The 72,089-nt window shown below is 42.6% G+C and overlaps 2 protein-coding genes and 1 long non-coding RNA gene across 5 annotated transcripts in view; 1 reads left to right on the top strand and 2 right to left on the bottom strand.

Moving 5' to 3' along the window:
• LOC130296218 (uncharacterized) overlaps positions 1-5,599 on the bottom strand; it is a 35,732-nt gene extending 30,133 nt beyond the window's left edge. Inside the window, exons 1-2 of the long non-coding RNA XR_008849161.1 lie at positions 5,296-5,599; positions 2,774-2,912 (exon numbers count right to left, since the gene is read on the bottom strand). This is a non-coding gene — a long non-coding RNA (uncharacterized LOC130296218). The remainder of the gene's footprint in view (positions 1-2,773; positions 2,913-5,295) is intronic.
• SGCA (sarcoglycan alpha) overlaps positions 1-24,482 on the top strand; it is a 70,823-nt gene extending 46,341 nt beyond the window's left edge. For all 3 annotated transcript variants that reach the window (XM_056547528.1, XM_056547527.1, XM_056547526.1), the window contains 6 exons: positions 3,475-3,673; positions 7,060-7,219; positions 15,878-16,077; positions 19,423-19,449; positions 20,481-20,704; positions 23,262-24,482. In XM_056547528.1, the coding sequence (XP_056403503.1) occupies positions 3,475-3,673; positions 7,060-7,219; positions 15,878-16,077; positions 19,423-19,449; positions 20,481-20,670 (776 nt within the window). In that variant the 3' untranslated portion in view covers positions 20,671-20,704; positions 23,262-24,482. The remainder of the gene's footprint in view (positions 1-3,474; positions 3,674-7,059; positions 7,220-15,877; positions 16,078-19,422; positions 19,450-20,480; positions 20,705-23,261) is intronic.
• Positions 24,483-36,172: 11,690 nt separating this feature from the next.
• COL1A1 (collagen type I alpha 1 chain) lies at positions 36,173-55,776 on the bottom strand. The gene is made up of 51 exons (XM_056547718.1): positions 55,547-55,776; positions 53,371-53,562; positions 53,064-53,083; positions 52,915-52,950; positions 52,141-52,233; positions 51,980-52,048; positions 51,735-51,779; positions 51,564-51,617; positions 50,909-50,962; positions 50,462-50,515; positions 50,174-50,227; positions 50,030-50,083; positions 49,900-49,944; positions 49,475-49,528; positions 49,335-49,379; positions 49,061-49,114; positions 48,731-48,829; positions 48,602-48,646; positions 48,357-48,455; positions 48,090-48,143; positions 47,896-48,003; positions 46,817-46,870; positions 46,439-46,537; positions 46,286-46,339; positions 46,096-46,194; positions 45,914-45,967; positions 45,511-45,564; positions 45,367-45,420; positions 44,988-45,041; positions 44,739-44,783; positions 44,322-44,420; positions 43,873-43,980; positions 43,566-43,673; positions 43,146-43,199; positions 42,999-43,052; positions 42,441-42,548; positions 42,290-42,343; positions 42,084-42,137; positions 41,765-41,926; positions 41,005-41,112; positions 40,606-40,713; positions 40,255-40,308; positions 40,054-40,161; positions 39,308-39,361; positions 39,103-39,210; positions 38,902-38,955; positions 38,681-38,788; positions 38,313-38,586; positions 38,003-38,193; positions 37,642-37,884; positions 36,173-37,472 (listed from the first exon to the last, which is right to left on the bottom strand). The coding sequence occupies exons 1-51, from the start codon at positions 55,626-55,628 to the stop codon at positions 37,326-37,328; spliced, it is 4,335 nt and encodes a 1,444-aa protein (XP_056403693.1). The 5' UTR covers positions 55,629-55,776; the 3' UTR covers positions 36,173-37,325.
• Between the last annotated feature and the right edge of the window lie 16,313 nt (positions 55,777-72,089).

Raw genomic sequence — 72,089 nt, forward strand, 5'->3', positions numbered from 1 at the left:
TTTGAAAAAAAAATGTTTTCCACCGGAGTACCCCTTTAACCCCTTAAGGATCGGGTTTTTTTCCGTTTTTGCATTTTCGTTTTTTGCTCCTTGCCTTTAAAAAATCATAACTCTTTCAAATTTACACCTAAAAATCCATATGATGGCTTATTTTTTGCGCCACCAATTCTACTTTGTAATGACGTCATTCATTTTGCCCAAAAATCTATGGTGAAGCGGGAAAAAAAATCATTGTGCGACAAAATTGAAAAAAAACGCTGTTTTGTAATTTTGGGGGCTTCCGTTTCTACGTAGTACATTTTTCGGTAAAAATGACACCTGATATGTATTCTGTAGGTCCATACGATTAAAATGATACCCTACTTATATAGGTTTGATTTTGTCGGACTTCTGGAAAAAATCATAACTACATGCAGGAAAATTAATACGTTTAAAATTGTCATCTTCTGACCCCTATAACTTTTTTATTTTTCCGTGTATGGGGCGGTATGAGGGCTAATTTTTTGCGCCGTGATCTGAAGTTTTTAACGGTACCATTTTTGCATTGATAGGACTTATTGATCACTTTTTATTCATTTTTAAATGATATAAAAAGTGACCAAAAATGCACTATTTTGGACTTTGGAATTTTTTTGCGCGCACGCCATTGACCGAGCGGTTTAATTAATGATATATTTTTATAATTCGGACATTTCCGCACGCGGTGATACCACATATGTTTATTTTTATTTTTATTTACACTGTTTTTTTTTTTTTTATTGGAAAAGGGGGGTGATTCAAACTTTTAATAGGGGAGGAGTTAAATGATCTTTATTCACTTTTTTTTTTCACTTTTTTTTTGCAGTGTTATAGGTCCCATAGGGACCTATAACACTGCACACACTGATCTTCTATGTTGATCACTGGTTTCTCATAAGAAACCAGTGATCAACGATTCTGCCGCATGACTGCTCATGCCTGGATCTCAGGCACTGAGCAGTCATTCGGCGATCGGACAGCGAGGAGGCAGGAAGGGGCCCTCCCGCTGTCCTGTCAGCTGTTCGGGATGCCGCGATTAGCCGCGGCTATCCCGAACAGCTCGACTAAGTCGGGAACTTTCACTTTTAGCGCGGCGCCGCGATCGGCGCTGCGCGCTATTAGAGGCGGGTCCCGGCTTCACTATGACATCGGGCCCGCCGTGATATGACGCGGGGTTACTGTGTAACCCCGCGTTATATCAGAAGAGCAGGACCAAGGACGTACCGGTACGTCCTTGGTCCTTAAGGGGTTAAAGGGGTTATCCACCATAAGGTGACTTTAGTACTTACCTGCCAGACAGTAATGGACATGATTAGGAAGAATCCGTGCCTATTTTGGGGCTAAATGGTTGTGTTGTGAGTCCACCATAACGCTGTGGCAATCTATTTGTGAACAGGCTATTTCCTGTTTGAGTTCCCTCCCTCCAACTACAAGTCCCAGGATCCATTGTTTGTAAGTGTGAGGTTACTTTTCTCCCTCCCAACCCATCGGTCTCTCCACCCATTGAAGCAGACAGGCTGCTTTCAATACCTCTCTAGTAATGTAATGTCTCAGGCCTCATTGCAACCTGAGATGACACTCAAATTGTATGCTAAACATCAGGGCAAAGATCACATAAGAAGTGCAAGACCAACCATTAAATACAGGTACAGACACTATATAAAGAACTACACAAACTTTACAGACTCTGTAGGACAGTCAAATAGACAAAAAAATTCCTGAAATTTCCCTATAAACAATGGAAAGAATGACTTTAACTTCCATCATACCTTGGAATTGGGCAATGTGCTCAATGTCTGTCAGTACATATACTGGTGATCAACATAATGTGGTGGGTCATACAGTTGAAATTCTGAGTAGTTACATATTTGCTCTGCAGCAACCCCGCAGGAGAGATCTGGTATTACAAGAGCCAGTACAACATAAATTCACTTTAAAGGGGTACTCTGGTGGAATTTTTTTTTTTTTAAATCAACTGGTGCCAGAAAGTTACAAAGATTTGTAAATGACTTCTATTAAAAATGTTTTACCCCTCCAGTACTTCTTAGCAGCTGTATGCTACAGAGAAAATTATTTTCTTTTTGAATTTCTTTTTTGTGTTGTCCACAGTGCTCTCTGCTGACACCTGATGCCCGTATCAGGAACTGTCCAGAGCAGGAGAAAATCCCCATTACTAATCTATGCTGCCCTGGACAGTTCCTGACACGGACAGAGGTGTCAGCAGAGAGCACTGTGGACAAGACAAAAAAGAAATTCAAAAAGAATTGAATTTCCTCTGTAGCATACAGCTGCTAAATAGTACAGGAAGGGTAAAGATTTTTTAAATCTGTTTAACTTTCTGGCACTGTTGATTTAAAAAAAATATATGTTTTCCACCGGAGTACCCCTTTTAATAAATTCATATAAATTCAAGTTGAAACTGTTAGAGCAATAACTTTTTTTTTAATTTTTACTCTGACTTTAACTCCTATAATACAGTGGGGGGGGGGGGGGGGGAATTATATGTTCTCTTTACTGTTAGGGCACATTCACACTATGGAATTATTGTTATAAAATTCCTTTAGTGGGATTCTGCTGCACTGTATACAGCAAAGGTATGGAGTGACCCGGCACAAGCAGGAATAAGGCTGCGGTTTCAGTGATATGGAGCTATGGTGGAGTGCGTGTGTAACCCCGCGTGGGTGCCAGTACAGGAGGTGCAAAGTCCATATGTAGAGCGATGAATATGAAATCAAGGAAACAAGACTGCACTCACCAATGGTAACGGAGCTTTATTGCAGCATTCCAGGTAGCAGAAGCAGGTGAATGGAGAGAGGCAGGGGGCGTACACCAGGACCGGCTGTTTCACGCCGGAAACGGCGCTTCTTCAAGCTGGTACCAGATTCTAGACTCCCCTGAAAGAATGAACATGTTCATTGTTTCAGCGCATCCGGTCAGATTGCCATCAGTGGTGATGGTGCATGTCCAAGTGCTGACTGAATCGGCGCTGCTGTGCATTGAATGTCTCTGTCAATGTGCATGGAAATTCTGTTCAGTGTGAATGCACCCTTAAAGGGGTACTCCGGTGCTTAAACATCTTATCCCCTATCCAAAGGAGCGTGACGTCACACGGTGGCGGTGGCGTGACGTCACACGCCACCGGCCCTGCCGTCGCTGGTAAACAGTCCCGGAGTGAACACGCTCGGGGCACTGATTACAAACGGGGTGCCGTGTTCATGATCCCGGGGGTCCCCAGCTGCGGGACTCCCGCAATCAGGCATCTTATCCCCTATCCTTTAAGCACCGGAGTACCCCTTTAAAATCAGCCCAGTGTCTCCCCCACTAATGCATATAGTGTAACCTCATTATACTAGAAATGATTTTATAAAATGACGTTCTTCTATGTTAATGACGTTCACCACCTACTACTGACCCCCTCACACTATTGACTTATTCTTCACTTTTGTCCCCCTAAAGATGTTCCCTCTCCGTATGAAGCGGAATTTCTGATTGACAATGTGGATGTGGAAGAGATGCTCCCACCAGAAGCCCGACACAACTTCCAGGTCCCTCTTCAGGAACTTTGGAACACCCAGCGACTTTCTGTCATCAATGTCACGTCGGCACTGGACAAAGGGGGCAGAGTGCCGCTACCACTGCCGGGACTAAAAGAAGGGTATTCATACAGAGCAATCATGTATTGGCAATAAGATATCACAGGGTCCAGGAGATGTTTACTAGCATTTTCAAAACTGATTTTTTTTTCTACCCAACAGTAGCTAAGAGAGTTTCTTCATTGTGCACAAATCCTGTATAATCTGTTTACCTTCTATGAGAGAACCTGACAAACATCTCCGCGTATCCTAGCTTTCTAAAACCCTGTTAAAGGATACCTCTCATCAAATAAACTTTTGATATATTTTAGATTAATGAATGTTGAATAACTTTCCAATAGCATGTTAATGAAAAATATGCTTCTTTCTATTGTATTTTTCCCGATCAGTCCTGTCAGCAAGCATTTCTGACTCATGCTGGAGTCCTAAACACTCAGAGCTGCCAGCCTGCTTTGTTCACAGCCAAACAGGCTGTGAACAAAGCAGGCTGGCAGCTCTGAGTGTTCTCCTTTGTGAACAAAGCAGACTGGCAGCTCGTAGTGTTTAGGACTCCAGCATGAGTCTGAAATGCTTGCTGCCAGGACTGGTAGGGAGACCCCTAGTGGTCATTTCTTCAAAGTGGAAAATTAAATAGAAAGAAGCATATTTTTTTATAACATGCAATTGTGAAGTTATTCTGCATACATTAATCTATAATATATCAAAAGTTTTTTTGATGAGAGGTACCCTTTAAGTGTAATTTTATATATTGTGAATATATACAAGGTTTACTTAAAATAATGTACAAATTTATATACTGTACCTTAGTGTCAAATTGCTGAAATACTCCTTTAGGGTCTATTCGCATGTACCGTATCCTGTGCCTATTTGATAAGCAGAATTTAAATCTGCAGATTTAAAGGGGTATTCCGGGCAAAAATATTTTATCCTTTGGATAGGGGATAAGATGTTTGATCGCGGGGGGCCCGCTGCTGAGACCCCCCGCGATCTCCCTGCAGCACCTGAATTCTATGCGGTGACTGCGTCTCTAGTTTCGGAAACCTAATGTCTATGGTAGGGGGAGTGACGGCAGCAGTGGCGGTGGGTTAGGCTCTGGCGAGGTGCAGTTCATGCTTTTTGTGTAACATGTCTGCACTTCTTCTTGCACATTGAGAGATTCGAGAGCACGTTCCTCAAGACTATTAGGCCATATTCGCACATCAGAATTTCCGTGCCAAATAGTAGAGGAACGGCTATATGGGGGGGGGGGGGTGTAATGACTATGCGAGGAGGAATGGCTATAACTGTTCCCTCCTCATATAGCTGTGGTGACCAAGGGGTATTGCAATGGATGTAGCAGGGTCTGGTGGTATTAAACCTGGGGGCAAGATGTTGTTAACCCCTTAGTGTTCGTGACGCCAGGATGTGGTTGTTTCAGTATAAGGACCGCCGACAACCAGTCCAAAAACGGCATGCAATGAATGTCCACAGCAAGGGTTTTGAAGTAACTGGAACTTTTACTTGCAATATGCAGGAAACAGTCTTTACAATAATGCAGTTTCCTCAGTGGCAACCGGGACACTGGATACCTCACAGTCTTGCTTGGACTTGTAGTTATGAGGATATTTAGGCAGGCCACTGTGATACTAATAAATTCCTTCGCTGAGTAATAGTCACTTGATTTTTAGAGATATTTGTAACTCACGGTTTAGAAGTGGCTGCTGGAGATGAATTTGCAGTATACAGGACTTTGTGCTTCCTTTTAGGTCCATGAATTAAGAGAGAGAATCTGGAGACTACAGCCCCTTATATACTAGGGGGCTGGACTAAAGGCCATTGGTTGCTAGTTGCCTGGGGTACCTGTACCCTTGGAACTCTGGGTATGTCACATGACTGCAGGTCACATGACCAACACTCTATACACTTTGTACAGCTTTATACATATGAACAACCACTTAAAATTAACATAATAAATACACATGGCATTTATACAAGACACTTGATATAATGCAACCTGGGGGAAGCCCTACAGGAAAGCCCTGTGGACCTAAGGGACTCTTCCTGAGGGGACCTAAGGATGGTACAGAACTAGGTTCGGTACCGGGACATCACATAGCCGTTCCCCCCAATATAACCTGTCCCCCCCCCCTCATATAGCCATCTCCCTTCATATAGCTGTCCCCCCCTTATATAGCCGTCTCCCTTCATATAGTTGTCCCCCCCTTATATAGCCGTCTCCCTTCATATAGCCGCCCCCTATATAGCCGCCCCCCCCCCTTATATGAGCCGTGTAGTCGTTCCCCTCATTTCATATCATGAAATAAGGGGAATGGCTATATGAAATGGGGGGATTGGACATGGAATAGGGGGTATTTCACCATTTGTTTATTATATGGCAATCACGCATTGAAATCGCAATATTTACCTCCATGATCGCAGTCACACATTTTCCCCAAATCGTGCAGCCCTAGTACATTCACATGTGCATATTTTTTGCTGCAGATTAGCTGTAAAGGATTTTGCTATCCGTTGAAGTCAATGGGCGGCAAAATCTTCACCAAAAAAAAAAACGCACATGAATACACACATGTGAACGGACCCCTAAGACTCATTAGATCACCATTTTCCAAACAGTGTGTCTCCTGCTGTTGCAAAACTACGACTCACAGCATGCCCGGACAGCCAACGGCTTTCCGAGCATGTTGGAAGTTGTAGTTTTGCAACAGCTGGAGGCACACTGTTTGGAAAACCCTGCATTAGATTAATGTGTAGCTCTTCAGCTGTTGCAACACACAGCATGCTGGGAGTTGTGGTGCCGTCACAGGTTGGAATACTGTTTTGACCCTCTTTACCATGCGGCAGAGGTTGTACATTCAGGGACATTGGTTTAATCCTTTCGGCAGCAACATCTGTGCAGTTTTAATGTTCTTACTCCGTGCTTCTACAAAGTAATCCCATGCTGTGTTAAGCGCCATTACTGTCACTGCCCTTCACATAATTCGCACTGCTTTTACTTCACAGAGCGTGCCTATAATTACACTCAGGGTAATGCCAGCGATGCCATCTTCAAAAGGCATTTAGAATTCAAAATGTTTTCTTAAAATAAGTCCCTAAGTCAGTGGTCTCCAGGCTGTGTACCTCCAGAAATTGTACAACTCCCAGCATGCCTGGACAGCCAACAGCTGGAGGTCCACAGTTTGGAGACCACTGATCTATAGTCAAAGGCTGTCCAGGCACGCTGGGAGTTGTAGTTTTGCAACATCTGGAGGTCCTCAGTTTGTAGACCACTACCCTAAGTGAATCAATGTTGGTCCCACCTTAGTTATATCTGTTTCTGGGAAAGCTGGGTGACAACTAATAGCAGTCACCTCACCCGCCTCTGCAATATGCACACCATTGACCTGCACCTTAGAACAAAATGCTTTATTTTAACTATTATGTAAAGACTGATCCTTTTGCTCCTATGCAGGGTGTTCGTAAAGGTGGGATCTGTTGTTCCCTTTCCAGAATGTCTTTACGAGACCCAAAAGCCACAGATCCGTGAGCAGTGCAAAGAAGGGAAGAAACCGGTGTTATGTCCTGAGCTTCCACCTAATGACTTCAGCATAGACTGGTGCAACGTGACTCTGGTAAGTAACATGTGTAGTACTGAGTATGGTCACTGGGTGGCATAAGCTCTAACAGTTTTTTTTATTTTTATTCAAATTGTTTTAATTTTAAAGAAATTTTGAAAAAATACAACAGTTTACAGTATAATGTAATCAATACAAAGTAATACATTATGAGAAATGTAATACAAGTAGATGAGTAGAGAACCAAAAAAAGCCCTTATACGGGCACTCAAACATAATCATAAAGAAGAAGAGCAACAACACAAATGAAAACATTAGGGATACCTACATTAGGGATACCCACAATAGACTTTCATCTTAAGCGGGAATCCCGAAAGTGTCATTCTGTGGGGACCCATGGGTGTATGACGGGACCACGGGTGTTGCGGTGTGAGTGTTGGGATCAGATGTTATTAACCCCGGGGGTCGGATGGTAGTAACCCCTAGTGTTCGTGAAGCTAGTGTGGTTTTAGGGTTTTGGAACACCACACGCCCGGTTTTTCCACTATCCCAGTTGCTAGTAGTGAAATGAGAGTCTACAACCAGTTATGGTCAAACGGAGGCTTTACTGAATATAAGACAGATGGAATTATCTTCAAAGCTAAGGCCAGATTTCCCAGAGAGGTGGCCAGGACCCAGAAGGACCTCACAGCTTGCTGGACCAATATACTTGTAATTAACTTGACTCGAGATTGGACTTGACTTGACTAGTTTCAGTGACAGCAGACTTACTGGAATGACTGTAGCGTTTGGAGTCTTCCAGATGCTGATCACTTGCACTGAGATCTCTGGTGGTAGCTGTTCTCAGTAGGGTAGCAAGGTGGTAAGAGCTAAGAAAAGAGAGTGAATTGTAATGGCCGCCCCTTTATATAGTGGGGGGCTGGACTAAAGCCCATTGGTCAAGTTGCGGGTCATAGGTTAAGCTGGTGCTCTCTGGGAGAACATGTGGCAACAAATCATGTGACTGCATAACATAACATGTGACAGACTTAAACAGGTCCTACTTATACTACCTATACACTAGGAGACTGTCTATGCATTAAAGTGATATACACAACATTCTGGAAACAACAGGGGGAGACCTTGCAGGGGAGCTCCCAGGTCACTGAGGGACTTAACCTGACAGGGCCTAAGGCTAGTACAGGACCATGTCCTGTACTGGGACATCACAATTCAATCAAATATGCCATACTCACCAACACTTAAGGAGTGTCTTGTACTGGGAGTGAACATATGCAAATCATAGCTACAAGAAAGGTTCACCAAGTTTATAAGTTCTATAAGTTTATAAGGCTGGGAATCTCCAGTGACCGCCATCTCCTTGTAATGAGAAGTTTGGCAGACATCAATATATGGGCCACCGGTGAACAAACACTCACAGGTAAATGGTCAATGTTTAAAAGTAAAAGTGCCAGGCGGGGCTGTACGGTAAAATCACTACCCAGGAGTTTTTGTAATAGCAGTTGAACCCCATTCCATAGCGGATACAGTTTAGGGCATTCCCATAGTGTGTGTAGGAGGGTCCCCTTCTGCCCACATTCGCGCCAGCAAAGGTTGGAGCATTCAGGATTCATAATGAGAAGCCTGGAAGGCATATAATACCACCGAAAAATTGATTTAGCCACCGCCTCTCTATGGTTGGTGGATCGTAGTAACTTATGGGAATTGCTCAGGGCTTGAAGCCATTGGGTTGTGGTATAGGATTCTCCAAGGTCCCTCTCCCACCTTTCCATATACGGGAGTTTTGTAATTTATGTTCGGTCACTCAGTAGATTGTAAAATAAGGTGATCCCTTTCTTACTGGACGAGGGCCTCTGAAAGAAGGGTAAAATATGGGAGGGTACTAAAATATTGCGACAGAAATCAGTGGTTAAGAGGCTCCTAATCTGCAGGCTTTTATAAAAGTCAGCATGGGGCAGGCTATACATCTCTCTTAGATAAAGGAAGTGTACAGTACCTTTTTTGTCTAAGAGGTCGCCTATCATAGCAATACCCCTCTTTTGCTAGGAGTGGAGATTAAGCTCAGGGATATAGTGGGTTAGAAAATCTAGGGGAACATCTTATAAAATGCAAATCCTTTTCTGTAGTGGTTGCTTGAGAAAATGTGTCTATACACCGTCCGATACATTGATGGCTGATAAATGGGAGGGGGCGTAGAGTTGCTTGGTACTACCAGAAGGCGGGATCTAAGAGACAAAGGGTTAAAACACGCTTCTTCTATTCCAATCCATGTTTTATCTGTATTGTCTGACCACCAATATTGAATTTGGTCTAAAATACAAGCCCTGTGGTAGTCCTTTAGATGAGGGAGGCCAAGGCCCCCTGCATCTGAATGTGTTGCCATAAGCTTACACGCTACTCTGGGTGTCCTACCTGCCCAAACATATGTGGAGATGTTCCTATTTAGAGATGTAAAGAAGGACTTTGGTATGGCTATAGGAAGAGTCCTGAATAAATAGAGGAGCTTTGGCAGTAAGAGCATTTTAAATGCCGCCAGGCAACCCAGCCAAGATGGGATCTGTTTAGAATAAGCAGTCAGAGAGGTAGACATAGAAGAAGCTAAAGGGGGAAAGTTGGTATGGAAGGTGCGAGAAGAGGGGAATGTCAACTGAATTAAGTAAGTAAGTCACAGACTCCGCTCGCCAGTCCAGATCGAACTGCAGTTTAAGGGAGTTTACTAGGGTCTCCGAAAGATGCATCGGTAGAATCTGGGGCCTTGAGGAATTACGTTTATAGAAGGATATCTCACTAAATTGTTGCAGAAGGGAAAATAAAGCAGGTAAAGAGGAGGGAACGTCAGTGTCAAGATCACATCATCTGCGAATAATGCTAGTTTGTGCTCCTGACCTCCTACCGTGATGCCGTGGATGTCTTGATGAGCTCAGATGGCACGGGCAAGAGGCTCAATAGTGAGAACAAAGCAGGGGTGAGAATGGACACCCCTGTCTTGTCCCATTCGACAGAGTGAACTTGTCAGATAAAGCTCCATTGACAAAAACCATCGCGGCAAGGTTGGCATATAATAATCTAATCGCTTCCAGAATAGGTCCTGAGAATCCAAATGCTTCCAACGTGGAGAATGCGTACTGCCAGTTCACTCTGTCGAAGGCTTTTTTGGTGTCAATTGTAAGAAAAGCTGCTGGGGTGCGAAGTCGTTCACAGTGTTGGAGGAGCGATATGACACGTCTGGTGCTGTCGGAAACCTGTCGTCCTGGGGTGAAGCCTACTTGGTCAGCTCCAATAAGTTGGGGAAGTAACGGCCACAGTCTGGATGCCAAAATTCTGGCATAAATATTAACATCTCCATTTAATAAGGAGATCGGTCTGTAGTTAGTAGTTTGATCAGGAGATTTTCCTGACTTATGAATAGTAGTAATAAGCGCAGTAAGCATCTCCCGTGAGCCTGGGGACATAGCTGAATTAAATATGTTGTGGAGGGGGGGGCGCTAAGACATTAGGGAGGTGTCTGGTCCTGGAGCCTTGTGTGGTGGAAGAGATGCTATAGCAGTCACTACCTCTTGCAGGGAGATGGGCGTATTAAGAGAAAAGAGAAAGAAGGTTCAGAAAGTCGGGGAAGAGCAAGAGAATGCAGGAATGAGTTAATAGATGCTTGGGTTGTCTGGGGTTCTCTCTGTAGATTGTACAAGCCATGGTAGTAAGTTTGAAATGCATTAGCTATCTCTCTAGGGGAAAGGACCCATATGTATAAAAGCGCCTCTAACTACTGCTATATGGGCTAACCATAAAGTCCTGGGTTCCACATCTGGAGTGGTATTCAATTGGAAATATTCCATAAAGGTATTCTCAATAGATTTGCTGTGCTCCCAATGAGCAATGATGTGCGTGTTGGCTCTCCAGACAAAGTCACTGCGTTTGGGCCCAGAATCATTGTTACGCCGAGCGCTCCGGGTCCCCGTTCCTCCCCGGAGCGCTCGCCTCATCCTCGTTGCTGCAGCGCCCCGGTCAGATCCACTGACCGGGTGCGCTGCGGTCCCGCCTCCAGCCGGGATGCGATTCGCGATGCGGGTGGCGCCCGCTCGCGATGCGCACCCCGGTCCCCGTACCTGACTCGCTCTCCGTCGGTCCTGTCCCGGCGCGCGCGGCCCCGCTCCCTAGGGCGCGCGCGCGCCGGGTCTCTGCGATTTAAAGGGCCAGTGCACCTATGATGGTGCCTGGCCCAATCTTCCAATTAGCTTAATTAGTTTCCACCTGTGCACTTCCCTATATCACCTCACTTCCCCTGCACTCCCTTGCCGGATCTTGTTGCCTTAGTGCCTAGTGAAAGCGTTCCCTTGTCTGTTCCTAGCCCGTGTTCCTGACCTCCTGCCGTTGCCCCTGACTACGATCCTTGCTGCCTGCCTCGACCTTCTGCTACGTCCGACCTTGCTTCTGCCTACTCCCTTGTACCTCGCCTATCTTCAGCAGTCAGAGAGGTGAGCCGTTGCTAGTGGATACGACCTGGTCATTACCGCCGCAGCAAGACCATCCCGCTTTGCGGCGGGCTCTGGTGAAAACCAGTAGTGACTTAGAACCGATCCACTAGCACGGTCCACGCCAATCCCTCTCTGGCACAGAGGATCCACTACCTGCCAGCCGGCATCGTGACAGTAGATCCGGCCATGGATCCCGCTGAAGTTCCTCTGCCAGTTGTCACCGACCTCCCTACACTGGTCGCCCAGCAAGCCCTAAAGATCGCCCAACGAAATCAACAGCTGGCATACTTGACCTCCGTGACACTGCATCTTCAGTCACAGATACAGCAAATTCAGTCACAGCTACAGCTGCAACAACCATCTCCTCCGCCGGCTCCTGCAACTCCTCCGCAGCAACCGGCCGCTCCTAACCCCTGCTTGTCCCTGCCGGACAAATTTGATGGGGTCCGCAATGATCCTGCCACAGCCACAGTCCAGTCCTACTTCGCTGAGGTCCGTGGTGTCTTCGAGGAGCCTGCCCGAGCCTCTTCTGCCAAGACTGCCCTGCTGAACCTGGCCCAGGGTGTTTCTTCCGTTGGCGAGTACGCCATTCAGTTCCGTGCTCTTGCTTCCGAGTTGTCCTGGAATAGTGAGATTCTCTGCGCGACCTTTAAAAAAGGCCTATCCAGCAACATTAAAGATGTTCTGGCCGCACGAGAGACTCCTGCTAACCTGCATGAACTCATTCATCTTGCCACTCGCATTGACATGCGTTCTTCCGGATGGCGTCTGGAGCTCCGCCTGGATATGGACTTTGTTCGCACGAGGCGTTTTTTCTCCCCGGCTCCTCTCTCCTCTGGTCCTCTGCAATCCGTTCCTGTGCTTCCCGCCGCGGAGGCTATGCAAGTTGACCGGTCTCGCTTGACACCTCAAGAGAGGACACGACGCCGCATGGAGAATCTTTGCCTGTACTATGCCGGTACCGAACACTTCCTGAAGGATTGTCCTATCCGTCCTCCCCGCCTGGAAAGACGTACGCTGACTCCGCACAAAGGTGACACAGTTCTTGATGTCAACTCTGCTTCTCCACGCCTTACTGTGCCTGTGCGGATATCTGCCTCTACCTTCTCCTTCTCTACTATGGTCTTCTTGGATTCCGGATCTGCAGGAAAAAATTTTTTGGCCTCTCTTATCAACAGGTTCTACGTCCCTGTGACCAGTCTCGCCAGACCCCTCTACATCTATTGTATTAACAATGAAAGATTGGACTGTCTCATGCGTTTCCGCACAGAACCCCTCCTAATGTGCATCGGACCTCATCACGGAAAAATTGACTTTTTTTTCCTCAGGTTCTTTGGCCCCAAGAAGAGGGGGAGACCCAAGGGGGGGGGGTACTGTTACGCCGAGCGCTCCGGGTCCCCGTTCCTCCCCGGAGCGCTCGCCTCATCCTCGTTGCTGCAGCGCCCCGGTCAGATCCACTGACCGGGTGCGCTGCGGTCCCGCCTCCAGCCGGGATGCGATTCGCGATGCGGGTGGCGCCCGCTCGCGATGCGCACCCCGGTCCCCGTACCTGACTCGCTCTCCGTCGGTCCTGTCCCGGCGCGCGCGGCCCCGCTCCCTAGGGCGCGCGCGCGCCGGGTCTCTGCGATTTAAAGGGCCAGTGCACCTATGATGGTGCCTGGCCCAATCTTCCAATTAGCTTAATTAGTTTCCACCTGTGCACTTCCCTATATCACCTCACTTCCCCTGCACTCCCTTGCCGGATCTTGTTGCCTTAGTGCCTAGTGAAAGCGTTCCCTTGTCTGTTCCTAGCCCGTGTTCCTGACCTCCTGCCGTTGCCCCTGACTACGATCCTTGCTGCCTGCCTCGACCTTCTGCTACGTCCGACCTTGCTTCTGCCTACTCCCTTGTACCTCGCCTATCTTCAGCAGTCAGAGAGGTGAGCCGTTGCTAGTGGATACGACCTGGTCATTACCGCCGCAGCAAGACCATCCCGCTTTGCGGCGGGCTCTGGTGAAAACCAGTAGTGACTTAGAACCGATCCACTAGCACGGTCCACGCCAATCCCTCTCTGGCACAGAGGATCCACTACCTGCCAGCCGGCATCGTGACAATCATAAATGGACAAGAGGGTGGGGGCATGATCTGTCCACATCAGTCCACCAATCCCCGTTTTGTTTACCTTCTCTAACAAGCCCCTTGAAAGGAGTATCAGATCAAGTCTAGAATATGTATGAAAACGGGGTGAGAAGTAGGTAAAGTCGCGTTGTGAAGCATGGTAGATACCCCAAGCAAAGGTCATAGGAATTAATTAAGTCTCTAATAGGGAAGGAGCATTGCCTAGGTGCTATGGAGAGGTCCAAAGAGGGATCGGGGACCGAATTGAAGTCTCCACAAATGATAGTCTCACCTTGTTGTACAGTTGCTAACAATTTAAATATCTTCTGCAGAAAGCGACTTTGCCGACTATTTGGGGCATATAAGTTGACAATGGTGAAGGAAATATTATCAATAGTACACAATAAAATAATGAAGCGACTGTGTGGATCTACTATATGGTGAGAGATAGATACTGCTAAGTCATCTCTGAAGGCTATTCATACACCTCTCTTCTTTTTTTCAAAAGAGCTCTCACAGTTGTACACAAAACCCATTAGAGTCAAAGTAGCTCTCCTCCAGATAGGAAAGAGATTGCTCTACACTGCCATCTACTGGAGGTAACTTCCCTTCAAGTCTATGTTCGACCCTTAAAGGAGTACTTCAGTGGAAGACAGTGGGATTTAAAAATTATTCCTTATCTAAGGGATATGTTTAACTGCACCACAGTACTCCTTTTAATGGGTTTGTCCAGTTAATTAAAACTTATTCCCTACCCCCAGGATAGGGGATAAGTGTCTGATCTCACCCCTGAGTGCTCCGGAAACCACCTTCCAAAACAAACTGGCCTTGGCAGTGGTACCCTGATGCCACCGTTCAAGCAGGAATTCGCTGCCGCCAGTGATTTGCAGGGTGTCACTGCCAAGACTTGTACATCTTGGAAAGTGAGGGCTGGAGTGCTTAGTGAGATGAGTCGGGAAATCAGACAATTATCCCCTTCCTGTGGATAGGGTATACGTTTTTATCATTTAGCAGATAACCCCTTTAAAGATCCTTAAAACATCATTGGGGATTATATGCCAAGGCATAGGTACACCTTTCTGGCTTGGCATATAATCCCCAATCATGTTTTTAGGCTCTTAAAGGGTACTCCACCCCTTGACATCTTATCCCCTATCCAAAGGGGATTAGATTTCTGATCATGGGGGTCCTGCCGCTGGAACCCCCGCAATCTCTGTGCAGCACCCAACATTAATTTAGAACTCTGGGTTTGGTCGGCGGGGGTCATGACGTCACGGCCATGCCCCTTGTGATGTCATGCCATGCCCTCTCAATGCAAGTCTATGTGAGGGGGCATGACGGCCATCACACCTCCTCCCATAGACTTGCATTGAGGGGGCATGGCATGACATCACAAGGGGCGTGGCCATGGCAGCACGATCTCCGCCGCCCGATCCAAGTGTTCTGAACAAAATGTTCTGAACGCTGGGGCAGTTTAGTACCCCTTTAATGGTCGAACATTAATTTGAAAGAACTTACCTCCAGCAGGTAGCACTGGGAGCTACTTTTTCTCATGTATCACTGCACGAATTGTAAGACTTCATATATGAGTTTGGAGGTCTCCTCAAGGCGACATCCATCCCCCAGTTCCACCATTGGATTCACAAATAGATATTTGTTTTTGCAGACGTTATATAGCGCTAATGCAATGAATCGTAATAATTTGTGTGTAGATCTTTGATATGTAGTAGAACGACTGTTTATTATTTATAAAATAACAAGCAAAAACAAACATTGAGAATTCAAACAGAGAAAACAGACATGATCGCACATCCACAACAAGCACAATGATCCAACATTAATTAAACTAACAGGTCATTAGTCATTAAACTAACAGGTCATTAGTACAGTGTGCTGTACTGTAGTGTACTAAAAACAAACTTTGAACAAAATAGAAAATTCCTTTAATCCAGCATCATGTCAGTAAATTTGGTGATCTGTCACGATAACCAGTTATGAAACATCTCTGATTTAAAAGCGAAATGATTGCGGAAAATATACAGGTAGGTTTTATATCTATGTTTTTCTGCCAATGTCCGATAATCGGTAACGGTTCATAATTGCTATCATATCATCTGCATATTTCTTGTATTGGTTTGTGTTGCAGGCTGAAGAGCCAGGATCCTCTCCTTCTCCTCGTAGTTTGAGGCCACTGGAGTGGGTCGGAGAATTTAATCCTCCTTCTGATGAATTAGGTGACACTGACTACCTCCCAGGTTACCTGGTGGCTATGTTAGTCCCCATTCTCATCGCCTTGTTGCTGTGCGCCCTGCTGTCCTATATCATGTGCTGCCGCAGGGAAGGGGTGTAAGTACTGAGAAACATAATGTAGTGCTCGTGTACAATGGAGGTGTTGTCCATTGTCCTAAAGCGGTGCTTCTCAAGCACAGTCAGGGGCGTAACTAGAGGGGGTGCAGAGATAGCAATCACACTGGGGCCCTGGACAAAGGCCCATGTGCCCCATAAGAGACCAGTATTATAAATGGCACATGGGGCCCTGTTGCGGATTTTGTATTGGGTCCAGAAGCTACAGGTTGTTCTTCTGAGCACAGTCCCCAACACATCATGATTTGAGGATATCCCATACAGTGAATACTTGTAGTGATGTCTGATGCACCGACCATAATTATTTCACCTGTGAATGACTAGGGAAATCCTGAGACCATGACCTGTTGGGTGTACTTGAGGACTTGGGAAACACTGTTTTAAAGGGTAAAACAATAATAGAGAAAAAAAACACAATTTATATTTTTTTTCTACTTGCTTCTCAGCATAAATTCAAACACTAACAGGTTGTTCGTATACATTTTGATCAAAAAGTACAAGCCCACTCGCCACGTCAAGGCCACCTATTTAGAGTGGTTCCCTAACCCAACATTGGCGTAGCGCCGGGCGGCGGCCACCACCGCCGGAACACCATGCCCACAGGGGGAGCGACCCAGTGGCCAGGCAGCCCCACTACTGCCCGACCAAGCCCCTGGCTCCTGGGCCACTCCACCCCACAGATAAAGCAGCACAGAAACAATGACCGCCGCAGAGCAACCACACGAATGTGAATACCTACCAAGTGCTCCCTGCCAGATAGCTTGGTCGGGCAGCAGTGGGGCTGCCTGGTCACTGGGTCATTCCCCCTGTGGGCATGGTGTCCCGGAAGCAGTGGTCGCCAGGGATAGGTTGGGGACCCACTCTGACTAGGTGGCCTTGACGTGGTGAGTGGGCTTGTACTTTTTGATCAAAATGTATACTGACAACCTGTTAGTTTTTTAAATTATGCTGAGAAGCAAGTAAATCAAAATATAAATGGGAGATGTGCGGCTGTGTTTCTCTATTTGTGTTATACTGTTTCAAAGGGATTTGCCCATCCTCAATAGGATGTCCTAACAGGGTTGGGTGGAGTACTGATCAAATTCTGTCCACCTCGCTACTTAGGATAAGGCTGAAGACCATTTGTTACAGACATGATCAGATTTTGTGGATAGGGTTCATGATGATTGATGTTGTGTTTGGGATGATAATATTTGGCAGGATGTTAGGTAGCATGATTAATGAGAAGGTCATAGGGATCCTGATGATTTTATGGCATGTTAGGAACCATTGGTGTGGTGTTGCGAACGTTAAAACACAGTTAGGGATCATGATGATAGATGTGGTGTTAGAGTAGTTGGTATGGTGTTGAGATCATCAACGTAGTATGAAAGAGTACCTCTCATTAACTTGATAAATTTTATAATCCTCCCAGGTCACTGCCCCCATCATGATAAACCACCCCCTGCCTTTATTTTTTTATTTATAATTTTTTTAGTTTTCTACCTTAATATTGCTCAGTATTTTCTGCTCAGCCTCTTGTTCAGGTTCACAGATTGGGAAGGTGCATTACCCAGCAGTTGTGACATCATTTAAAGCCATACAGGGGAGAACTTCCTCCCTCACTCTGCAACCAACAGCAAACAGCAGTTAAGTGTGAGATGAGCCATGATTGGATAAGGCTGCACACCCCCCCCTCAGCACTCCAGACTGCATTTCCTGTGTTTGGACTTCTGCCAGGCCAGCAGGAGTCCCAAGTCTGTGCAAAAGATTGGGGGAAATGTGCTCTGGACAAGTAGGGAGACACCTAGTGGCAGCTTTTTTAAACACAAATAAAACATAGAAAACTTCATTTTTTTTAAACAAAGTACATTAGAAAGATTTTTTATTTACCATAAGGAGTGCAATAGCAAAAATTAGTTTTAATGAGAGTGTCCATTCAAGCATCATCATCTTAGCATGGTGTTAGGGATCATGATGATTGCCATGTTTTTAGCACCGCTGGTATGGTGTTGCGATGCGATCACTGATATGTTCTTGGATCATGGTGATAGACATGGTGATCATTGGCATGTTAGGGAACAATGACATAACCTCAAGGATCATAGTCATTGACATGACATTAGGGATCATGATCACTGGGATGTTAGGGATGTTAGGAATCACCAATGTATGGTGTTGGGGATTATTGGCACAGGGTTGGGGATATTGACGATTCATGTAGTGTCACTGGTACAATGCCAGTGATTATGATGATTGACAGGATAATAGGGATCATTGGTACAGTGTTAAGGATATTGACGATTGAAGTAATGTTAGGGATCATTGGTATAATGCCAGTGATCATGATGATTGACAGGATAATAGGGATCATTGGTACATTGTTAAGGATATTGATGATTGAAGTAATGTTAGGGATCATTGGTACAATGCCAGTGATCATGATGATTGACAGGATAATAGGGATCATTGGTACATTGTTAAGGATATTGATGATTGAAGTAATGTTAGGGATCATTGGTACAATGCCAATGATCATGATGATTGACAGGATAATAGGGATCATTGGTACAGTGTTAAGGATATTGATGATTGAAGTAATGTTAGGGATCATTGGTAGTGTTGAGCGGCATAGGCCATATTCGAATTCGCGAATATTCGCGAATATATGGACGAATATTCGTCATATATTCGCATATTCGTAACATTCTCGTTTTATTTTCGCATATGCGAATATTCACGCATGCGAAAATTAACATATACAAAACTAGCGTATGCGAATATTCGCATATACTAATTTTCGCATATGCGAATTTTTGCTTGCCAATCTCACACAGTAGTATTAGAGCCTTCTTTACATCACACAAGCTGGAAGCAGAGAGGGATGATCACTGTGATGTGTACTGTGAAAAAAAAACAAAAAACGAATATTCGTAATTACGAATATATAGCGCTATATTCGCGAAATTCGCGAATTCGCGAACATGCGATATTCGTGAATAATATTCGAATTGCGAATATTCGCGAGCAACACTAATCATTGGTATAATGCCAGTGATCATGATGATTGACAGGATATTAGGGATCATTGGTACATTGTTAAGGATATTGATGATTGAAGTAATGTTAGGGATCATTGGTACAATGCCAGTGATCATGATGATTGACAGGATATTAGGGATTATTGGTAGGGTGTTAGGGATCATGCTGACTGACATGGTGCTGGGTAACATGATGATTTATTTAGTGTTAGAGATTATAGGTATGGTGTTAGGAATCACAGACACAATGATAGGAATCATGATAATTTTTATTATATCTCAAAAACTGTTTTCTTTTTTTTTTAAGGCAAAAGAGAGACAGTGAGACATCAGAGTAAGTAACTTGTTCTGTCTCTATATATAATATGTTTATTCCCATAGCACTTACATGTTTTACAGCAGTTCAGTATCACAGAGCTGTATCATAACCTTAACCTAATGGACCTGATGATATAATTTCCCTACATCCAGCAATGCTGCAAAAGATACATTGACATGTATGGACATCTCCACCTGTTTGTCCATATTGTCATTTAATGTAAATCTGGTATGTTTGTAATCTTCTTTCATTGACTTTTTGATGTTTTGCTATATTTTTAGTACCTCTGTGCAGTGTTGAAGGAAAGCCTCCTACTATTTTCTAGAAAATCACATCAGGCAGGGTAGTTAGTGCTGACATATCTTATAGCTCCTCTTATAGGGTTTCTCAAGCCCCCTGTCAAATTACCCCATAGATTCATTTTGCTATCCTAGTTCTTTATTTGAAAACCAAGTGGCTTGTTGGAAACTAGGACCCAGTCCACATGCCCTGTCAAGCCTCAAGAACTATGCCCCTGCTATCTAGGAACAGGCTCCACCACAGGAGATGACAATGCTACATGTTCAAGTTCTTGATGGCCCACCACATATCCCACTTTGATGCATGCAGATCCCAGTAATATTGCTGAAATAATTTTTGCATTGGGTGTTAAAGGAGTACTCCAGTGCCCCAGCATTTTGTTCAGAACGCTTGGAGCGGGTGGCCATGATCGTGACGTCACGCCACACCCCCTCCTTTCATGTCTACGGGAGGGGGCGTGACGAACGTCAAGCCCCCTCCCATAGACATGAATGGAGGGGGTGTGGTGTGACATCATGAGGGCATGCCCGTGACGTCACGATCATGGCCGTCCGCTCCAAGCATTCTGAACAAAATGTTCAGTACGCTGTGGGTGGGGGACCAACAAAAGAGACTTCTTTTTTACTTTAGTTTTCCATAGATCCTAGCCTTATGGCTCATGAGATAATGATGCCAAGGTGCCAAAACTGTATATTAATGTATATGTCCAAAGTGTTGTGTTTATCACATGTGATTTTGTATGACAGAATCCAGCTAGTTCACCAACAGTCAATCTTCTCCAATACGGAAGAGCTTCGACATATGGCTGCCAACAGGGATGTCCCTCGACCCCTTTCCACGCTGCCCATGTTCAACGTCCGCACTGGACAGAGGACATCCCCGATGGATTTTACAGGTGACAGCGCTCGTGTACCTCTCATCCTGTCCCAGCAGTAAATGTTCTCCAGATCCTTTGCCGTTGCTCACCAAGGTATGTAGAGGATAAAGACATGCCTATGTGTGTGGGTGTATTGCATACTGTATATAGGTAAATAAAATATATATACTTAAAAGAGATCTGAAATGGCACAACATAAGTATAACTAAACATCTCCTGTGACATCCAGAATGCATCATTATTGTTGGAGGTCTGGTTGAGATTGTGAAAAAATATTAAAAAATAAAAATACTAAAAAAACACCTTTGCAAAACTTTCTACAAGTTACTTAAACAATTTATAGGCAGGATTTCCTTATCTTCTCATACCCTTCAGTTTTTCAGCTGTAGATGTGGTGGGATTACCATAGAAGATGGTAGTTTGTTTGTCTTGTCTCCTATTGCAGACTATGGCTAAGTTTCCGCTTGGTTTTTTTCTGGCAGTTTTTAGTGTGGTAGGCCTTTGGGGTAGTGGCAGTGTAGTCAGGGTTTTGCTTTAGTATATCAGGGGTTAATGTTAACCCTATAGTTCGTGACACCAGGCTGAGGGCTAGTATGCTGAGGAAATTCTCTGGCCTATCGCCGCCCTTCCCAGTAACGATTGGTGCATGCATATAATGACTGAAGGTCCACAAGGTAGCTGAACTTGAACTTAAATAAACTTTACTTAAAGGCTTGCGGTACATCCATTGAACAGTAACAGTCTCATCAATACAGTCTCTATACACTTCAGTGACTGGCAGTTGTTGCGGACCTTGACTTGTTTTATAAGTCTCTGAATTTAGGGTTAATTGCGAAGATTCGTCCGGATTTAGGGGATAGATAAGGTCCGGTGATCTTGCAGAATGCTTAGGGATTGATACACTCACGGCTTGGCAATGATTAGCCGTTGCCGCAAGGCTCAGGCCTAAACTCACTGATGACAGCAGCGCAGATCCTTCTCTCATCAAAGCCCGGGAACAAGAGATTGAGCTATGGCTGCCGCTCCCCTATATGGGCAGTGGCAGGGCCATTTTAATTGGTCCGAATATCTGTCACTCACTGTTACAAGGAATTGTGGGTGCAATATGTCATAGGGACCTCCAAAGGTCCTTAAGCAAAAACCATAGAGTTTACCTGATCACGTGACCCGCAGGTCCTGCTACGCTCCGTACAGGTAATTAACCACTTATATACATTTGTACAATTACATTTATAGAAATTCTGAGTAAACTGTAAGATAACTAATATCTAGATGAGAGGTGACAAGGGGTGGACTAAATAAGAAGGACCCCGACGTCCTAGGGACTCTGGCTATGGGGACCTATATACAGATACCGTATAGGATGCGGTACAGGGACACCACATTAAAATACAGCCACTGCAGTTTTTGAGCCAAAGTCAGAAGTGGATCCATAAGGGAGGAGAAGTATAAGTCTTCCATTTATGTGTCCTATTCCTTTAGAATACACTTCTGGCTTTGGCTCAAAAACTGCAGTGGCAGAAATCCAAAAACTGCCAGAAAAAAAAAAACAAGTGGAAACTTAGCCTTAGGGTGGGTTCACACTACGGACTTTCCGCCTGCAATTCTGCTTTGAAATTGCAGGCAGAAATTCCGCTTACTAAAATGTATAGTATAGTGAATGGGTTTCCGTTCACAAATTCACACTTCGGAATTTGTGAAGCGGAATTTGTGAATGGAAAATCCGCTTGGAAATTTCCGCCAGAAGAATGGTGTTGCTCATTCTTCAGGTGGAAATACTCGTGGAACACATTGCAGTCTATTGAAGATGGCAGTGTCCGCGCGGTCAAAGCTAGGTCCGCTAGGTCTTAGCAGAAGATGAGACAGCCTGGGCCTCACCCCTTTCCTCAAAGATATTGCTTCACAAGCACTAGCACTGAAATAGGCAGAGGGAAAAAGAAACCATATGGATGCTTCTTAGGACACATACAGAATATTGGTATTCATTGTAACTATGGTGTGGAGCAGGATAAGATAAAAGATAAAGGAAGTCATCTTGGTTGGTGTTGCTCGTGATGTATTTTTTTAATTTTTATTTTATATCTTTAGCATTAATTTCTTAACCTAGAGCTCACTGTAAGATCCGCAATCTAATGTATGCACAAGGTAGATGTATCATGTTCATACCCAATTTGGGGATATTACAACAGACATATTATACTCATATTTTATTTATGCATCAGTATAGAGTATGATCAGATTCCAAATGCATGAAATAACCAGATGTTTTCCAGACATATAAAGAACAATTTCAATATTCACCATAAATTAGTGAATTGTTATACACCCAGAACTGTCAGGTGGAGTCAATAATCGAAGTGCGTTCCCAGTATAGACCTCACCATTGCATGCGCAGTATATGTTCTTCTGTACATCCAAAAACACCCCTCTTAAAAATTTATGCTCATTTTATAATACACAGACTGATGGGAATTTACCTTATGGGCATTATACCTTTATTCTTGTGTAACTGCTGAGGATCAGTAGATGTAATGCAAGAACCTGACCAAAGCTGGTGCCCGAGACCTTACCATGTCTCCTCTATGAAGCACTGAGAACCTTTATATTATTCTGTAGCTTGTACCTCTTAGTTCTCTTTTACTTTTTCTAGGAAGTGAAGTCATCCAGGAAGGTGGAGGTCAAGAGGCTTCTTTGTGGCACAGGAATCCACGAACCTGGCAAGATTATGTTTTCCCTATTGTAGTGTGTTGTATGGTATGAATGCCGTCAATGGTTGTTAAAATAAACTAAATAAAGTTTCCATCCTGAGAATATAGAAAATACTGGCTAAACGCTCATTGCACCTTTCTAGGTGACATCCTCTGTGGGATCTCAATTGGAAGCCATAATGGTTGTAACCTAGCCTTCTAAAGTACAGATATAATTGAGTAACAGATTAATTTTAGTTGTTCTTTAAACAGATAAACTGACTCTAAAATACTGCCTGTGAGTTTGTGTATAAATGTGTCCCATTATTGCACATATGTGTCTTAAATAGGATAACAGGTTATCAAACAATACTGCTATACCACAGCTAAACCACAGCTATATACATCTGTGTGGTATTATATGTGAATTCTCTTTTAGATACAACCAGTAAAATATATTCTCTAGGTATATGTGATACACTGTGTTATGCCTAGTGCAGTCCTCGGGGGCGGAGCATGTCATAAGGAACACCATAGAAAGAAGTCAAGCACTTCCCCTGCGCTAAGTATAATACGGTGTCTTTGTTTATCCTGCAGAGTTTCTTGAAATACATAGAACAAACCACATGACAGGGTTACATTTCACAATTTAGTTTATTAAATAATGATAATTTACAGGAATGATAACATGATAAGAATGAAATGGATTTCCCATGACAAACTTTGCAATACCATAAAAGTCTGGTGGATGAGATGCTACAACAATGCTCAGAATTTCCAGCTATTAAAGTTTGAGTGGATATGCCAAAGAAGTATCTCGGAGAAAAACCCTGATAACGTAGTGCATAAGATATTAGTTAAAAGTAAGACACATTAAAGGGTACCTCTCATTAAAAAAAACTTTTGATATATTATAGATTAATGTATGCAGAATAACGTTACAATTGCATGTTATTAAAAAATATGCTTCTTTCTATTTCATTTTCCACTTTGAAGAAATGACCACTAGGGGTCTCCCTACCAGTCCTGCCAGTCTGCTTTGTTCACAAAGGAGAACACTCAGAGCTGTCAGCCTGCTTTGTTCACAGCCTGTTTGGCTGTGAACAAAGCAGGCTGGCAGCTCTGAGTGTTTAGGACTCCAGCATGAGTCAGAAATGCTTGCTGACAGGACTGATCGGGAAAAATACAATAGAAAGAAGCATATTTTTCATTAACATGCTATTGGAAAGTTATTCAACATTCATTAATCTAAAATATATCAAAAGTTTATTTGATGAGAGGTACCCTTTAATGTTCATAAATGAAGAACCAGATAACATTTTTTTCCATACACTTAGTGCTCGCTTCTTTTACACCACAATGGCCCAACTAGATGTAAGTCAGACATGTCATCTCAAATCAAGGGGAGACGGCAGCTGAGGCCTCCGCTGATTATGAAATGTGTATATAAGTCGGCTTCCCTAAATAAGTAGAGCTATGTGTGGTGAGCCACAGGGTGTGAGATGAGGTGTAAGGGGCATATGGTTTTGCCCAGGGGTAGATGGTATTAGGCCCTTTGTGTTCGAGAAGCCAGGGCGTGGTTTGCCTATGTAACCACCCGAAGGTAGTACCACTAGTCCTTGGTTAGGCAGGGGCAATAAAGAGTCTAAGGCCAGGTTAAGGGTAACTGTAGCTTTTACTGAAGTTAGACAGGTAGTACAGTCTATATAGTTCCACCAGTATCCCAGAGAGGTGGCCAGTGACACAGAGAGACCTCGCAGGCTTTCTGGGACTTGCTGTAAGTAGACTGACTATAATGCAGGCCACGGTGACTAGACAGTAGACTGGACTTGACTCACTTGATGACTGACTATTAGAAGACTTGAGCTTACTTGCAAGGTGGCTGCAGACTTTAGGCTTGAGGCTTCCAATGGCTGGACACAGGCACTGGGACAGATGACTGGACTTGACCTCAGCAGGAAGAGAATCACAAGAGAAAAGAGAGGTTGCAGCTCCTCCCTATCTTATATAGGGGGGCGGTGCAAGGAGCCCATAGGTTATTGGGAGGTCACCTGGTCACTGGTGTTCTCTGGGTAACAATACAATCATGTGGTACAAGTATAATCATGTGAAGGTCCTTTACTCTTTATGTGAAACTTATATTCACAGGGGGAGTGCGGTAGAGCCCCCGGGGACAGACAGGGACTCAACCTGACGGGACTGTATAACCATACGGGACCATATCCTGTACTGGGACACCACATATGGAAACCTATTAATGCTGCCATAATCCTCTGTAATCCCCATTCATGTCAATGAAGAGAGACTGCAAATATGTTATTGTCTTTTTTCACCAGCAAGATCTGTTTTTTAGGTGGCAATAGAAGGGGTTCCCCAATGATCTGACTGTTAGGACATGTATGGTTGACGTCTAGTTGACCAACTTTAAGTGCTTAACAAATACATAGTAGGCAAAGTAGGTTCTCATGAGTACCTACCTTGTCTACTATAAGTTGTATTTGTTAGCCACTTAAAAGGGGTCAACCAGACGTGTCCTAAAAGTGATATAATTGATTATGAATCTACTTACTGTATGTAGGTAATATCTAGTAGATATAAATACAAGGCTGGCTACATACTGTATGGTCCCACTTTATGGCCCCAGCACCAGGACCACCTATGGTCCTAGGGAACCAAACTCAGATCACCATAGGACCCTATAGGGCAGTGGTCGTCAACCTGCGGACCTCCAGATGTTGTAAAACTACAACTCCCAGCATGCCCGGACAGCCAACGGCTGTCCGGGCATGCTGGGAGTTGTAGTTTTGCAACATCTGGAGGTCCTCAGGTTGAAGACCACTGCTATAGGGATTCAAGTTCTACCTATTTTCTCTTCTGTTTCTTCTTATTCCTTAAGGACTTAAATTGTCTTCCAAAATTCCCTAGGTTTATGGTCTAGATCTAGATATTTTTGCCATCATCCTCGAATCCTCCAACCTTGCTTCTCATTATGCGATTTGAAAGTCTTTACATACAATATCCCCTGTGTTGACTTTACATTCTGACAGTCTCAATCTCTGTACACCCATTCCAAAACGTTCAATCCTATTCAAACATGCTGGGAGTTGTAGTTCAGCAACAGCTGGGGAATCATAGGTTGGATACTACTACCCCATACCCACCACATCTTTGTCTCCTGGTAGACCCTTCTCCTACCACTGTAGACCCACTGAAGATCTCTTATTTTCAGGCTGTCAGGACATGCTGGGAGTTGTAGTCTTACAACAGCAGAACAGCCACAGGTTGGAGATCAATGCCATATATCTACCACATATTTGTATCTTCATAGATTCTACTTCTGTTTATGAGATCAGTTTTTTCAGGCTGTCAGGGCATGTAGGGAAGTGTAGTTGGGCAAGCACTGGAGAGGCATAGATTGCTGCCCTAGACCCATGATAGCTATGCCTTCTTGTAGCTCCCTCTCCTGCCTCTGCAGACCTAACTACCATTCTGCACATAGACCCCCAGGTTGCAGGTGCATGTTGGGAGTTGCAGTTTCCCAACAGCTGGAGAATCACAGGCTGAGGGCCACTACTCCATATCCACCGATACCATGTCTCCATCCCCTGCCTCGGCAGATCTCCCCTCAGCTCTACCTTTTTTGCAGTCAATCACTACCGTATTTTTCGCCGTGTAAGACGCACGTTTTCTTCCCCAAAACTGGGGGGGGGGAGTTGGTGCGTCTTATACGGCGAATACACACACCTATCGCGGCGGTCCCTGCGGCCATCAACCGCCAGGACCCGCGGCTAATAGAGGACATCACCGATCGCGGTGATGCCCTGTATTAACCCTTCAGACGCGGCGATCAAAGCTGACTGCCGCGTCTGAAGTGAAAGTGACACTAACCCGGCTGCATCGGGAGGGACCTTACCTGCCTCCTCGGTGTCTGCTCCGTGCCGGGATTCCCTGCATGGCCGGCGCTCTCCTTCGTCGTCGTCGTGCATGACACCCCGTCATCCAATAGGAGCGGTGTGCGTAGCGACGTGATGGCAGCGACGGAGTGCAAGGTTACCGGGCAGCAGAAACGTTCCGGAGTGACGGGGACACCACGGGGACGCAGCGACAGCGATGGAGGGCGACATCCAGGGCAGCGGTGACAGGTACGGAGCGGCGGGGACACGTGAGTATTACCTCCTATACCAGTGGTCTTCAACCTGCAGACCTCCAGATGTTGCAAAACTACAACTCCTGGCATGCCCGGACAGCCAACGGCTGTCTGGGCCTGCTGGGAGTTGTAGTTTTGCAACACCTGGAGGTCCGCTGGTTGAAGATCACTGTGACCTAAACTTTACATTGTATTCTAGATTTTCCTCATTTAAAATTGGGTGCGTCTTATATGCCGGAGCGTCCTATAGGGCTAAAAATACGGCATGCTGAGAGTTGTAGTCTTACAACAGCATAATAGCACAGGTTGGAGATCACTGCTCTCGATCTACCTCATCTTTGTCGTCTCATAGATTCTACTCCTGTTTCTGCAGACCCAACTACCATTCTGCACATACAATGCGGTCACTGAATGCTGAGAGTTGTAGTTTTGCATAAGCTGGAGAATTACAGGTTTTAAACTACTATTCTACACTCAACAATCAATGACTCCTTGTAGACCCCTCTCCTAACTCTCAAACCTCACAGCTTCCTTTTTTGTTTGACTGTCAGGCAATGCTGGGAGTTGTAGTTCTAAAACCCCAGAAAAGCCACAGGTTGAAGACCACATGTCCACACTCAAAACATATGTAGTAGTTCTTTCTACTACTTCTGCAGACTCCACACCTCTTTGCTGGTAGACCACTGAGAGCATACTGGGCATTGTAGTCTTGCAAAACCAAGATGTAGGTTAGAGACCACTACTCTAAATACCCTAATTTATGTCTCCTAGACCATTCTCCTGTCTCTGTACACCCCCCACCCTGCATATTTGTATTTATTTTTTCTTCCCCTTTAGTTTCAAAATCTAAGCCAGTGTTTCCCAGCCAGGGAGCCTCCAGCTGTTGCACAACTATAAATCCCAGCATGCCCGGAGTTGTAGTTTTGCCTTAGCTGGAGAGTCAGAAGCTGGAGACCACTACTCTACACTCAACAATTCAGTGTCTCCTAGTAGACCCTTTCCTGCAGACCCCACACCTTTTCTGCATGTTGGTTTCTTGTTTTTATATTGTCATGAAATGCTGGGATTTGTGGTTCTGCAGCTGGAGAGCCACAGGTTGGAGACCACTTCTCTACACCTACCACACTTTTGTCTCCTAGCACAGCCTTTGTCTATCTCTCCAGATCCCAGACCTCTAGCAGTTCTTAGTCTGTGGTTCTCCAGTGGTTTCTAAACTACAACTCCCAGCATGTATTGACAGCCTACAGGTGTCAGGTCATACTGGGAGTTGTAGTTTACCAACCACTGAAGAGCCACATGCTAGAGATCGCTCTAGACCCACCACATCTATGTATTTTCATAATCCCTATTCCTGTTTCTGCTGAACCAACTACTATTCTGCAAAAAATTTTCCACGCTGTTGGAGCAAGCTGGGAGTTGTAGTTTAACAGCAGCTGGAGATCCACTTGTCTGCACCCACCACATCTTTGTCTCCTAGGACTTCCTTCTACTTCTGCACACCTCCACACCTCTTTGCAGGAAACCTCTTTTTCCAGAACATGCTGGGAGTTGTAGTCTTGCAAAAGCAGGGGAGCTGTAGGTTAGAGACCACTACTCTAGATCCCCTAGTCTGTCATCTTGACCATTCTCCCGTCTCTGTAGACCCCCCCCCACCCTGCTTATAGACTTCTTTATCATCTTTATGTATTTTTCAGCTGTTTTAAAACTACAAATCCCAGCATGCCCGGAGTTGTAATTTTGCCTTAGCTGGAGAGTCAGAGGTTGGAGACCACTACTCTACACTCAACAAATCAGTGTCACCTAGTAGACACTTTTCTGCAGACCCCATACCTTTTCTGCATGTAGGTTTCTTTTTTTAGGTTATCAAGATATGCTGGGAGTTGTAGTCTTACAAAAGCAGGGGAGCTGTAGGTAGGAGACCACTACTCTAGATTCATGTATCTACATCTCTGTAGACCCCCACCCTGCATATAGACCTCCCTTTGTTTCAAAATCTAATCCAGTGTTTCCCAACCAGAGTGTCTCCAGCTGTTGCAAAACAACAACTCCCAGCATGCCCGGACAGTCGGAGTTGTAGTTTTGCAACAGCTGGGGGCACCCCAGTTGGAAAACACTATTCTAAGCTGTCATGTTTTATCTTACCAGAATTTCAAATCCTTCTCTTCTTCTTGGTTGTCCTCTTCTCCGAGCCTCCAGTTGCTCTCCTCCTTCCTCTCTCCTTCTCCTCTGGCCTTTGCACCCCTCTCCGCTCCTGCCTCCCCCACTGCTTCCTGTTTTTATAGTACACCCCCCCTCTGTGCTCTCAGTGCAAAACAAAAAAGCCTTTTTATTTACACTGCTTCAGTCTAAAATCCACATATGGAGGATGTCCAACATCAATAGTCTACACTTGGCTCTGCGGCCAATCCAGCACATGGTAGGAGACATATATATTAACCTACTGACTGAACTGTAACGGACAAGAATTCTCCAATTGTGGAAGAACTACAACACGCAGTTACCATTCCAGATACATCCCATCACCTGAGTTGTGCTGGTTTTTTCTTCTTTTCATTGTATCCAATTTTCTAATTGGTTTGACGATAATGGTTGAAGAACTACAACACCCATTCTAATTTCGTTATTATGATACCCATCTGGTTGTCAAAAATTCTGGACTTAAAGGGTACTCCAGTGGAAAAATAATTCAACTCAACTGGTGCCAGAAAGTTAAACAGATTTGTAAATTACTTCTATTTAAAAATCTTAACCCTTCCAATACTTATCAGCTGCTGTATACAACAGAGGAAGTTGTGTAGTTCTTTCCAGTCTGACCACAGTGCTCTCTGCTGACACCTCTGTCTGTGTCAGGAACTGTCCACAATAGAAGCAAATCCCCATAGCAAACCTCTCCCATTCTTGACAGTTCCTGACATTTTTTAAATAGAAGTAATTTACAAATCTGTTTAACTTTCTGGCACCAGTTGGTTTGAAATAATTAGTTTTCCACCAGAGTTCCCCTTTAAGATACATCTCATCAAGTGATGACTGATGACTATATATTATGTTCACTATCAGGGGTCAAGTCCTGGGGAAAAAAGTGTGGGAACTTTTCCACTGCAGGACTTTTACTAATAGGAATGGTGTTCCTACTGTGGAAAAAGTGCAGGAACCCAGTTCCCATGCGTTCCTGCAGGACATGAGCCGTGGTCACTATACAAGGTCACATGTTTTACAGATTAAATCATCCATGACCTCCCATGCAGAAGTCTAGATGAAGAAACCTTGTACATGTATGGCTTATCTTAGTTGTAGTGTTCTAACACAGTGAGGTCCATACATGTGCAGCCATATTTGGTACTGCAGCTCAGTCAATTGAAGTGATCAAGGCCAGACCCTGCACCATGGATATAGGATGCTGTGTCGGTACTGTAGTAAAAGGGCTGGTAATGGGTGGGGATCTGGTCTGTTTGGGACCACTACCAATTACATGTTGCTGGACATCAATGGAAAGTCTTTAAAAAAAACCTTCAGTATAACAAAAACGGAGGATAAAGTTGGATTTTCAAAGGGCAGTAGACACTTACCTTTGGCACTCAAAGTGATGTGCATTAACCTACTGCTTTCTGCTTTCCAGATGGTCCTTTGGAAATGAAAATGATTTGAGAATATTACAAGCAATATGAACACTATAGATACAAAGATGACCAGAGCTGGATTATTGGCTGCCGTTGTTACTGATGGGAGGATCATTCTTTTACCACAATGCATTGTGGGATGTTGGTTGACAACAGAGGCCTCAGACGGGAAGGTGTGATGCAAAATTATACAGGTTCATCCAGTGGTTACCTGCAAAACCCATGATCCCTCACCTGATGTCCTCTCTTGTTCTCAGCCATCCTCACAATAGGTTTTGGAGCTCAATAGACTATTTAAGGGCTATGGTAGAAAATAACTCCTATAGTTCTAGGTATATTGGTTCCATTATTGCATTGCCAGGTGGTTCCTATATGATGCTTCCTTCTAGTCCATGCCCAAAGTCCAATATTCCTTTGCATCTCCATAAGACATTCAGTGGGTCACAGCCACTGGTTCTGTTGTATAATTCCCATCAGGTCTTGTACATAATTTTTTCGACACAATCCAGATTATGGATCCTGAACACAACTCCGACAACCATTCATGCTGTGGACCATCATGTGGATGACCAGGTAATTGGTCCTGGGGGTGACTATCTTTGTATATTCCATTGAGTGTGTCCTGCAGGTTCTGCACCATCCATGGAATTGGTCTTCTGGGTGCCTGGACGTGTAGGGTCCATGCAATGGCTGCTGTGCATGCCCTCTTTGGGGTATGTTGCAATGTAAGACCCTTCCTCTGTTGCTCGTGCTTCCTTTTCTGGCCTTGGCTAACCTTAAATGTTCAGAATGCAAGGGTTTTTCATCCTTCTCATCAGGTGTCATCCCAGGGGTGGAGCTCAGGGTACAATGCCCCCATTATACCATGTTCCTCATACCAGAAAGAGTCCCAGGGAGACAAGGAATGCCGTGCATATGCTCTCCCTCCTCCCTTATCCTACTGCAAACACACACAGCCCTTGTACTAGATGGAGAAGAACTTTTACACTGTGTACTGGAGTTTACTCGTCCATAGTGCGGTCCGTACAGTACAGCAGTAGCTTTATCCAGTGTATACATGAGAATGCAGGTTTATGTTATATATTGTACAGTCCATGCAAACGCATGAGCACTTAACATCATGGAATACAATGTAAAGGAGTCCACCATAAGCTTTGTGTGTATAAAACTGGTTTCCAGATTTTCCTAAATTTTAACTATAACCAATGAAATCATTTCCACAGTAATTTTTATTATTCATTTATACTAATCTTCATCCCAGGAATAGAAAGGCGCAGGAGGAAGAAGAAACTCCAAGGACAGAAGAGAAACTCGAGAAGAAGAGAGGCTTGTTGTCTCCAATGCAGAATCTGTAACAAAACCCAGCCTACTATGTTTATTTATAATACTGGTGCACTGGAGCTAGAGGCATAACTTGTAGCTTCAGGGCCCCATGTCTATTGTGTGACATTTATAACACTGATGTTTTCTTAAGGGGCAGAGGTGCACCCTTAGGCACCGGGACCCTGGTGTGACTACTACCTCTACACTCCCTATAGTTACGCCCATTATGGATCTTTTGGGCCTCAAATGTACAATGGCAAGGGTGTGACTGCAACTACTGTACCCCCTCTATAACATTCACAATTTTCCATTACCCTGTTTATACCCCTTCCACATGGTGTGTCATCCACGTGACCCACTATTGTGACAGCACTAGAAGTGGTACATTACTGCATTGGCACATCACTGGGTACCCACTTATGTGACTCATCGTGCAGGACTGTAAACAGATGTGGTGAGTGGACCTATAGTCTTAAGGGAAATAAGTAAAGATTTTTTTCATTATTCTAGCATTTTGGTTGAGGTCCAACTAGAACTTGTGGGGGCTGACCGGACGTAGAATTTAGGCCTTTGCAACGGTCTTTATTCTGCACAATGAGGGCTGGTAAAGTAGCTATAAGGGGGACCAGTTGTACTAGAGTCCAGTGCCTTAAGGGCCCTGAAGATCCTCTGCCACATAGGAAGACACCAGTAGTATAAATGGCACAAGGTAGGTGGCTTAGGGTCCAGTTAGAGATTTTGCACAAGACCCAGGAGATTCAAGTTAAACCTATCATGAGGCTGGGTCCACAGCTCTTTATGCCCCTGAGATTATTGTTATACATGGGCAGATGGTTGACCTTAAAAGATCTTTGCCCTCACATGTGGACAGGGATCCCTTTGACTTTAGTGGACGGCATCCTCCGCACTAATCCGGCAGAGTTTAATTCTCTGCTCGGTATCTGTAATGAGCAGTATGACGGCGGTGTGGGATCTCTGTAATCTCTCTCCGTCTGGCAGATTGTTGTGGGATTGAAAGGAGAGAAGGGATCAGATGGAGAAAAGCTGCTACGGAACAAGGCGAACAGAGCTGCAGATGTGATACATTGCAGAACTATTCTATCTTTTTTTAATTATTTTTTTATTTATTCTTTACAGTTTTCTGTAAAAAATCTTGGCTTTTGCCATGCTTTAGATAGTATTGCTTCTAAAAATTATCTCCTGGCTAGACTCACAATATTGCTGCTTCTTCTGGTGGAGAGAGGGCCATTGATATCTTTTGACTTTTGACGTTTTTTACTGTTCGAGTGCGTTGTCCAATATTTATAACCTTACAGTTAAAGGGGTATTCCAGGCCAAAACTTTTTTTTTATAAATCAACTGGCTCCGGAAAGTTAAACAGTATATTATATAACTTCTATCATATTATATTACTTCTATTAAAAAATCTTAATCCTTCCAATAGTTATTAGCTTCTGAAGTTGAGTTGTAGTTTTCTGTCTAACTGCTCTCTGATGACTCACGTCCCGGGAGCTGTGCAGTTCCTATGGGGATATTCTCCCATCATGCACAGCTCCCGGGACGTGACATCATCATTGAGCAGTTAGACAGAAAACTTCAGAAGCTAATAACTATTGGAAGGATTAAGATTTTTTAATAGAAGTAATTTACAAATCTGTTTAACTTTCCGGAGCCAGTTGATATATATATATAAAAAAAGGTTTTGCCTGGAATACCCCTTTAATTCTATGTCTATTTATTATCTATGCTATTGTTGTATATTTTAAAGTCTTAAAGAGGAAAACCACCTAAAAGTGATCTTACGACAAAGATGGCAATGCCCGAAAAAGATGGCAATGAAAAGATGGCAATGCCCGAGTTTGCCAGTTCCCACCTGAACCGGTTTCCTACATTTTGCCGCAGTGAAATGTATTTAGTGGTGCTCATAGATTTTTCTTTTAACCACAGAACATGTAGATAAATGGTGGCCAAAAGGTGGGGTTGCTTTACAGAGCCCAATAGATAATGTATTCTGGAAATCTTTGGTGGTCACAGACCCCCAAATATGATTATCTGATCTGAATATGATTTGAGCTAACTTTGTCCTTGAAAGAGGTTTTCCCATAATACTAAGAGTTGGCATATCATTAGGCTGCATCATCGCTTATTGGTCTACCACAAGAGGACATAGTTTTAAATTAGAGGGACAAAGTTTATGTAGTAATATCAGGAAATACACTGATGGAGTTTAAGCATGCCTGGGATAGGCATAAGGCTATCCTTTATATAAGATAGGGACAAGGACTATCATAGTATTCAGAATATTGGGCAGACTAGATGGGCCACATGATATGATTCTTATCTGCCAACACTTTCCATGTTTCTCTGTCATGGGACCTGATCACAGGGACACGCAACAATTCCTTGAATTAATAGACCAAAGCACCTTATGCACCAACTTAATATACCATTGTATCTATTTGGTGTCCTTTAGCAAGCCATGAAGAGTGGGATTTTGTAATGAGGCCCATTATAGACCCACTGGTATTGCATTCAGTGCCAACTTTCCAATCTATGGTATGTTTCATAAAATCACATTACCCCCTTTTCCCAATGGGATTTGCAGGGTGTACAATCAAATTTCCTTATCTTAGACACTCCCACTGGAATACTTTAATAGGAAGGAAATGAACATATTAGTTTGTCTTTCCATTGTTGGTGGAAACCCATGCATACATGGGTTTGTACTAAGGAACCCAAGGCTGCACCATGTATAACATAGCCTAAATGGGTGCCATGGTCAAGATTGGTTGTTTCCTATACAGTACCTACTTGACCCTTGACAACTGTAACATCTGTCTGATCTAAATAATTAAGGCCCCAATTTATCGAATAGGGATATGATGTTGAAAATGCTGGGAATTTTTTAGGTTTCATGCAGGTGTCACCTCATTGAAGAGCCACAACTGAGAGGTGTTTCCTGTCATCAGCTTATACTTAAAACCAACTTTGATGGCAACTACACGTGAACAGAAAAATTTATTTATTGGCCTTGGATCCACAAATAAACTTTGTCTTACTTCTTAATTCTTGACATCTCAACAAACCCTAATATATTGACAATGGTTAAGGCCACAAAACGTCATTATATAAAGTCAACACTAGGTCTACCCAGGCTTGTAGCCCAAATATGAGATCTATCACTTAACTAAGCAATGAATGATTGCCTGTTTTTGGTTCAGTTGATATTTGATGGCTTCTTCTACTTTAGCATGATGTCAAGTCCATTGAGTCAAGTTGGAATTTCTGGTGACACCTCAATGTTTGCGCCAGGAAAACCCAAAGCAATTCAATTTTTCTGGTAGAGCTGTCACCCCTAATGATGGATGTGAGAATTACCTGGCCATTCCTATATAACTTTCCCTTGAGAGCCTCTTTACTACTTAGGCTGTAAAATTGATCTATAACAAGTAATCTTGTAGATCAATAACACGTTGGATTTTTAGTGACACCTTAGTGTTTCTTCATGGTGTTAGGGAATAGACAGCAATGCCATTTACCTAGTGGAAGTTAACATCCCAAGATTTGACATGAATCACTTGGCCATCCCATTCAACTTTTCCTAACCTCTTGATTACTTATAATGTATTAGCCCTATGTAACCTTTTAGTAGATAATAAAATCTCTTCCCATGCCCATACCTTCAATTATATATGGGGAACTCAACATCCTCAATTTAGATTCAATTTAGAGCCGATGGGGTAGTTGCCAGCGTTGGATAGAGAAGGACCACTGATCACATTGACTGTTTTGGACCATATCACATGCTTTATTTCAGCAATCAAAATAATTAAAAACATCTCAAATTATTATACAATTACAAAACAGGTACAGATCCTTATTTTTTTTTTTTTTCAGTTCAAACCCCATGGTATCACTGTCTAGTTTTGGTTTGGACAAAAGGATGGAAAGTGAAGGAGGAAGAAGGAGAACAAGAAGGAGCAATAGTGAAGACAAAGAGGACAAAGCAAGACAAGAAAGTCAGAATTACACCAACACAGACAGGACCTTATGACCTTGTGTTCACGGGAAAGGGGTTTAAAAGAGGCAAGAGGATGGGAAGAAAATAGCACCTTTAATTGATGGAGGGTCAGGGGATAAATATGGACAATAGATCGCTTGTATTGCTTAGCACCAAAAACTGAAGCTATTGTGGAGAAGACCATCAAAGAAGCAGTGAGACCTTAGCACCAAATGAATGGGACATAACAGTGAGGTAGTCTCAGGAAGTAAAAACACATATTAATACTCTACATTGCTGACCCTTCGAACACTGGAAGAACCATCAATATCAAAATATTTAGTGGGACCTTCAGTCTGACACAGATGAAGCTTAGCATGGAGTAGGAACATCAAGAATGATGGAGAAGAAGTGAAAGGAGACACTCACACACAGAGGACAAAACCCAAGTCTTTCATGATTCCAAAACACTCTCCACACACCTTCAATTTTATTTTTTCATATTTATTTTTTTTTGCCACCTGAACAAATGAAAAACAAAAAAAAAAACATTTTCTTTTTCTTAAAAAAGGTGCATTACAAGAAATGATCTGGTTGACTCCTCTTCTACTTTAGGATCATCGATCCAACATTCTCATCTCAAATCCGGGGACAGTCATAATTTCCATTTTTTTTCCAAAGGGAAAAGGACATCTTCAAGGTTTTGGGAAGGCCAATGTAAGCAGGGGCACAGATAATAGGAGAGGTGATAAATCTCCATCCCGTGAACACAACGCACACGGGCGTGGTCTGTCCTTTGAGAGATGTTCTTCAAAGCATGACTATCTGTTTGTTTTTTCGTGTAATGCTTACGGAAACAAGAAAAGTTTTAGAGATGAGAGGAACAACAATTTCAAGTCCGCATGAGATATTCTCCTGTCCTGGTATTTGTGTTTTGTTTTTACACGAAGCAGACTGGTCCGATCTCAACTCCGAATTCCTGGTCTGCAGCTCCAACATCCATGGGTGCAACATCGGTGATGGGCAGGCGTGATGTCTTTGATGTCTTGTATTCAATAACAGTCTTGCCCCATTGTCCGGTGTGTTGCTGTAGAGAAAGAAGGATCATTAGTATTAATTTAGCATCATAGATTTTCATTCTCAGGTCTAACTGTGTGTAATATGTGGTACTAATATAGTGCAATATAGCCTTCTACTACTGAGAAGTATTTAGACACCTTTGACACCCATGGCTTACATGATAGAACTCTACTTACCGTGCAACCATCCTCTGTGACACTGTATGTGAAGCGGCTGTTGCCCTCTGCTCTGATCTCAATTTCGTTGGAGCCTTGGAGGAGCAGGGCCTTCTTCAGGTTGCCAGTTTCTTGGTCCATGTATGCTACGCTGTTCTTGCAATGGTAGGTGATGTTCTGGGAAGCTTCAGTGGCCATAAGGCGGAGGAAGGTAAGTTGGATAGCAACATCAGCTGAGTCAGATCCCTCACTGCCATATTCAAACTATGAATAAGAAAGAGATATAGGGTTATTATGCTTTTAAATGACTGTGCAATTACATCAGGACAGATTTTGTGGGCCTGATAAAGTACCACCCTGTCTATTAAACTGTGTTTTTTACCTGGAATCCTTCACTCATGGTCTCTCCGAACCAGACATGCTTCTTCTCACGTGGGTTCTTGCTATTGTACCAGTTCTTCTGTGGAACTGAGGATTGAGTGGGATACACGCAGGTTTCTCCAGTCTCCATGTTGCAGAAGACCTTGATGGCATCAGCAGTACAGCCTTGGTTGGGGTCAATCCAGTATTCACCTGTATGAAAGAAGAAGAATACCCATATGAAGTAAGTTCAATAAGAAAAACATTTCTCAGACAATACATGCATTGGAAGGGTCAAGTAAAATTATTGTATCTTCAATTGCCATTCTTACCGCTCTTCCAGTCAGAGTGGCACATCTTCAGGTCACGGCAGGTGCGGGCTGGGTTCTTTTTGGTACCCTCGGGACTGCGGATGTTCTCAATCTGTTTGCTAAGGCTCTTGAGGGTAGTATCTACCTCCATATCACGGTCGCGCATTACATTGGCATCATCAGCACGGTAGTGTCTATCGGATTTCTCCTGAGGAGGTTGGGGCATGAAGCTGAAGTCAAATCCACCACTTGGTGGGCCTGGAGGACCTGGGGGACCGGGAGGTCCAGGGGGACCCTAGAATAGATGTCAAAAAAAGGTTTAGATAAGGGAAAATTATACCACTATTATAAATTGACAAGTCAATTAACTATAGAATAAGGATACTCACAGCAGGACCAACATCACCAGTACGACCACGTGGACCAGGAGGACCAACGGGACCGGGCAGACCATTAGAACCATCTTTACCAGCATTGCCAGAAGATCCAGGTGGACCCTACAATTTAAAAGCCACACAGTTATTCATATGAGTTGTAAGTGTCTTGTCTTTATTGTGCCAGTTTAAATGATATATGTTGTGCTAATGGGAAACAGAATAAAAATACTTACTCTTGGACCTGCAGGACCGGAAGCTCCAGATGGACCTTGTTCACCAGCATGACCCTGAAATAGAGTTATTTTAGTTATTAGTTATGTAAAATTAAGGTTTCAAGGTTCCTTTCCTAGAAATGATCAGCTGTGAGGACTATTCCCCTCAGTAAGATGTATCTTGTATTTTATAAGCACTATTCATTGACCCCCGGTACTTACAGGGGCACCTGGTGGTCCGGGAAGACCATTGAATCCTCTGTGTCCCTTCATGCCTCTTTCTCCTTGTTCACCAGCCTCACCCTTGTCTCCACGTGGGCCTTGAGGTCCCTATAATATGGTGATCAGAAAAGAATACTGGTGATCAGAAAAGAATACATGAAGAAAACTGAAAATAAGAGCTGATGGAGAAAAGAAGACAACTTACAGCGGGGCCACGAGCACCAGCAGGACCAGCGGGACCAGCAGGACCAGCAGGACCCTAATAAGGAAAAATAGAAAGAATTCATGGATATATCAGCATCTTCAAAGCTGGATTACATATAGTATTATTATGATCTTCATTTTGGCTTGTAGTAATGAAAACACCAACACTTAATAACTGGAAACTTAAATGGCATCATAAGTAGCAATAAGTAAAAGTATTATAAAAGCAGTATATATCACATAGCCAACACAGTAGTACTAGATAGCCGAATGCCATCAACTTGTTCTTCCCTAAAAGATATAATGTTCTTGCACCTGAGTGGGCCCCTCTAACTCCATGCGCCATAGCACCTGCTATGGCTATAGTTATGCTGTGAGACTTTGGTTGAAATTCCCCCAAATATACCTATTGGGCCTCAACTGAATGGATCACAGGTGCAACAAAAATGTAAGACTTTTAGACAACTATTAGGGCAAGTAGTGATGAGAGAGGATGGGGAACAGGTACATTACAGAGATGCCCAGTGAGCAGCATCAAACTACCATGGTCAAACAATGTCCTAAGATTTAGAGATGTAACTCATAGCTCATGGACCCCAATACTACATCTGTAACAGCCCCCACCTACCATGGGCAATTTATTATACTGGTGCCTCGTAATGTATCATACTGGCTTTTTGGCTCAAGCCAAAAAACTACCCTTCATTATCGGCAGTGGTAACTAAACCCAGTAGGGGGCATACTTACAGTCTCACCACGATCGCCATTCTTTCCAGCAGGGCCAGCTGGGCCGGGAGCACCAGGGGCACCAGGAGCACCAGGAGGACCAGCAGGTCCGGATTCACCACGATCACCCTATGGCAGAAGAAGTGAAGAGAAAAATTAAGACACCATTTTTTATTACACAAAGTAATTGAAACCAAATATTACTATATTGGTGGTATTTACCTTGGGTCCAGCAGCACCGTCACGACCAGGGGCACCTTCACTTCCAGGAGAACCCTAAAATGGTAGAACAGATAATTTGTGAGGACCAGCTCCCTCAAAACAGGATCTTGTGTAGAGGGTCTCATAAGTAGCTTAAGTTCTCTATGGTTCTTGGCATAATTATTACAAAGATGAGAAATATCTTTATTTGTTCCCGTCATGGATATTATGTGGCCAAGTTGACTATATGGTAATAACAACAATTCCCAGTTTTCCTACATCTATATGTTTCTAGATAGAACTTTACTACATGTCTCATGAGAGCATTTGGTCTACAAATTCATAAATGTATTAATATTATAGAAGCCTTACCTCACGACCGGGTTCACCTGGGGGTCCAGCTAAGCCTGGTGGGCCAGATGGACCTGGGGGACCACGTTCACCGCTTGGACCACCTGGGCCTTGTTTGCCGGGTTCACCCTAAAAGGTAAGATAAAAGAAAACATTTTATATGAATGTTATTACATGGTTGCCTTATAATGGTGTATGATTTTGGTGTCATAGCCTTGTATGTGTTATTATGAACAAGGTTACAAGTTTACTATGGGACTATGCAATTGTCTGGTATTGTTTTCATGAAATAGATAAACCTGTAATTTACCATATGTATTATGGTCAAGAACAAGGAAAATCTCTTTCTAGTTTGGGGCCCAAGACATGGCAATCTTTATTAACTATTGACATTTCATTCCATGTCAAAATGGTACTTACAGTGGGTCCGGGAAGACCAGGGAAACCTCTTTCTCCTCTTTGTCCGGGAAGACCAACAGTACCACGGGTTCCAGCAATACCTTGAGGTCCGGGAGATCCAGGGGGACCCTACAGTGACACAATCAGTATAATATGTATATCTGATAAAAGCCCCAGAAAAAAATAAAAAAATAATTCTTTACATAAACTTCTATGCTTTATGTTCTTGCCCATGAGGATACTTTATGGAGGTGCATACTTGTACTATCTAGTAAGTACAAAGAAGTTGGGCCAAAAGCCTGTATTACATAGTAGCTAGGCCAAAAGCCTGCAGTATATAGTAGTAAGCAAATGCCTGTAGTATACAGTAGATAGACCCAAAGCCTGCAATACATAGTAGTTAGGCCCAAAAGCCTGTAGTACATAGCAGGTAGGCCAAAAGCCTGCATTAAATAGTAGTTAGGCCAAAGCTTGCAATGCATAGTTTATAGGCCAAACCTGTTATTCATAGTAGTTCAGCCAAATATCTGCAGTACACAGTAGTTAGGCCAAAAGCCTGTAGTGCAAGTAGTCAGGCCGATAGCCTGTATTAGATAATAGATAGCCAAAGCCTGTTGTACATAGTAGTTAGGCCACAGCCAGTCATACATAGTATATAGACCAAAAGCCTGCAGTACATAGTATTTAGGATAAAAACCTTTAGTACTTTCCATTTTCCATAAAGGCTGTAATTTGTGTTACATAAAACATGGCCTATATATACAATTCCTGGTATACTTACAGCTGGGCCATCACTACCAGGAGAACCTTTCTCGCCAGAAGGTCCGGGAGGTCCAGCAGCTCCAGGTTCACCAGGACGTCCAGCAGGGCCAGTCTCACCACGAGGTCCTTTTTGTCCTTCCTTTCCAGCTGGGCCAGATGGGCCGGGAGGTCCAGCATTTCCCTTAAGATGAAGACGGTAAATTGAAGTATGTTCCACAAACAAAGTATGCTGTATGTTATAATATACAGTGTGTGTGAAATCTATAGAGATTAGCAATATCCATGTCTATGTGTAGAATTTATATGTGGGTAAAGCCATGACCAATGGTGGTACTTACAGATGGGCCGGGAGGTCCAACACGTCCAGCAGCACCAGGGAAACCAGTTGCACCCTACAAAATGGAAGACATAGCTCAGCAAACTTGTGTTAAACAAGACAATGGTGGCTCAACAATTTTTTAACAACAACCCTAATCCCAAAAAGAAGTATAGATTAGGGCTACTGAAGAGATATCAAAGAATTTACTATCCTACTTATACTTACAGGAGGACCAGCAGCACCACGAGCACCTTTGGGACCAGGAGCACCAATTGCACCCTAAATAAGAAAAGATAGATATATTGGTATTCATTAATAGATATAAAAAATTATAATCATTAACTTATAGGTTGCTTGGATCGACATATGAACTCACAGCAGGGCCAGGGGCACCAGTGGGACCAGCAGGGCCTGGAGCACCAGCATCACCTTTAGGACCATTATCTCCTTGTTCACCCTTGGCACCAGGTTGACCATCAGCACCCTAAGAAATGAGAAGTACAGGTAAGTAGAAGTAGTAACTTAGTAATATCTATATACCTGCAAATATCTCTTCCCTTAGTTGGTATGGATGTAGTAATCCCAAATTCTAAGGATTTGCTAAATGTCATATCAGTTCCAATTAAAGGTCAAACTTTCAGGGCATAATAATTGGGCAATGCTAAAAGGCAGCTTAGGTGAAATCCTATAGTATACATGCTACCAATGGTATGAGGACATCAAATTAAGTGGTTTGCATACTTTGGAGACCCTCTGCAAATCTATGTTCATCATAATGAATTTAGGGCGGTTCACCCATGGATGGAGTAGATAAGCCTGCCTACTCTGTGTAGAAGTTTTAGCTGGGCAATGTGAAACATTTTCTTAAGTAAATGTGATGACAATAAAATGTATTGATGTATGCAAGATCAAAAAATATATTTATAATACTCACAGGGGGACCAGCAAATCCAGCAGGGCCAGGAGGACCAGGCTCACCACGCTCACCCTATGGGAGAATAAGTAGACCATTATAATAAGGCTTTACATGAGTGATCTGTAAGATGGTGGCGGGCAACTTTATTGTATTGAAGATACTTACGGGAGCACCACGGGCACCAGTAGGGCCAGCAGGGCCAGCGGGACCAGCTTCACCCTATAGAGAGAAATAGTTGGTTATTATCTGTATAATAGTATAATGTGAACTAGTATATCTATGGTCCACTAGAGTGTATAGCCCAATAATAACCATGGGATAGAAAGTAAATATCCTCTAATTATTTTATTATTCATTCTATGGCTAAACACATAGGCTTGATAGCCAGCTGAGGTTTTTCATGCAAAATTAACTTAATTAATGAATTAACTTAATTTCTGGTGTAGGGCAACTTTCTGCATCTATTTTATTATGTGCAACTTTAATCAGGTTTTGACTGCATATTTTTTGCCTATGGGTTAGGGACCATCATTCTAATGCACCTGCTCAATGGCTCATGTGACCACCTGGTTAAAATCCACTTACTTTGTCACCAGGAGCACCAGATGGACCAGGTGGACCAATTGGGCCAGTTAAACCTCTAACTCCATCTTTACCAGGGGCACCATCAGCTCCTTTAGGTCCTTGATCACCCTAGAAGAAGAAGAAGTGGAGGGATTTGAGGACTAAGAAATAAAGTATACTATTAAAAAGTATAGTAAGAGATGAAGTCGAGGATCACAGATACAGGAGGTGAAATATTGGAAGGAACAGGTGGATGAAGACATCCTTAAATCAAGAAACACAATAATGAGATTTTTAAGTAGCCATGAAACCATGGATTTGCACTTACTCTGTCACCCTTAGCACCAGGCAGGCCACCAGCACCACGCTCACCGGGCATTCCTTGAAGACCAGGGGGTCCTTGGCCACCAGGGGAACCTGGAGCACCAGCTTCACCCTAGAGTAAGGTAAAGATAAAACATGAGGAACTAAACTAAACATTTGTTGACATAGTGGCTCATGAAAACCAGGTAAAACTCTCTAAACTGCCCAAATCTACCAATATATATACACTGATTTTGCAATAGTCAATACTAAAGATATCGGAATGTTTTTGATTTAAAATTTCTGTTCATTTCATGTTTACATTTTTTTATCCCAATGCGAATCAATGTGCAAAAATGCCTACATTGACTGTCAGTATATAAAGCTCTGCTATCTCCACATATACTACTGAATACTGGGCCTCTAAAAATGTAATGCCCCTTCCCATTTGAGGCTTTGAGAAGGTAAACTCACCTTAGCACCATCGTTACCAGGAGAGCCATTAGAACCACGGGGTCCCTGAGGGCCGGGAGGACCTTGGGCACCACGTTCACCAGGGAAACCTCTTTCACCCTAGATGAAATAAAAGAATAATATGGTCAATATACAAGACAAACAAAAGTTTCCCTAAAGCTTTGCCTGACAATAAGCCTCCATACACCATTGGGTCTCTTTGATGTAAATCAGTCCTCCCCTCTTCTGTTACTATGGTTTGTAAATTCTAATATTCTATAATATCCTTGGTATTACCGATAAATGTTCCTCCTTGCAAATTTTGTAGTCGAAAACTGAACCCTACTATTCAAGTCTAACTAATTTATTGTTCAATGGACTATTTTATTATAACTTAATGAATGGCTGGAGATATATGTATAATTAGATGATACTTACTCTTGGGCCACCGGGACCGGGAGGACCAACATCTCCAGGAACACCCTATGAAAATAGGAAATGAATGTTAATATAATTAAATCCAAAAAGTGACTAAGTATTTAAGGTACAATCAAAATTGTTCATGATTTTGGCAATCTCTTATCATTTCGAAAGATAAGCATTGTCTACAACAATCTATGCGCTAGAAGACACCATTTTGGTGGCCGAAATATGCAGATATTTTGGGTATCCAAAATGTATCCTTACCTGTTCACCGGGTTTGCCGCTCTCACCAGGAGCACCTGGAGATCCGGGAAGACCCTAAAAAATTTGAAATATGGATTCAATATTTAATTCCTTCTGAATGGTTACAATAGTCAAGTGTATTGTAAAGCATATATGCCAATAGATGAGTTTATTTTTTTTTAGGACTATAACCACTATGAACTAAGGTAGATGTGGGGTACTGGCATTGTATCATGACTACTGAAAGTGGTTAAGATGTGGTTACCATCTACCTCACAGAAGAAATTTAGTTGTGCTATGTATACTCAGATGTGAAACTGAGATAAAAATCAATGGGCAAAGATGCCAAGCCTGGAAATTAAAGACACCTAGCAGCCATGGCCTTTGTGCAAACTCTTACTTGGAATCCAGGACCACCAGCGGGACCTTGTTCACCTCTCTCACCAGCAGGACCCTACAAAAGAATATAAGCATTGGTTACATCTGTTTGGAAATTAATAATAAGAAATAATAGGGAGCTTTTCTGAGAAATTATAATACTTACAGAAGGACCAGGAGGACCTTGAGCACCAACTTCGCCATCTTTGCCAGGGGCACCCTGAAAGAGGAAGGGGGAATCATTAGGAATAGAGACTCAACCATGACTATTGACCTAATGACTTTGTAAAGTTGGACTGACACCTGAGTTATGCTATTTATGTATGGGTTGGCTAGCTAGTGACTTATTATATATATATATATATATATATATATATATATATATATATATACATTATTATATCTACCATTAATATGGTAATAGCTACAGGTTTTCGATCATATATCTGGCTTACTGTATCATCTAGATCTAAGAAAATACTTTCTGTTTCTATGCTTGACTATTTATTATGCCTAGGTTTAAAATAACTTGAGGATGACCAGTGTAGGACAATGTTTGAGATACTTACAACAGCACCAGGGGGACCAGAAACTCCTCTCTCACCGGGCTTTCCAGGCTCACCCTATGGAAGTAATACAAAAATATTAAATACATTATACAGAACAGTCAAAACTGTAAAAAAAAAAAAAAAAAAAAACAAGAAAAAAAAAAAACACCTTAAAAAATTCTAAAATGAAAAATGTCACTTACAGCAGCACCCTTAGGACCAGGGAATCCCATTACACCAGATTGGCCTCTAGCACCAGGTGGGCCAGGAGGTCCAGGACGGCCATCTTGACCAGGGGCACCCTATGTAAAATAATATCACAGGTTAGAATGTACAATAAGTCAAATATAACTAGAGAAGATAAAATTAGGGAATGTAGGGAAGAAAACTTACAGCGGGACCAGTCTTGCCATCAGGGCCAGGGCTACCAGGGCTACCAGTCAGACCCTAAAGAGGTAGAACAAAAAAAATAAAACAAGTTTAAATTGTATTCTACAACTTCTACAAGTTTGCTTTATTATTATAAGCTATGTAGGCCTCACTCACCTTAGCACCAGGAAGACCGGGCTCACCAGGGCGACCATTCTCACCGTTAGATCCTTTGGGACCAGCAGGGCCAACGGGACCACGTTCACCAGGGGGGCCCTAGAGAAGAGCAAGAAAAATGTAAATATATAATTTTTATAGAAATATAAATTTGAGTTCAGTCTTGGAGTTGGTCATACCTACTCCAGCCAATAGTAAAGACTAATGTCTACATGGGGCATTACCACCCAATACAGTATACACATCTACAATGTGTAATAGCAATAGCAATGACTGAGGTGCTATATTGCCTACCAAGTGGGACATTTAGTGAAAATAAATGTCTGTAATAACTTCACAGAATGTCAATTTAAGTTGTCCATGGAGTAAAAGTCTTACCTTGGGTCCACCAGCACCATCAGCACCAGGGAAACCACGGCTACCAGGGGCACCCTAGGAAGGAAAGAGATTTGGTCAAACAAAGCTTTCTTAGAAGGTAGACATACTATATTAAGACTAAATACAAGACAAGAAGAATCTTATCTTAGGCCTTTGTCTCACAAACCAAGGCCCAAGATCTACCAATACATCAAGCCAATCATTATTTATGTAGTAGGTTTGATAAAGAGGGCAGTCATCCTATGGTGTATGTATATGTAAATAATTATAACTATTTTAAGAGTATAAGTAACTATGCTTATATAGCCAAGGAGAGAATATATAATTTTTAAGACAATATTTTCAGACAATAATGTCACAATAGTTTAATGTTGATTTTTATGGTAATATATTTGTATGTATTATAATTCGGGCATATTAGGAAAAACAGTAACAGGATTTGAGATCCTTGTTACTAAACTAAAATAGGAAAGCAGCCATTTTGTGGGCCGGATCAAAATTAACAAAATGAATACAGCCAATCAATTCAACAGGAAGTAGTGACATCACTACATTACTTACATGATGTTACTTTTAGGTAACAGTTTTGTCTGGCTGTTCAAGAAGTAATGTATTTCTGTAGTTTCTATTGTGCTGACCATAGTTTAGGGCTGTGGCTCTCAATATACTAGTATCTCAAAAATTTTGGACAGGACTTATTCCCTCATTTAATGACACTATATATTGTAGACTACCATTATATAGATTTCATTTTCTACTTGTCTAGATGATGTTTGCAATTTACAGCAGATTTTTTTTAAACACAGAGGTCCAGCAAACACTTGGAATGTTGACCTGGAGATATAACCATTTCTTTCTAAATTTCAAGTTATACACTTAAACATTCTAATTTGTGTATGTTTATACAGAGATTTTATGTTATATTTTGATCTTTTTGTAGGCCTATATGCTGCAAAGAATGCGTGATGTACAAGAACTGAGAAGTTTGGTGAAAGTTTAATGGTCAGAATATATTGGTCATATTAGAGATTCTGGCAAGGTGGCGAATTTGGCATGGGAGATTTTTTTGGGTCACTTACACGTTCGCCAGCAGGTCCGGGAGGTCCACCAGGTCCGGGTTCTCCACGGGATCCTCTCTTTCCTTCTTCACCAGGGGGGCCTGGGGGTCCTTGAACACCACCGGGACCCTGAAGAAGATTTTAATGGTGAGCATTTTGGTTCCACCATGATGAGATTTGTTCAGCTTAAAAGTCAAAATTAAGAAGATACTTACAGGTTCTCCTTTAGCACCAGGTTCACCCTTGTTTCCAGGGGCACCAGGTTCACCCTAGAAAAGACATAATATAATATTTTAATAAATATTTAACCAAATCATTCAAGACCTTACACTAAGGAGAACTAGATATTTTATCCATAGAGAGCAAAGTACTGACTAAGGCAAGATGTAGTTAAAGTCATTGACTTAGTGTCCACATTTACTTATACAATAAGGGTTTTCAGAAGGCCAAAATAAAGTGATATTTTTTAGTGTCATACTTACATTGTTACCTTTAGGACCAGGAGCACCACCAGGGCCCTGAGGTCCGGGAGCACCACGGGCACCAGGGAAACCAGGAGCGCCAGCAATACCAGGAGCACCCTATGTATATATATTGAAAGAAATGTACCTTATTAGTGACAACAAGAACATATTTGGCAGATGTAGGTAAGAAATAAAGTGAATAAATAAAGTACAGCATGACAGTGGTTAAAAAGCAAATCAGATTGATCATCAAGGATACTTACAGTGGCACCCTTGGCACCAGGTTGACCATCAGTACCAGGGTTTCCCTAAAATGAAGAAGATATCAGTCAATGGTGTTGTCCAGATGATGATTCCATAATCTTTATTTTGAAGATGCCAATGACACTTACACCAGGGCCAGGAGAACCAGCTGGGCCAGGGGAACCAGGTTCACCACGAGCACCTTGAGGACCATCAGGACCACGAGATCCTTGGGGACCAGCATCACCCTGTGGGATAAGGAATATGGGTCAGTGTGGGGAATAAATTGTATTACCTAGTCTTTTAGAATAGATGGATTATGTGAATAGAAATGTAAACATAAGTATTGTTGGCTATGTAGGGTTAACACAACTTTGCTTCCTTATAAGAATCATACTATTTTGTATATACAACAACTTTATAAAACATGATTAAAATGTTGATTCTATTGTGTTATGTGCAGGTGTATGAAGTCTTACCTTGGGTCCAACACCACCAGGGAATCCGGGAGGTCCACTTGGGCCAGTGGGGCCCTACAATAATAAAAAGATAAAATAGGTAAGTCACAGATTAAGACAATTTGTACCATCTCAAGTGCTGAGGATGCTCAATAGTGATAACTACTGAGGCCCAATCCTGGGATTTATGTACAGTACCAGGAGAGGCGCACACATTTTATGTCAGCTTTCATGATATTTATAAAAATAAAGACCATCATAAAATTATCTCAAATAGAAATCTAAGACTACTTACAGGGGGACCAGCAGCACCAGGAGAACCATCATTACCACGAGCACCCTACAGAAGAGAAGGAAATGGTTTCCATTAATTTCATCTAGGTGATTCTTCAATAGGGCAGCAGGGTTTTGGAGTCAAAGACCCATTATACTTACAGCAGGGCCAGGGGCTCCGGGACGACCTCTCTCACCAGGGAGACCACGGGGACCCTAAATGAGAAGATAAAAATCCAACCATGAATGATGTCCCAAAAATTTGTACATACTGGACCCTACAAAAACAACTTGGTGTTTCCTTGTCTTTTTTTTTATGTTTCCCATTTGTTTCTATACTGTCACTAAATATGATTTATCCCAAATAGGTTTTTAACTTAAGATCAGCCATATGCAATGGTTTGGGGCCTAGTGATCCACCATGACTAATGGTCTACTCATTCACCTATTACTTGTGTTATTTGTTTTATATACTAAATATATACCCAAATTTGGGTTGCAGTTACCTTAACCCTATTCTTAATTTTGATCATCTGGGTTGTGTTTAACACCATTAATTTTCCTTTTCCAAAAAAAGTTTTACTTACCACTTGTCCGGGAGCGCCATTCTCACCAGGTGCACCAGGTTCTCCCTAAAACAGATAAAAAATAGCAAATTTGGACCACCATATTCAAGATTTTGGTCACTACCTATGGTACTGTGTAAGTACCACTTACCTTGGGACCAGCAGGACCAGTGTCACCCTTAGCACCATCAAGACCGTTGAAACCCTATGTATGGTGAAGAAGAATGGTATGAGATCTTGCACCATTTTGAAAGGATGACTAACCATAAAGATGATGTTTTGATGCTGAACTCACTCTGTGTCCCTTCATTCCTGGGAGACCAGCAGTTCCTGGAAGACCACGGGCACCCTGAAATATAAGTGGGAGAACATTAGGAACAGCAGAAGAACCACAACCCTGCTAATAGGAGGACTACAAAGCCCCATTCTTTACTATCAACAAATCAGATAACTTAACAACTAAGAATGAATGCATCTCAGATGGTTGAATGTTTTTACATACCATCTTGCAATATCATTTCAAGAGCCTTCAATTGCTATATTTAAATTTTTAATGAAGATTCATATAATTTAATAATCTCACCTGTGGGCCTGGGGGTCCACGCTCACCTGGGCGGCCAGGTTTGCCAGCTTCACCCTATTGGAAAAACAAGACAAGATATTGATCAAGAAATACCACAAAAGAAAACAAAAGGATAATATTTCTTGCCCTTCCCTGGGTATATCCAATATCCATGCACTATAGTACCTGTATATATATATATATATATATATATATATATATGAAAACTTTGATGTTTAGAATATGCCAGACAAAGCTTACTCTTTGGCCAGAATGCAAAACAGCTCTCTGTTGGCCAAAGTCTACCTCATTGTGGGCACTTCATGAAGATTAAGGCCTATATCGACCATGTTCTGAGCACAATAAAGTGTCTACTCTTTATTATGCCAATATAGGATCATCCAGTTTTGTGTCTGGTAAATTTAATTTTTCCTCTTGGTTTGGGTCTTTAGAGTGCTGAATACTTACATCTTCACCATTCTTTCCTGGGGGTCCTGGGGGTCCACGTGGTCCCATAGCGCCCTAAAAAAAGAGGATATATATATTAAGACATATGCTTGAATAAAATTCTTAAATGAATGCCCTAGTGGAAAAGGCTGATGTACAACCAAGCTTATGTTCCAATAACCAGGCTTTATATCCAGTGCCAATCCCATGTTCCTCTATAATTCTAGTAGTCCAACTAATACAATGGACATGAATTTCGAAATGTGTGGAGCAGGGGCTCTAGGCCAGGTAAGTCTTTATTTCATTCTTAATATTTACGAGAACCAGAAAAATTGGTAGAGCCAACATGGAATTGTATTGTTTACTAAATGTCAAAGTTGATTGGACTCAATGAGGCCTTAACAGCAAATGGGCAAAATGCTTGGTACCATGTGTTAAGGGACTATTTAGGACTGTAGACATTTAGGCCTGTCATTTTTATCTTCACATTGGCACCATGTCACTACCTTCACAGATGCTGGTGCAGGACATTAAAGGAATTATTTTTGTCAATGTCTAAGGCCTAGTGCATGGGGGTGTATAAGAAGAAATGGTCTTTACCAAGCTCTCTAAATCCAATTTACAAGTTTTGTTTCAAAAAGTTAGCACCATGTCTTTAGGATGCAAAGATACTTACAGCAGCACCAGCTTCACCGGGTTCACCAGGGGGTCCTTGAAAACCTTGGGGTCCCTGTAGAAGTAAAAGTGGAGCAAGGTTAGACAACTACAACTATGCATCCTGCTCAAAAGGCAGCTGTGGCATGAGGTCTACTAGCAATGTATTGGGAAAAAAGCTGAAGATACTTACAGGGGAGCCAGCAGGGCCAGGGGGACCACGAGGACCCATTGGACCCTTAAAGAAAAGAAAGACAAAAGTCAAGTTGAGTTTAAATCTTCTCAAATATCCATTGGAATTGGTCCCCACAGTTGTAAGCTACACAACATTGGAGCTACCTATACTTGATACATGTACTACAAAGTGACCATGTTATTGCTTTCTTCAATAAGTTTCTACCATTTTGACTGTAAAATGAAAAACAAATGGCGTCTTACCATTGGGCCGGGCATGGAGACACCAGCAGATTTCTCATCATATCCATAAGACATTTGAGGAGCAAAGTTCTGTAGAAGAAGAAGAAAGATGCCTCGGTTAGACATGAACAATAGTTTGCAAAAATATTGGTGAAACATGTAGGATTAGGTGGAGCACTTACTCCGCCAAGGCCAGGTGGACCAGGGGGGCCTGGGGGTCCAGGAGGTCCAGGTTGTCCGGGAATGCCATCTCTGCCAGGTGGGCCAGGTAGTCCCTTTGGGAAAAAATGAAGTGCCTGATTAATAAAGGTATATTCTTAAAATAATATAATATTGCTTTATGATCTTTGAGGGTCCTAGCCAAAGTATTAAATGAAGGGGCTGAAAAGTTGATACAGCAGGTGGTTGTTCATAGAACCTGGTGGTTGTTCATAGCAACTGCAGCACAGCTTCATTCAAGGGAATAGGGCCAGCTGCAGTTCCTTGTAAGGTCAGGTGGCTGTGAACTCTGCTGTGCGAATAAAAGGTAATGGGCCGTAGCGCTAAACCCTGTTTATTTCAGGATGGTTAGAGGTCCTCCCACCAATCATACTATAATGGTATATCCTAACAATATGAATAGAGTCTCCCACCCTTAAGATATAACTGAGAAAGATTTCCTATACATAAGAGCCATAAAGCAAAGACTGATATTTATTGTCCCATAAAGTCTGGAATGTCTTAGCGTACAAGTCCGGACAGAATGGAGTAATTGATAGATATTCTGAGCCATGCACTTGGTTTTTCTTAACAGAATTAAGAGTCTCCAAGGGCAAAGATCAGATTCCTGCAGGTAAGGACCTGTTTAAGGAGCAAGGCTCCTCACCTTTGACAGGAAGATCATTGGCCCATAGGAAGGTCAATTGTCTATAGAATGGGGCCTACTAGGATATCTGGGCCTAAACTGCAACACTTACCCTGTCGCCTTGTGGGCCAGTCTCTCCCCTGGGACCCTGAATAAAGAAAAAGGAGAAAAAAGTTGAGGAAAAAGATGCAAGTTCAGATAAAAAAGAGTAAATGCATGAAAGACAAAAAGAGATCAGATGTTCTCCAAAACTTGACTCACCTCAACTTGAGATTCTCCAACTGTTGAACAGAAAGAGAAAGGTTTTGGTTACTATTTCTCGACTATAAGAATATACATACATGTAAGCTGGTGGTATAATATGGTTATTATTTTGCTTTTAACCTAATGGATGTTTTTGTAAATAATTAATATAGCATCTTATGTTCTAATTTTCTGCAAACCGTGGCTCTCTACATGTTTAGAAACTACAACTCCTAGCATGCTCCTCAGCTGGAGACCACTGGCCTATACTGACCACCACCAGGAATACATTAACATCGAAAGTCAATTTCATTTAATTGCTTACAGTCAGAGTCTGGGCAAATTGGACAGCATTCTCCGAATGGGATTTCTGGGTTTGCGCAGGAGGTGTCTTCACACAACACATCATCACAAAGGACGTTTCCGTTGTCGCATACGCAGATCTGGCAAGGTTCGGGTTTCCATACGTCTCTGTCGTTATACCTAGTACCTTCATGGGTGCATTGAGAATAGTTGGCTGTAAAGAACAGAACAAGAGGGGTTACTTAAGTCTGCATTGGGATCAGTGCCAGATATTGTTCATAGCATGGAATAGGGTTGTGCAATCTAATGTTGGTATAGAATCCCACCTGTGAAGAAGGTACCATAGATACCCCTTACGGTAACCTGCAAGGACTATGTGCAATGGGTTAAATTACAAAAGGGGAGGAAGCAGCTGGATTTTATTCAGCAACATCTGGTTTGAAAGCAAGAAAGAGGAGAAAAAAAACCCATCATCTGGTTTGCATCAAGCAGGCTCAGTGACAGGGGTGGACTTTACTGCCAAAAATAATGCGGAGGGGTGGGAGGAGGAAGGAGAACAAAATATTTGGAAGAGATCTGTGTTTTCCAGGCTAGGGGCTCTTCCAAACCAATGTGCATCATAACTGCTCTTTATCCATGAGGGACAAAAGAGGGGGGAATAAATGTTACTTTAAGGGCAGAGGGAGAAGAAAGGAGGAGGAGGAAGAGGAGGAATAATGGAATCTGAGAAGGTGAAAATGTTCTGGGTGGGAGTGGAGGCTGATGGTGGTGAGATCCTGGGCTGGAGGCGTAACCCCTGGCCTGCGAGCAGATGGAGACGTACAGGACAAGGCATGTTCAGGTACAAGTGGAATGTTAATGGAGGCAGAGAAGATCATCTCACAAGAACAGAAGTGTCAGATAGACATTTACTGCCTCAAGCTTCAAAAAACATGCCAAAGTCTAGATTCAGTGATATATATATATATATATATATATATATATATATATTTTTTTTTTTTTTACAACAAAAAAATCTGAGCAAAAACATTTTTTATAAATAAAAAACCACACATAATAATGGTAAAATATCCATTCAGTTGTTCTACAATAGTTGGAAAACTTTTTTTTTTTGCACATTAATGTCTTTCGTCCTTGCTATACGTCAGAGTGCCACTAGGTGGCAACAGTTCAATGTTGGCATGAAACACTAATAAAACTTTAAAAAGAAGAAAAAATTAGCCTCTTTAAGTGACTTTGTTTTCCAAAGTTTAAGAGGGAAAATTAGAACTAATTAAAATAAAATGATCACGGTAACATGATGAACACTTGCTGTCGCTGTAACAACAAGAGTGCGCATCTGGCCTGCGTCTCCTACAGCTGCCACCAGGTGTCAGCAGTGTAGTGACTTGGACCAGTATGTTAAGTTAGCATCCTGATGCTGGAGTCCTGAAGTTATGTCTAGACTTTTTTCTTACATACTGGAATCTGTGAACATTCCCAGATGAATCACTCCTTACCCCGTTTTATTATCCAGATGCCCCCCCCCCCACCACCACCCCACCCCAAACGCCTTCCTACCTGATGAGTTAAACAGAGTGTAATGAAAACCATATGCAACTTTTTATCCCTCAAGTCCAATTTCCAAGCGCAGCACTCAAGGAAATCGTGAGATAATATGTTTTCAATCTAAACAATACATGAAATCATACAGGAAAAGGGATAAAGAGAAATCCCACCCCCAGTTGGTCCATCCCCATCATCTTCACAGACCCTTGCATGCATTTAACCCATTAGCTACATCAGTGTTTCCCAACCAGTGTGCCTCCAGCTGTTGCAAAACTACAACTCCCAGCATGCCCGGACAGCCGAAGGCTGTCCGGGCATGCTGGGAGTCGTAGTTTTGCAACAGCTGGAGGCATACCGGATGGGAAACATTGAGCTACGTACATGCATTAAATACACATTCTATCACAAAATGCAACATAATAATCCACATTTTTGCAAATATCAGCAATATCATGCAACCTGTAGCTTTGCAAGAACTGAAGCACTACAACTCCCAGGATCTGGCGAGCGACAGGTTGCTACATAGTTCCTATGAGGATTTGATTGTAACTAGGACCAGGACATGGAGCAATAGCATGTATCAGGTGCACCCACCCCTGGTGATGTAGGTGGCCATCCTAGACCCCAGTAATAATAGGAATTGCACTCACCATCATCTTCTCCTTGACATTTTGCTGCTAGGATTGTTGCTGCTATTACTAGCAGTAATCTTGTATCCACAAAGCTGAACATGTCTAGTTTTTAGACATGTAGACTCTCTGTGGTCTGGTCTAGATCTTCTTAGTTCCTAGTCATACAGGGGTAGGTTTAGTGGTATATCTCCAATGCAGACCCCAGCAGAAACTTCCTACTGTGTCCCAGCTGGAAGGGGTTCCCTTTTATATCTATCCTCCTCATAGAGAGGTGGGGTCCTGGGATCCTGCACTCTATATCCTTTTTTTTAAAGTTGGAACATTGGTCCAGCCCTTTAACCAATACCATTCTCATACACAGACTCCTAAGGAAAAAAAATGGGACTTCAAACAAAGGCAGCTCCTCCCTGTACAGAAGGCTGGGGAGACTTATTCTAACTTTGTCTTTCTAAGCAGAGACAAGATACTTTGTCTTTCACATTGAACTTAAATTTGGGGGTTCCTATACCTGTGACATTACTCTCTGAGCTTTTCCTACTTGGGGGTCCCAACCTGCTGTCCCATTGAGGATTCCCCAACTTATTTATTTATTTATTTTTTCGTTTGCACAAAAACTATTCTTTTTTCTTTATTTTTTGCATTGATAACGTGGACGTTTCTTTGAGTTTGGCAGATGTAGCAGAGCTGAGTTTAGGCACTTGGCACGCTTTATAATATCATAAATTGAGACGTTTGCAGTTTTCTATAGTGCTTCAATAAGAAAAGAAGCCGGGGGGACAAATTTAGCTTTTTCTACATCTGCTAACGTGGAGTTAATAATAGTATTATTTCTTTCATATAGGCAGATACAGTGTAAGCAAAATCTATCAATCTGAATTGATTTATGCAAATGCAAATACATTATGAGCCAAAAGTTTATTATCTATCCAAATATCTATGAATATGCAAATAGATTAAAAACCAACTGTTTACTATATCTATTTTTTTTATCTATTGAACTATATATATATATATATATATATTTATACACGATATATATCGTAAGCCAAATGTATGATGTCTATCTATGCATATGCAAATACATTAAAAGACAACTGTTTATCTTTTAATTTATCCATTTACCTTTCAATCCAACTATATATATATATATATATATATATATATATATATATATATATATATATTATAATCCAAATGTATGGTGTCTATCTATGCATATGCAAATACATTAAGAGACAACTGTTTATCTTTTTTTTCTCTTTCAATCCAACTATATATATATATATATATATATATATATATATATATTATAATCCAAATGTATGGTGTCTATCTATCTATCTATCTCATATGTATTGGTCTATCCAATATATATCTATCTTTCTTTTCTTTCTTTCTTCTTTCTTTCTTTCTTTCTTTCTTCCTACCTATCTGGCTATACATAGGAAGAAAGAATATATATATATATATATATATATATATATATATATATATATATATATATATATATATATGTGTGTAAAACAATAAATAATATATTATGTGTGTGTGTGTGTGTATATATATATATATATATATATATATATATATATATGTAAAACAATATATAACCAGACAATACATAGTTGCAAATTTACTTTATGACAATAAATGCAAAAAAAATGTATTACTATATTATATACAAATTTACCATTTATTACCATCTATATGTGCATGGCTACATCGATGATAAATAAATAAATAAATAAGAATAGTCTTTAACTTAGAAATGCAGCGTTTGCCAGATGTAGCAGAGCTGAGATTGTCAGCCGCCAACCTGTGTTATCTGTGCTTTTCCCTAGGAGCGCAGGTAAGCCTTTAACTAGAAGAAACACCTGAATGACCAAGTCAGCTCTGCTACATTATTCTATAGATTTTCTCCCAAAGGTGTTGTTTGCAGACAATCTATAGGAAACCTCTCTTTTTTTTTCTTCTCCCTATTTTTGGCAGAGGTTCACATTTGTTTCCGTTTAAGAAGAGCCACGTTGGATGTTTGAAAATGATATACGAAATATGTCATTTCTTTTCTACAGGCAGCAATTATAGGGAGCCGCGTGTGTTTAGCCGGCAGTGACTCCTCCATGAACCAGCTTTATTTCTGGACAATCATATAGAATTCTTATAGGGCCTTTTTTTTTTATTCATGTGGTGACATTCACTTTCTAATGGCTTTTGGGTTGGTGTCATATGGTGAAAAATGCCCGGCCAACTGTGGCTTTCCCTGGGGGTGTAAGAGCCATGGCGCGTTGTCTTTGGGGTTTGGGTTGTCCAAGTTATTTCATTAGGAGGTCAAACAGGAAGACTCATAATGGGGTCTGGTTGAGTATATTACATTACATACATTATTATAAATATGGCAGCTTGTTAATAAAAATCACAGGGGTTCTCTCAATGGATTATGTGGAGTTTGTCATCTCTAACTTGTAGCTTCTGGGCCCTGATGCAAAATTTGTAACAGGGACCCATGTGGCAATTACAATACTGGTGCAGATCTTATGGGGCCGACGTGCCTTGGGGCCCCATTAGACATCAGAGACCCGGTGCGACTGCTACCTCTGCACCCCCTATAGCTATGCCCCTGTGTGGTGGCTATTCAATGGGCAGGCTGTGTCCTCTACGTTCTGGTTTGAAGATGCCCCTCTAGGGTATACTTAAAGGGGTTGCTTTCAAGAGATGCCTCAACTCCAAATCTGGCCATAAAAATTTGAAAACGTCGGCCAAACCTGGTAATTTCGGTGGGATCTACTCACCATCTAATGCAGTGTTTCCCAACCAGGTTGCCTGCGAGTGTTGCAAGACTACCCCACACAGCATGCTTGGAGTTGTAGTTTTGCAACAGCTGGGTCCCCTTAGTTTGGAAACACTGATCTAATGTGTATGGGGGGCCCCCAAATCTCCATTGAAGCCAGATATCAAGGGATGAAAAGATCAGTCAGGAGGGAATTCACCTGTCCGATCCTTTTGTTCTCTGGAAGAAAAGCTTCTAATATTGAGAACACATGCATGTGCATACAAGCTGAGCGTGCATGTGCAGACTCGGATGTTGTGGGCTAAATAAGCATTTGGCATACTTATATCTGTTCTTTATGGTAAGTGAGGTGGCTGTTCACCAAATAATAGACAGACTCCCTATCAGTCAGTGATTCGCCCTTTGAATTCACCTTATTGGACCCCAAGAATAGTTGGGCCTCACTGTTGGGTCAGAAGGTATGACCAACACAGACACTCGCAGTCCTTCTTTACATGGTTGTGATATTAAAGGAAAATCCTTGTAGTTGGCTGGTGGGACATATCCTAAGATGAGGATGAGATATCATAGTGGCCAATGTGGACACATAGATCCAAACCATGTCATGTTTTGCAGGTTGTAAAGTAGCATGAACATTTTATTTTTGCAGAATTACAGTAAAAAGGCCAAAAACTTGTAATCTACTTCATGGTCGGTCTTGCAGTCTATATGAAGGCCATGGGTACTAGATGGGATTTGTTCCATTAGTGCTCATGGTTCTCTCTGGGGTTGCTTCCAGGACTGGCACCATCAGTAGTCTAACCTGGGCAATGTACAGGACCGATAGTGTTGTAAAGGCACACCGTAGGCTATAGGCTTGTCTAACTGATAGTAGGGTAGAGCGGGGACCACTGTTTGTCTGTGAACCTGCATACACCGGAAATCCTTGTTGATACCAATGCCGGACTTTAAAAGACTCTCTATTTTGGAAAACCCTGCTTGGAAGGAGGATCCATCATTACTTGGCTGTAAGTGTTCAGTTTATCTGAGGCTCCACCACAGGAGAGATTAGGAATTAGACCGGGTTCACACTTGTGAAGCTCTGGGTGGAAATCTTCCATCAGGAGCTTCTGAGCACGGCCAGTGCTGCCTGAATCAGTTGGCATTAGGGCCACGCAGATATTTCCACTCCCATAGACGGCAATGTCTGCGCTTTGGGAATCTGCCAGACCATTGAACAGGTTTAATGTTCTGGTGGAATTTTGCGAGTGGATTTTCCAAACGGAAAGTCCGCCTCGAAAACTCTGCAGTGTGCACTGCATTGTCTCTAATTGGACCGGAATTTCTGAGTGGAATTTAAAAAACGGAATTCCGCTAGGAAATTCCGAGCGGAATTCCGTTTTTAAATTCTACTCGGAAATTCCGGTCCAAATTCTGTAGTGTGAACCCGGCCTTACAGTGTCTATATAAATCAATGGGTTGTCTGTGCAATGCAGGACAGAATGGGTCCATTAGATGCTCTTTGGAGCCCCTCTCTCCACTGCCTAAAAGATGAGGATCCTGAACAGAGTCTCCCTGCCCGCCCCCCCCCCCCCCACAGCATTGATTTGGAATTTTCTAATTTTTTTCCCACTATTTGGAATGCTGTGGGACCCTTCTTTGCTCTGGATTTACTGCTGCCTGGACCTGGACTATATCTACCTGCCTACACCTATCATCTTGTCTGCATTATTGGGTTGTGCTGCTCCTACTGGCTTTTGCCAGCTAGAAAGATATGAGATAGATAGATAGAAGATAGATAGATATGAGATAGATAGATATGAGGTAGATAGATAGAAATGAGATAGATAGATAGATAGATAGATAGATATGAGATAGATAGATAGATAGATAGATAGATATGAGGTAGATAGATAGATATGAGATAGATAGATAGATATGAGATAGATATGAGGTAGATAGATAGATAGATATGAGGTAGATAGATAGAAATGAGATAGATAGATAATAGATAGATATGAGATAGATAGATAGGAGATAGATATGAGGTAGATAGATAGATATGAGATAGATAGATAGATATGAGATAGATATGAGATAGATATGAGATAGATAGATAGATAGATATGAGGTAGATAGATAGATATGAGATAGATAGATAATAGATAGATATGAGATAGATAGATAGGAGATAGATATGAGGTAGATAGATAGATATGAGATAGATAGATAGATAGATATGAGATAGATAGATAGATAGATATGAGGTAGATAGATAGATAGATATGAGGTAGATAGATAGATATGAGATAGATAGATAATAGATAGATATGAGATAGATAGGAGATAGATATGAGGTAGATAGATAGATATGAGATAGATAGATAGGGAAAAGGTGCACAGACAGACACATTAGCTTGAGTTAAAATTCTACATAGACAGCGCTTCTTCCCCCTCTCTGACACGTTGTATTGGGGGGATGGTGTTCTTCTCTATGACTATTGTGTGATACTATAAAGTGTAATTAGAACCACAGTACAGCCCAGAAATCCCATCCAAGTCCAGCTTGGTCCAGCCCCACACATCCATGCAGACACGTTGCACGATCATTTCCCTGGCCCTCCCTGTGATTTTTTGGGGCTGGAAGGCTTCCAGGGCGGAGATGTGTCTTTAATTTTTGAAGCATGACAGCAAATAAAAGAATGCATTTTTTTCTGTATGTAGAAGCAGAAAACAGACATTGCCACCTCACCACTAGAAGTCTGACTGCGCACAGACTGGAGGAAGGAATGTCTATTGTACTCTACTGCTATTCTGTCATCTATCATCTATCTATCAATCATCTATCTATTATCTACCTATATCTATCTATTCTTTTATTTATCTATCATTCTATCTATCTATTATCTATATTTTCTTCTTTCTATTTATCCATCTATTATCTCTCTCTCTCTCTACCTATCTCTCTCATATCTATCTATCTATCTCATATCTATCTATCTATCTCATATCTATCTATCTATCTATCTATCTCATATCTATCTATCTATCTCATATCTATCTATCTATCTATCTAGGCAGCAAAGCAAAACAGCAGCACTCCGATTTAGATGAAAGCGTGTCAGGCTTTATTCATCAGATGCCACAACGTTTCAACCGTCTCTCACGGTCTTTGTCAAGGACAAAGACCGTGAGAGACGGTTGAAACGTCGTGGCATCTGATGAATAAAGCCTGACACGCTTTCATCTAAATCGGAGTGCTGCTGTTTTGCTTTGCTGCCTGTTTGTGGGGGCTCTTGACCTGGGCCCGACCAGCTTGCACCCGTGGACACCCCGGGAGTACGGTCCTTTTTGTTGAACTCTTTATCTATCTATCTATCTCATATCTATCTATCTCATATCTATCTCATATCTATCTATCTATCTATCTATCTCATATCTGTCTATCTATCTATCTCATATCTATCTATATCTATCTATCTATATATCTATCTCATATCTATCTATCTATCTATCTCATATCTATCTCATATCTATCTATAGCTATCTATCTATATATCTATCTCATATCTATCTATCTTATATCTCTCTATCTATCATCTGCATGTACTGTATATATAAATACAAAGGATCTTAAAGGGGTACTCCGATGGAAAACTATTTTTTTTTTCAAATCAACAGGTGCCAGGGAGTTAAATAGATTTGTAAATTACTTCTATATAAAAATAATAATCCTTCCACTACTTATCAGCTGCTGCATTCTCCACACGAAGTTGTATAGTTCTTTTCAGTCTGACCACAGTGCTCTCTGCTGACACCTCTGTCCATGTCAGGAACTGTCCAGAGCAGGAGAGGTTTTCAATGGGGATTTTCTCCTACTCTGGACAGTTCCTGATATGGACAGATTTGGCAGCAGAGAGCACTGTGGGCAGACAGAAAAGAACTACACAACTTCCTCTGTAGTATACAGCAGCTGATAAGAACTGGAAGGATTACCATTTTTATATAGAAGTAATTTACGAATCTCTTTAAGTCTCTGGCACCAGTTGATTAAAAAAAAATTGTTTTCCACCGGAGTACCCCTTTAAGGATCTTAACAACTGCACTGTGTGCGCTTGGTCTTAAACTAAATCCTTTCCCCCAAAAAAATATTTGTCTGCAAAACCTATACCGCCTAGCTACACAGTGGGCTAAACCACTAGGGGCAACATTCCCCCCAGGAATTTCTGTTTACTCTTAGACTCTTAGATAAGACGAACATGTCTGCTTTATTACAAAACAGTGCCCCACTTGACCATAGGTTGTCTATGGTATTGCACCCTGGCTTTATTAAAGGGGTATTCCAGGCAAAAACTTTTTTTTATACATCAACTGGCTCCGGAAAGTTAAACAGATTTGTAAATTACTTCTATTAAAAAATCTTAATCCTTCCAATAGTTATTAGCTTCTGAAGTTTTCTGTCTAACTGCTCAATGATGATGTCACATCCCGGGAGCTGTGCATGATGGGAGAATATCCCCATAGGAACTGCACAGCTCCTGGGACGTGAGTCATCAGAAAGCAGTTAGACAGAAAACAGCAACTCAACTTCAGAAGCTCATAACTATTGGAAGGATTAAGATTTTTTTAATAGAAGTAATTTACAAATCTGTTTAACTTTCCAGAGCCAGTTGATATATAAAAAAAAGTTTTGGCCTGGAATACCCCTTTAAAGTGCATAAGACTAAGCCGCAATACCCCACATGACCTGTAGACAGGTGTGATACTGTATTTGGGAGAAAGTAACCATGTTACTTATTTTCAACTTTGCAATGCAATTTCTACTGCTAGTTATGTTATATTTGAGGCTTATATGGAGCTTTGTAGTTGTGAGCATGTTAGGAGTAGTAGTCTTAAACTGCATTCTTAAAGCGTATTCGTCAGATCCCAAATTTTTTTTTCATTTTAATATATCACTCAGTACCTAATCCTGACCATGTACATCTAATTTTTATGTGTCTTGCACGTTTATTTATTTTTTTATTACACTTTTAATTTAGCTCACTAGTCTGAATTCCTCTCAAAGGGAGGGGGTGTGGCCTCACTGTGCAGGTCTCCGCCCCCTCCCTCAGTATGCTGTCTGCTCACATCTCCCCTAGCATTAGCAAAACTACAACTCCCAGCTTGTCCTCACTGACAGTAACGGGACACAAGCTGACAGTGGGAGGATTTTTCCTCCAACTCTGAGCCCTGTGCTCACAGCTGTCAATCAAGGAAGTGTGTCCATGACATAGGTGATGACGCATGGACACAGCAGGACTAGTATGTGTCCAAGCAGGCAGGGGGGGGGGGGGGGCAGTTGTTTGACTGACTTTTTCAGTATGAAATACTGAAAATGTTCTAATGAAAGCAATTGCAAAACCTATTGGTTATACATGCTTTACAATATATAAAAAGTTTTTGTATCTGACAGTGGCCATTTATAGGGGTATTACCATGCTGACAACTTATCCCCTATCTAAAGGATAGGGAATAAATTGCCTGATCGCGCAGGGTCCCGCCGCTGGGGACCCCCGCGATCTCGCACGCAGCACCCCCCGCTCTCATCAGGCCCCAGAGCGAACATCGCTCCGGGTCTGATGACTGCCGATCACGGGGCCGGTGATCGTGATGTCAAAGCTCCGCCCCCATGTGATGTCACGCTCCGCCACCACAATGTAAGTCTATGGGGCGGGGGCGAGACAGCTGTCTCGCCCCTGCCATAGACTTGCATTGAGGAGGCGGAGCGTGACGTCACACGGGGCGGAGCTGTGACGTCACGATCACCGGCCCCGTCATCAGACCCGGAGCGGATGTTCGCTCCGGGGCCTGATGAGAGCGGGGTGCTGCGTGCGAGATCGCGGGGATCCCCAGCGGCGGGACCCCGCGCGATCAGGCAACTTATCCCCTATCCTTTAGGTAGGGGATAAGTTGTCAGCACGGTAGTACCCCTTTAAAGCCTCCCACACTGCTCCTGGAATAAAGGGTAATTTTAGTATCTAGAGCAGAATTTCCCAGCTAGTGTGCCTCCAGCTGTTGCAAAACTACAACTCCCAGCACAACTCCCAGCATACCCGGACTGCCGAAGGGGAAACTTAAATTGAGTAGTATCTTCCATGAGCCTAATTACAATTTTCATGCATATTTTCTAATAGATTTGAAAATGTTTTTAAGGTTGAGTTAGTTTTTTTCTAATAAAATAAAAAAAATGTATAGTATTTTATTGTATTCACTGCTTGCTATTTTGTTTTCTATCCATCTAATTTGTCCCCAGAAAAAATTATGGCAGAGAATAAAAAATAAATAAATAAATAAAAAAAAGGCATCAGTTTTGGATTGCTTTCATTATAGCCAACTTTATTTTATTCCAGGATTACAAAATGGATAACATCAATACCAGATTGTTGGGGGTCTAACTTGTGGACCAGTTGGTTACCTCCATTGGTTACCAGGCACAGCTCTGTGCTTTTGGTGGCGGTTGAGGCTGGTATCGACGCTCAATCCCGTTCGCCTGAATGGAACGGAGTTGCATTGTGCATGTAGATAGTGTTTCCCAATCAGTGTGCCTCCAGCTGTTGCAAAACTACAACTCATCCTAGCATACTGGCAGTTGTAGTTTTGCAACTGCTGGAGGCACACTGGTTGGGAAACACTGATGTAAGGAGTGGTAGTGGGGAACAATTCAAGAACGGACCAGCAGAGCACCAATGGAGAATGTAAAGACGTAACAAATGATTTTATTTTCTATATACTGTATAACGGCGGCACAAGCGCTTGACGGGCACAAACACACAAGGTAGCACAATAAACCTATTGGTATATAGTACTTGGTTATGGAACATTTATGAGCGCTGCTGTACCAGGGTTGGGGTACGGTGTGTTACTCCAAAAGTCTGCAGAAAGTCAGGTTGCACCCAAGGTCGCCGTTTTTTTTTTTGCCAATTTAAGGCTATGTTCACATGTTGGAATGTCTGCACAGAAAATCTCTGTGCGGACATTACGCAGACTGCCGGCCGCTGGGACGCAAGGGAATGCGCCGTCTCATAGACGGCAATGCACTCCGTGCGGAATCCGCAGAAAGAATGGACATGTTCTTTCTTTCTGCAGACACCAAATCGGAAATTCCGTTGTGTGAGCAAAGCAGCAGAATCTTGTTGAATACAATGGGACTCTGGGAGTCTGGGAGGCTACTCTCTCATTTCTCACTGATCTCATCAAGCACTTCATATACATTGGCACTGCACCACCATGGGTCCTCATCACCCCTAAGCCACTACCAATGTTAAAGGGGTTCTCCACCATAAGGTGATTTTAGTACGTACCTGGCAGACAGTAATGGACATTCTTAGGAAGGGTCTGCGCTTGTCTTGGGGCTAAATGGCTATGCTGTGAGATTACCACAATACTCCCACACATCTGCCACCCCACCCATTGAAACATAAATGAGCTGCATTCATTTAAAAGACCTGTGGTTTTCAATCAGGGTGCCCACAGCTGTTGTATTAGTTGCAGATTGATCTCTCTCCCACCAAGCGATCGCTCCACCGATTGAAGCAGACAGGCTCCCTGTCATCAGCTGACTAGTGATGCCAGGTCTCGGCCGCATTCCAACCTGGGAAAAATCTGAGACAACAGTAATTTTGTATGCTGTTAAAAATAAATGTTGGGATGAAAAATCACAGAAGAATTGTGAGAAAACCGTCACACACAGTACAGACATTATATTTTGAACTACACTAACTTTACAGCCCCTGTAGCATAGTCAAATAAATAAAATAAATCCTGGAATACCCCTTTAACTTCATATTGACCTTCACATAGACACATGCACCAGTAGTTTAAATGGCACATTAAGTAGGAGTCCTGTTTAGGGATGTACAGATACCGATACTGGACATTTGCACGAGTACTTGTACTCCTGCAAATGTCCCCAATACCTAATCATAGTTCGGTAGGTGCCCTATGCATGCTACTGAACTATGCCAGGCTCTCAGCAGCTGAGCGTGCGCCCTAGCCGGGACCAGCCGGGGTGATGCTCTGCGTTAATCCTTTATATGCCGCAATCAAAGTTGATTACGGCATCTAAAAGTCCTGATATTTACTGATGGTTAGCTCAGGGATGCTGATCGGGATCAGCATGGTGAAATTGCGGTGTCCTGATCAGCTGAAAGGACGGCCTTCCTCTAATAAAAAAATAAAACTAATAAAAAACCTTGTTCCCATTATAAAAAAAAAAAAAAAAAAACTGTCACATGACATTGAAAAAGGTATTGGTAATTGGTATTGACTTAGTACTTACAAAAAAAAAACATTGGTACTTCTACCATTGGCCTTAAAAAAAAATGGTATTAGGACATCCCTAGTCCTGTTACACTTTTTGTATTGGGGCTCAGGAGCTTTGGGGGAGATTTATCAAAACCTGCGCAGAGGAAAAGTTGCCCAGTTGCCCATAGCAACCAATCAGATCGCTTCTTTCATTTTGCAGAGGCCTTGTTAAAAATGAAGGAAGTGATCTGATCCTCTATTTTCTCTCTCACACAGTTTGATAAATCTGGGCCTATGTGTCCATATTATTGTAGTCGCCCACTACGGGAGATGTTACCCCGTGCTCCTGCTGTCCTGTCAGGCAGCCTCCTTCAGTGTCCTCAAGGCCCCCTGCACTTGTTCCCCCATTGTAAATATATTTTACCAGGTAAAGTGTTATAAAATGTAATGTTCCTTTAAGAGTTATACCATGTGGTATGTCATGTGATTGTTACCCAGGAGGTACCAGTGACCAGGTGATCCCAAGAGTGACCTATGGCCTCCCTGCTAGTCTCCCCCATATAAGCCCTGGGTGGAGCTTCTCTCTCTTTGAGCTCTGCTCTTCTGCTGAGGTCCAGTGCAGTCTTGTCTAGTGTGTGTGTCCAGAGTGTTGGAGACCTCAAAGTCCAGTCCTGCAGCCACCATCAAGTCAAGTAAGATAAAGTCACAGCTTCATGAGTCAAGTCAGTCCCTGTCATCTGTCAAGTCAGCGTGGTCTGCATTCAATTGTCCAGTCCTACTACAAGTCCCAGCAAGCCCCTTAACGTCTCTGCATCACTGGTCACCTCCTTGGGTCCTCACTGAACTGTAAAGACTTTACCAACTGTCTACCCTCAGTAAAGCTGCCGTTGTAACTTGGCGTCGGAGTCTTTATTGCCCCCGTGCCTAGCCCAGGATACAGCGGTATACCTTCGGGTGGTTATAGGCTAAACCAAGCCCTGGTGTCATTAATACAAGGGGTTAATGCCATCTGCCCCTAGGGTAACAATATCTGCCCTGCACCACACACCCCACCACCACATTATGGTCTTTTGAAACCAACTTAGAAGAGATGAAAATGCAACCTAAGGCCTCATAACATAATAGATCCATAATAAGGCACCCAGGTGTGGTATGGGGTGTGGTGGAGGGCAGATGGAATTACCCTAGGGGCAGATGGCATTAACCCCTTTTATTCGTGATGCCAGGGTGTGGTTTATCCTCAATCCCACCCGAAGGTATACCGCTGGATCCTGGACTAGGCACGGGGGAAAGAATGACTCCGACGCCAAGTTACGGACAACAGTAGCTTTACTGAGTGACAGATGGAACAGTCTATACAGTTCAGCCAGGGCCCATGGAGGTGACCAGTGACTTCAGAGACCTTAATGCCTTGCTGGCACTTGCAGTAGATTTGGACAATTTTAGTGCTGGCCACTCTGACTTGACAATAGATGACTGTGACTGACTTGACTTGAGACTGACTAAGCTGTGACTGTAGCTTACTTCTAGACTTGTAGGCTTGTGGCTACGGGAAGGACTTGAGGCCTCCCGTGGACTCCACACACACACCTAGACTTGACTGCACTGGACCTCAGCAGGAAGCAAGAGCAAGGGAAGAGAGTGAGCTAGCTCCTCCCAGGGCTTTTATAGGGGAGGCTAGCAGGGAGCTCATAGGCTACCTACCCTTGGGTCATCTGGTCACTGATACCTCCTGGGTAACAATCACATGACAACCTTCTTAAAGCTATAACACCTCTTTACACATTTTATAATACAACAATTGGGGAAACATATGTACATGGGGGAACAAGTGCAAGGGAGGCCCAGGGCACACTGCAGGAGGCCTGACAGGGCAGCAAGGGTACGGGGTAACACCTCCCATATTGGGCCACACATAGTGCCCCCCTATGTGCCCGTAGAGTACACTTGCGTGCTCCATATACATTCTCCCTGACAAGCATTGCTTCTAGGAGAGAGTATAGTATAGCTCACTGTGAAGGCACCTTATGGCTGTTCATGGACTGCCTATGATAGTGGTCTCAAACTGGGGACCAACAGATGTTGCAAAACATTAACTCCTAGCATGCAGGGAGTTGAAGTTTTGCAACATCTGTTGGGCCACAGTTTGATACCACAGGCCTATGAGTTTTGACAGGGAACCATAGGGATGTGGTGTGCATCAGATGGATTTGCAGCGAGCAAGGGCCCTGAGCAGTGTTATACATGCCACGTCATTGCTTATTTTTGGACTATTCCTTTTGTCAGTGGCAGATGTATGCACATAAGACAGGAGACAAGCTGCATGTATGTTAGAAGAAGCCTGGTTGACCTCATTAGGGCTTCACGGATCAAAATCACTAGTGACCGTAAATCAGGATGTAAAGCCACCAGGTTGGCCCTACAGGGGTTTGCAGGTTTTCCCATTTGAACAGTAGAAGTTGCGACCAAGTTCTGTGTCAGTACTACGGGGGGGTTATATAAGCGGATAGCGTCTACGGGAGGGATATAGTTAAAAGCCCATTACATTATGTCACTGGTGAGGGAGGAGTACGCAGCACAGGAGGAATTCACATCAGTAAGGAATTCTCCCAGGGGCAGGATTAACCCCTACATTGCTGAGCGTGCTGTGGAAGTCGCAATACCATGTGGGAAACGTATCTGGCTGAAGCGGCAGGGGTGCTGCAGACTATGTATACAGCCACCCACCTGCCGCATGAAGTTTTACAACTTATGTCTTAGCTGCACAATAAACATTTCTCTTATTAGTTTTGTACAGTGTGGTACAATGAGAATACCTAGGGCACTTGGACATGTTCCGAAATAAATATTGAAATCAATAGTAATTCCATGATAAAGCACCAGGGCCATATTTAAAGTCATCAACAAAAACTTTTTCTATAACATAGATAATACCATTATATGTATATTTTTGTCACTGCAGCTATTGCCTGTGTGTCTCTATGAGGAGTCAAAATACAGGAAGTGAGGGTGGACAAGCAGGGCTCTGTGCACTGAGGACAAGCAGGGCTCTGTACAATGAAGACAAGCAGGGCTCTGTGCACTGAGGACAAGCAGGGCTCTGTACAATGAAGACAAGCAGGGCTCTGTGCAGTGAGGACAAGCAGGGCTCTGTACACTGAAGACAAGCAGGGCTCTGTGCAGTGAGGACAAGCAGGGCTCTGTACACTGAGGACAAGCAGGGCTCTGTACACTGAAGACAAGCAGGACTCTGTACACAGAGGACAAGAAGGGCTCTGTGCGCTGAGGACAAGAAGGACTCTGTACACTGAGGACAAGCAGGGCTCTGTCCATTGAGGACAAACAGGGCTCTGTACACTGAGGACAAGCAGGGCTCTGTACACTGAGGACAAGCAGGGCTCTGTACACTGAGGACAAGCAGGGCTCTGTACACTGAGGACAAGCAGGACTCTGTACACTGAGGACAAGAAGGGCTCTGTGCGCTGAGGACAAGCATTTGGGCATTTGCTCCTGCTCTGGACAGTTCCTGACATGGACAGAGGTGTCAGCAGAGAGCACTGTGGGTAGACAGAAAAGAAATTAAAAAAATAAAAGAACTTCTTCTGTAGCATACAGCAGCTGATAAGTACTGGAAGGATTAAGATTTGTTAATAGAAGTAATTTACAAATCTGTTTAACTTTCTGGCACCAGTTGGTTTAAAAAAAATAAAAATAAAAATGTTTTCCACCCGAGTACCCCTTTAATGTTGCCTGGATGTGCTAATCTTATTGGGTAGGGTCTTCTATCTAATATGGCCCCAACTGCTCTTGGAGGGCAGATGTTGGAAAAAGAATCAGGTGTACTGGATTTCAACATGTTCAATCCTTTGCTTCTAGGACACCTACAGAAAAAGTCTAAAGCTAGAGGAAGATTTCTATCCTATCTTATATTTCTGTCATTCTCATCACATTATATATAGGGCCATTGGGGTCTCTCTTTCTGTTCTCATCACATTATATATAGGGCCATTGGGGTCTCTCTTTCTGTTCTCATCACATTATATATAGGGCCATTGGGGTCTCTCTTTCTGTTCTCATCACATTATATATAGGGCCATTGGGGTCTCTCTTTCTGTTCTCATCTTTCCGTTTGTGTAGATTTCTCGATGCTCCTCCTCTATGAGTCCTGTTTAAGGAACAGTTTGACCACACCAGGTCTATTCTGGTGCCTTCTGCTGTGAAATGCTTATTATGTGGGCTATTCTAAGTGGCAGTAAGAAACCAGGATTGCTAATGTCTATCCAGTAGTTCATATTACAGTACAAATAAGCTACCAACACAACCCATGAACATTACACGTAGCTCCGTTTTTTGTTTAGATTCCTAATATATGGAGTTATCTCACAATAACAACTTATCACCTATCCTGTTTGAAAAGAATAACAGCAAGAATGCTTAACTGCTGCTCTATTGACAGAGGGGCGGGGGGGGGGGGGGGGAGGGGGGGTTCAGGATCATTTTTTTTTTTTTATAATTGTTTATTTTCACAATTTTGAAAATTTCCATAACAAAGGGAAACAGTTACTGATCAGTGGGGGTCCCACCAATCTGACTTCCAGTGATCAGACACTTTGCTCCTATTCTGTGTGCTGGATGGCAAACCTTACTGATATAAAGTTCCACACTAAGGTATAGATGTTTGCAGAGTACCATCACAAAAGAAATGCCCACTATCACATGTCAAGAGAACAGAAGCACTGACAGCAAGGACCGGCTTCAGAATACCCCTTCAATTTAGGGACAGTGGCCCAGATTTATCAAACTGTGTAAGAGAAAAAATAGAGTGATTTCCCCCCAGCAACCAATCACAGCTCAGGTAACTAGCTGAGGTAAAGTGAAAGCTGAACTGTGATTGGTTCATGTGGGAAAATCTCTATTTTTTCTCTCAGTGCCCTTAAAAGGAAGAATTTTCTCCGTCAGGGTTATTTGTAAAACAGGAGAACTTCACAATATCTGCAGGAGAGATCTATGGGCCCCAAAATTACCCAGGGCCAGGCTCTTCAGTACGTCTTTGTCTCTCCAGGGAATCCCTTTACTAGAAATGGGCCCATTGCACCTGTGCTGCCTTGGCCAGATGTAGTCTTAAGCAGATACAGATGTGCAATGCGGTGTTTATTTACTCAATAGTCTAACAGAAAGTGGAAGTCTTATTCCATCGACTCAAGGGACACGCGAAATTACACTTGAAATAACCATTAGCACACCCACTTACACTGGATATACAGCGGCAGAACAATGCCTTGTGTGTTCTCAGGGCACTGTTTATGTATGACTGAACCTGTAGCAGCGTGTATGTGACCATGTAATGTATGAATCCACCTCAATAACCAGGCTGATATAGCGATCTATGTGTTAATGGATTACCAGGGCAACAGTGCTGACTACTATATGATATACCACAGTTATATCAACACATTTCAGTTGTTTTCATATAGCTTGAAGCAATGGGAGGACTCTTATAGGGCTTATCCA

The sequence above is a fragment of the Hyla sarda genome, chromosome 12, assembly GCF_029499605.1.
Source record: "Hyla sarda isolate aHylSar1 chromosome 12, aHylSar1.hap1, whole genome shotgun sequence".
Lineage (NCBI taxonomy): Eukaryota > Metazoa > Chordata > Amphibia > Anura > Hylidae > Hyla > Hyla sarda.

Excerpts from the sequence above, each read along its gene's own strand:
- COL1A1 (XM_056547718.1), bottom strand. The coding sequence starts at position 55,628 with ATGTTCAGCTTTGTGGATACAAGATTACTGCTAGTAATAGCAGCAACA. Across the intron at positions 50,228-50,461 it reads GTGGACCCCCAGGCCCACAG|GGTGCCCGTGGTCTTCCAGG; the intron begins GTGAGATTATTA and ends CTTATATTTCAG. Across the intron at positions 46,340-46,438 it reads CCGGTCTTCCTGGTGCTAAG|GGTCTGACTGGTAGCCCTGG; the intron begins GTGAGTGAGGCC and ends CTACCTCTTTAG.